Source organism: Castor canadensis, chromosome 11 (assembly GCF_047511655.1).
Source record: "Castor canadensis chromosome 11, mCasCan1.hap1v2, whole genome shotgun sequence".
Lineage (NCBI taxonomy): Eukaryota > Metazoa > Chordata > Mammalia > Rodentia > Castoridae > Castor > Castor canadensis.
The window spans coordinates 101340427-101409630 of NC_133396.1; the positions used below are offsets into that span (position 1 = coordinate 101340427).

The 69204-nt window shown below is 47.7% G+C and overlaps 4 protein-coding genes across 8 annotated transcripts in view; all 4 read left to right on the plus strand.

Moving 5' to 3' along the window:
- The first annotated feature begins 14337 nt into the window (after nucleotides 1–14337).
- Slamf9 (SLAM family member 9) lies at nucleotides 14338–20690 on the plus strand. The gene is made up of 4 exons (XM_020185515.2): nucleotides 14338–18204; nucleotides 18639–18980; nucleotides 19663–19947; nucleotides 20325–20690. The coding sequence occupies exons 1-4, from the start codon at nucleotides 18159–18161 to the stop codon at nucleotides 20525–20527; spliced, it is 876 nt and encodes a 291-aa protein (XP_020041104.1). The 5' UTR covers nucleotides 14338–18158; the 3' UTR covers nucleotides 20528–20690.
- Nucleotides 20691–23838: 3148 nt separating this feature from the next.
- Nucleotides 23839–41842, plus strand: Igsf9 (immunoglobulin superfamily member 9). 4 transcript variants are annotated; one of them, XM_074047730.1, is made up of 22 exons: nucleotides 24125–24290; nucleotides 25710–25925; nucleotides 26272–26525; nucleotides 26761–26949; nucleotides 31449–31601; nucleotides 32325–32479; nucleotides 32701–32818; nucleotides 34277–34418; nucleotides 34518–34663; nucleotides 34756–34898; nucleotides 36152–36292; nucleotides 36861–36977; nucleotides 37169–37319; nucleotides 37518–37641; nucleotides 37877–38052; nucleotides 38301–38551; nucleotides 38740–38824; nucleotides 38968–39144; nucleotides 39430–39472; nucleotides 39761–40621; nucleotides 40904–41031; nucleotides 41249–41840. In XM_074047730.1, exons 3-22 carry the CDS (start codon nucleotides 26468–26470, stop codon nucleotides 41428–41430), a joined length of 3540 nt encoding a protein of 1179 aa, XP_073903831.1. In that variant the 5' UTR covers nucleotides 24125–24290; nucleotides 25710–25925; nucleotides 26272–26467; the 3' UTR covers nucleotides 41431–41840. The 4 variants fall into 4 exon arrangements, with proteins under 4 accessions (XP_073903832.1, XP_073903833.1, XP_073903831.1 ...); XM_074047731.1 differs by lacking the exons at nucleotides 24125–24290; nucleotides 25710–25925 and adding an exon at nucleotides 23839–23900; XM_074047732.1 differs by lacking the exon at nucleotides 26761–26949 and having other exon boundaries at nucleotides 24124–24290; nucleotides 41249–41842.
- A 1443-nt stretch (nucleotides 41843–43285) lies between these two features.
- On the plus strand, nucleotides 43286–50794 carry Tagln2 (transgelin 2). Of its 2 annotated transcripts, none has more exons than XM_020185510.2 (5): nucleotides 43286–43411; nucleotides 48454–48661; nucleotides 49135–49309; nucleotides 49570–49672; nucleotides 49991–50794. In XM_020185510.2, the coding sequence occupies exons 2-5, from the start codon at nucleotides 48482–48484 to the stop codon at nucleotides 50130–50132; spliced, it is 600 nt and encodes a 199-aa protein (XP_020041099.1). In that variant the 5' UTR covers nucleotides 43286–43411; nucleotides 48454–48481; the 3' UTR covers nucleotides 50133–50794. The 2 variants fall into 2 exon arrangements, with proteins under 2 accessions (XP_020041099.1, XP_073903834.1); XM_074047733.1 differs by lacking the exon at nucleotides 43286–43411 and adding an exon at nucleotides 43753–43777.
- A 12954-nt stretch (nucleotides 50795–63748) lies between these two features.
- Cfap45 (cilia and flagella associated protein 45) overlaps nucleotides 63749–69204 on the plus strand; it is a 22919-nt gene continuing 17463 nt past the window's right edge. Inside the window, exons 1-2 of the mRNA XM_020185508.2 lie at nucleotides 63749–63812; nucleotides 68876–69001. Of these exons, the coding sequence (XP_020041097.2) occupies nucleotides 63810–63812; nucleotides 68876–69001 (129 nt within the window). The 5' untranslated portion in view covers nucleotides 63749–63809. The remainder of the gene's footprint in view (nucleotides 63813–68875; nucleotides 69002–69204) is intronic.

Below are 69204 nucleotides of genomic sequence, written 5' to 3' on the forward strand. Positions count from 1 at the left end.
GTCTCTCTGTTGTGAGTATGGAGGGCTTTGGGGTCTGACTGATCTTTGGGGCTGGTTTGAAGAATAAAATCCATTTTCTCTGACCCATGTTCCTCTCTTCTCTCCACTTCTCCCCATGCTAGCCAATCATGCAGTGACAGAAGGAACTGGTCTAAGGATGAAAGCTTGTAGTAGGGAAGGTGTCTGCACCCGTCAGACTCAGCCAGTCTCACCATGCTGCATCTCAAAGGCACGATTTGTGCAAATATTTTATTTCCTCTGATAGTTTCTGAGTTGACCTGTTTTTTTTTTAACACTTAGTTCCAGTGATTTGTTTGTTTGTTTGTTCATTTACTGTTTGATTTTATGGACCCAGAAAAGCAAAGCTGTTCCCAAATATTATCTCTTCCTAGACAAGAATTTATGAGAATTTAAATCTGAAAGGAAAATGCTTTTTCTGCTCCGTGTTCTTCTCTCTCCAACATCACTGTGCTACTCTGTGTTCTGTGAATAGCCATTTGGACAAGTGAAGAGATCTAATGCTCATGCTACCACAGGGACAGGATGGGACAGTGCCTGGAGTACACCCCAATGGAAGGTCCCCAAGGAAAAGTTGCACAGCCTTATAAAAGGAACAGCCGCTGCACCTGTCTAGATAAAGTCCAAGAGCAACCAAGTTTTGAACCTAGGATCTAGATAGGAAACAGCAAATTATTGGGGAGGGGGGTTTGTGACAACCTAGTGACCACCCACTGGCGGACAGTGTAGGGGTAAACCAGACACCATAGGACCATATTTGATGCTCAGGGACCCCAGAAAAACAGCCTAAGATACATATCCCAGGGCTGGGCATGTAGAAAAGTTACTGTAAATGTAGAGTTGCTATTTCCTCTTGGATGTAGACAGAAAGAAAAAAAGAAAAATACGAAGTGTCTACTTTGTAGTGTATACATCTCATCTAACCTTTGGAAGGTTATAGAGCAGTTATTTTTGTACCTATTAAATAGTAGAGGAAACTGGGGTTCAAAAAGTTTAAGAAAGCTTCCTGGAATTATCCTATTAACAAGAGCAAAGCAGAGATACAAATGCAAGTCCATCTGAGGTCAAACCCCCTGCTTTCTCCATTCCATCTATCTCTATTCAGATATAGCTGGATTCTAATCAGGCAAAACTAGAAAATAATAATTTTCCTTAAATTCCTTGTAGCATGTGGTCACAATAATGGATGGCTTATTATATTACTGGCTGTCAGGGATCCAGGAGGCTAGGGGCCCCTGATATTGGGCATGCTGGTATGTGGCTGAACACTAAATATATAATATTGAAGAGATGATCCTTAATTTCATCTAAGCCAAGAATTAGCCAGATTCCCTCTCCTACTCACACAGCATCCATAGCAGATGTCATGGGACCTCCACACATTATTCTGAGCAACATGGTAGCCACACTTGGCAAAGCACATTGTTTTACCATGATAAAGTTCAACTGTTAGATTGTTCTTCATGATGAGCTAAAATCTCCCTCCCTGATCTTTTACTGCCCATGAATTAGTCTCTTTTCTGTCCTATGAAATAACTCAGAATAAGTCTCTCTCTTCTTTTAAGCTTATCCCACTGACTGAAGACCAGTATTATTCTGGTACTCAATTATATTTTTCCAAGATAAATATCACCCAATTCCTCAGCAAATCTAACAGGAAATGGCTAAACTGTTCCTCATTCTGATCTGCCTTGTTTTGATGTGCTTCATCAGTGTGCCAAGAACTGGACTTTCTTCTTCTTCCCTTGGGCTGACTAGCAGGTAGCTCAGGGGCTGCCACCTCCACTGTTCGGGATTCTGTAATGCAACTTAGCTAGATAATAGCTCTTGGCCATCTTTTCACACTGTCATACATCATCTCTGGCCTATGGCTGAGATTCCTGATCCCTCTTTACAGGAACTACTATAAACAGGTGTCACCCACTCTGTATGTTCCCAGTTGACTTCCCTCTTTATCACAGGTAGCAATTCTAGAATCACAACTCCAAGGACCTGCAGTAACATGGGGCAGCAAGTAATCAGGACTTGGAGACATGAGGTTATTTGAAGTGGCTCTGCTCTCTAAGTGACTTCTCTCATGCTATAGGTTTCAGTGACCCTCAACCCTGTTTGTTTGGCACTTTATAGTCATTACAGACATTCATATGCAAATCATAACAACCCCCAAGACTACATTTCTCAGTGTCCTTCAAAGCACCTAGGGCATGTCATCAATAAAGGACACAGTAACCATGTGACAACTGGCTGAACTAATTACACTTAGCCCTACAATCATTCATTGTTTCATCTCTTGCCCCAAACTCTAGAATATTCACTGCTCCATGTCCAACTCTGTCCGTCAAATTAGAGTCCTCCATGCCTTTGGCTACTCATAGCCATATAACCATATCCATCTTCATTTCTGGTTTGACCTCTCTTCCTCAGCCCTATTCGCTCCAAACATTCCTTCATTTAAAAGTGTTAATGCAGTATGCATGAAGTGCAAGCATGGTGTGTAATGGATCTGGCTTGTTTGTAGTTCTCTCATTTATCTGAGCTGCCTGACCATGCAGTCTTTAATGATTATCCAGAGAATCCAGAGAATCTTGCCTCCTGCCTTATCATTCCCACACTCTATTTCCCAGAGTTATTGGACCACATGAATTGGGTCCCACCCTTGCTATATGGTAGGAGGTAGGTCCACATAACTGGACACAAAGGAAAGCATTCATGCATTTATTCAACAGATGCCTACTGTAGTTGCTACTCTTTCATCACTGTGACAGAATACTTGACATAAACAACTTAAGGGAGAAAGGATTTATTTTGAATCACAGTTTCAGAGGTGTCAGTCCATCATGGTGGGGAAGGCATGGCAGAGCAGAGCAATTAACATCATGGCAGCCAGGAAGTAGAGAAAATGGGTACAAGAAGTGGCCAGGACAAGATATACCCCAAGGACATGCCCTCAGTGATCTACTTCCTCCAAAGTTCCTACCCCCTACTATTCACCACCTCTCAGTAATGCCATCCTATTATGAATCCATCATGGGTTGATCCATTGATTAGGTCAGAGCCCTAATTATCTAATTGTCTCTGGAAACACTTCACAGGCATACCCAGATGAGTGCTTTTCTAATCTCCAAGGTATTTCTTAACCCAATCAAGTTGACAATCAAGGGTAACCATTGTACTTACTAAACTCAATGTTCCAGGCACAGGTCTGAAGTCTAAGGAACATGGCAGTGAGTAAAAACCTGCATTCTAGACAAAGGAAGATAAATGATAACATGTTGGCAATGTAATGTATAAGATATATTCAAGTGATATAAGTGATATAAGTGTATAAGATATATTTAAGTGATCTGATGATATTACAGTAGGACATTGTAAAAGTGAATTCTTTTGATTGTAATCCCAAGAGAGACCTATCTAAGGAAGCAACATTTGAACTGAGATAGGAGATAGTCATAAACAGTGGCCAGTATAGCTGTTCTCTGGGGAGGTGATGTATATCACAGACTCACACAAACATCAGTTACTACCATGGTTCAAGTTCAAGGTGAGTCACCAGCAAGGGGGCCTGGTGGGACAGTAGGGTGCTGCTCCATGGTCCAGTCTTCATAGATCAGAAGTTCTCTGGGAAGACTCCTTTCTCTTATGTTGGGCCAATGCATGGTAGCCTGAGGGTCCATGATACTGTTCAAATGTCCCCTTTTTTCCCATGGGGCAGTCTGGAGCCAGGGGAAAGAAGAGGAATTAGGAAAAGTCCTGGACCAGCTCAGTCACTCACCCTTCACCTTCAAGGATGAGATGACCACTGAGAGCTCTTCTGGCTCTGATATTTGGGATTCCAGAAGGACTTGTCTGGGTGGGAGTCATTTCAGATCTCATGGGTGAGGACAAGATAGCAGGTCTTGGAAATGAAACTCTCCCACCTTGGTCTTGGACTGTCTATCTGGGCTGGGCTGAAGCTCAGTCCTCAATCTCCCAGGCCTCACTGCCCAGGACTTCCCTCCTGAGCCCTGGGCCTGTGTCTCCACAGAACTGTTCCAGACTCCTGTCCTGAGTGCCCTCCCTCCTCTGGAGCCCCATGAGGGAAGCATGTTGAACGTAACATGTAAGAAAAAGCTGCACCCCCAGAGGTCATCCTTAAAGCTCTTCTTCTTTTTCCACAAGGATGGCCACACCTGTGGACAAGGGCTGCCACCCAGAACACTATATCTCAGGAATCAAGGAGGGAGACTCTGGCCTTCCTGGTGTGAGGTAGTCCCTGAGAGTGGCTGAGTCCAGAAACAGAGCCCCTGGCTGGATATTAAGGTGCAGGGTAAGTGGGTGAGAGAGGGAAGACACTCCCCAGGGGTCCGGGCATCAGGCAATTGGACCTCCTGGGAGAGGGGGAGAGTCCCCCAGGGAGGAACACCTGGAGCCTGGACAGTCAAGCTGGATTTCCCACCCCATGTGCCATCTTAGCTCCTGTGTCCTATACTCTGCTCATTCTGTGGTTATAAGAAGGGAGCATGTTTCATTGCTTAGGCCCTGTTGCCCTTAATATTTAAATGAGATTGTGATTTCTCTCTCTGTACCTGTCTACCTCCTCCACTTTCTCCAGAATCTGCCAGGCTGTTGAGGGTTTCAAAATGATGGGCTTTTATCCCAGCCCTGAGGGTTCAGATCCTGGATCGAGGACAAGATGTAACATCCAGGAAGAGCTGCTCTCTACAGACACTGTTCTTGGACCTACAGGAGTAGTTCCCAGTGTTCCATTCTGATTTCTCTGGGAAAAGTAGGGAGGTGGCTCTGCCAAGTTGAGCCAGGCAGCTCCCCAGGATCTCTCTTATCAAGATGAATGAGTACAGGATTGGATAAGATCCCTCTGGGCCATTTGGAGGAGCTCCACCATGTTTCCCAAAGCAGGACCAGTGGTCATATGTCACAGAGTAACTGCTAGGTCTTAGCAACTTCTCTTATGCAGCTAGGCTGGGTGGGGGACAGGGAAGGCAAAAGCAGAGAGACAGACAAAGGCACACAATAAGAGGAAAGCAGAGGTGCTGGAGTTCTGTGTGCAGGTGAGCTTGGAAGACCTGAAGGAGCCTGGCTTCTGGAGCTAAGACTTCATTACTCTCAGAAGTTACTAGACACCTTCTTAGAGTTGGCTACACTTCCGGCTCCTTTTGTTGGTTGGGTGGGCCACTGACATGGGTCTGTATGCCTTTCTGTAGAAGGGACTCCAAGGACTCAAACACAAGTGTGTATGTGTGTGTGTGTTTATGCATTGGGAACCAGTGAACTCTCAGAGTGCCAGAGGAGGGACAGCTGTTTTGTCAAGGTGATCCTGGAGATTAGTGAGAGTAGCTCTGAGGCTCTGGATCCCAAATGTCAACTATGACCTTCACACAGTGTCCTTCCCAAATGGTCCTGTAAACCTGCCAGGACTTCTACCACCCATCTGCTTATCCCAACCCAATAAGTGAAATGATAGAAGAAGCCCAAGTCAGCTTTGACCTGAGTCAGCATCTCTGTGCCTTCCTTGGTCCCAGAAGGCCCTGCGAGTTCTCTTATTACCTCACTCAGAGCTGAGCAGCATCCTGGTTCTAGGGTGCCATAAACTGTAAAACCAGCTCACAGAAGTGTTCAATGACTGTGCCAGAGTATCTGCTGAAGTCCCTCAACCTTGATTTCTTCCCCAGGGGCCTGATTCCACTGTGAATGAGGCATGGTAGTCAGGAGCCTGGTCATACCTGGACTGATTTGATTGAATTGGTTTGTCTTTTCCTTCCTTTTCTCTGTCATGTTCCAAAGATGAATTTTATATGTGTGTTGAAGAATTTACCTTCCCTAAAGACAGGTCTAGCCTTTGACCTCAGTTCCTGGGAGGTGATCTCTAGCACCTTGCCATGTCATGTCTAATAGGAGTGACTGTTTGCCTAGGGGCGTAGGCCCCAGACAACAATGTGATTTATGATTCACAATGAAGGCTTTGTGCCAAGTAGTATCATTTCTACCTCCAGAGGGACTGTAGACCTTGAGGTGTCAGCTCAACCTTTGGAAGGGCTGGGAAGTCAAGTTTAGCCACGTGGGAAGCGTGTGATCTAGCCCCAATAAAAATTCCAAGGCGCTAGTGAATTTCATGGTTAAGAACACTCGATGTATTATCACACATTGATGCTGGGAGAATAGCACTGTCCTAACTCCGTAGGAGACAATGTGCCACGTACTTCTTGGGACCCTTCACACTTCTTCCCTAGGCTGATTTTTCAGTCCGTTTTCTTTCTCCATCATAAACCATAACTCTGAATATAACAGCTTTCAGCATTTCTATGTGTCCTTCTAGCAAAGTATTGAAACTGAGGTTAGATTTTGGGGTCCCTCAAACTTGCGATTGATGTCTGAAATGAGGGCAGTCTTTTGTGGACTGTGTTCATAACTGAACACTTGGCTAAATTCTCACACATTGTGCAAAATGTACACAATGTGGCAAAATAAAAATCAGTTAGGAAAATGAGGTTAGAAGAAGAATAAGTAGAAAAATAGTAGTAAGGAAAAAGGTCACCATCCAAACTGAATGCATTAGTGTTCCTATCAAATGTGGCTGTGCTTCCTAGCAGCGACTGCAAAAGGGCCATGATGTGTACTGTAAAATTGCAGGGCTGCTCAAAGAAATGCTGTTCTTGTCAGTGGGAGACATTTTTTTTCAGATAGGAGGGTGATCTGGCGGTGTCATTGATCACCAGGGTTGATTTGGCAGATCTGGCATCTGGATGGATATCCCCTTCCTCCCTTTCCTCTCTATGTGTATCCTTCCCAAACTATGTGCTTGGTCAAAGAGGACAATCTTTTCCAGTACAGGTGAACCATTCTTTTGTCAAGGGTATATGAGTATATGTGTCCCCCCCACTGCTAGAACCTACAAACCAGTTCTCAAGAGGCATTTTTAAAAATTTGTGGGATGATAATGGACAGCGGAGTAGTAAGATTTGATTGCATCTTTCCCATAGCTCCATTGGACATTCTGTAACAACCTTCTACAAGAGGTGAGTATTGCAGCAAAGTGTTTTAGTAGGGCAAGCCTGCATGGTCCCCTTTGATGTGGTTTGAGTTTCACCTTTCTTATTCAGTGTATCCCAGGATATAGTGGAGGCCCTCTCTTCCTCCCCCAATTTTAAAGGACCTCTATCAGAGTAAGCCATGATAGAGTATAAGGAGCATATGGCATTCTTCTATGGGTTTAAGGCTATTGAAAGGGTGATAAACACAATTTTAAAGGGTTTTGACAGGAGTTGGGGGAGGTCTTTTTAAAGAGAAGCCCCCCTCATGTGCACACATAGGAAATATTTTTGTAAGTCCAATGGAGAAACCTGGAAGTCTGAGAATTCCATCTGCTAATGCTGCTCTATCTAGCACTGGATAGACTACTCTAAAAGGTTTCCTTGGGTTTAATCCAAGTGTTGAAATGGGCTACATCCTTCAGTATCTGCTGCAACAATCCAGTTCTTATTGTATTGGGTTCCTGATAATGTTGACATTGAAGGAAAGCTGCATGGGTCTTTTTTTTTAAAGTCCAGTAATTATGTTGTAGAGGAAGAACTGGACTACATAGTCTTTAGTAACTCCTCAACTGGTGAGCTGTTAAGAACTGGGCACCAGTGGCTCACTTCTGTAATCCTAGTTACTTGGGAGGATGAGATTGGGTGAATCAGGGTTCCAGGCTAGCCCAGGCGAAAAAAAGTTTGCAAGATCCCATCTCAATGTAAAAAACCTGAGCATGGTGGTACACACCTGTCATCCCAACAATGCCAGGAAGCTTAAAATAGGATTGCTAGTTCAAGCTGGCATGTGCAAAAATTAAGACCCTATCTCCAAAATAACCCCAGAAAAATGGCTGGAAGCCTGGCTGAAGCAGTACAGTGCTTGCCTTGCAAGAGCAAAGACCTGAGTTCAAACCCAGTTATTGGCAAAAAAAAAAAAAAAAAAGAAAAAGAAAAAAGAAAGAAAGAAAAAGAAGTTAGGGACTAGATGCCTCACCCTTGTCCCCATCCCCCAACCTCTTCTTCCTCTGTCCACAGAGTGGTTGAAGTGACTGCCTCTAAATCCTCCACTTCTCCTACTGTCCCTCCGTTTCTTCTTCTAATAGTTTTGGGGGAATCCCCAAGGCCTTCCCCCAAGTGGTTCTCCTGTCAGGGAAGTAAAACCTCTCAGATCCAGGAAATCCTATCTCACAATGGACTGGCCTAAACTCCAAGACACCTCAGTGCTTCAAGGACAGGTTCCCAGACAGTCCCTCTCTCCTCTGGGAAGAAGGATGTGACCCAGAGAGCAGAGTGGCATGGGGCATTAGGAAACCCTTATAAATGACAAGCTCTTTGGGAAACTTGACAGGGAAGGCAGAGCATTTTGTATGTGATAGTAGAAGAGCCTTTGTCAAGACAGTATTTAATGGTGGAGAAGGGACAGGTGAAGGTGGTCCCAGAAAAGAGAACATGAGATTGACTTCTGAGTCTCAAAGTATGACCTAGTGGATCAGAAATGAGCTATGAAAACTATTCCTAAAGAAAAAATTAGCAAATGAAGGTTTGCACCTTAGTAGAAAAATGGGACAGGGTGGTATGAACACATTATAAAAGAAGAACCAGAGAAGGATACATCCTGACTGTGCCCATCTGAGTTCCACCTAAGGCCTCTGTTAGCTAGACCATATATCCAGGGGCCTGAAGAAGGAGCCACATTCTAGAGGTGGACACAGTAGATTTTTGGTGAATTGTTGAGTCTTAGATCATCTCATTTTCTCCAGCATCAGGATCCCCAGGCAGCCTTCCATTGATAGCTCCCCATATTGACTGTGCTCAGGGAGGAAATGCCAGGGTGACTGTCATATTTGATCTGAATACCGTAAGCAAGGGCTATTTCCTTTCCCATCCCTCTATGCTCCTTTATCCTGCTTGGCTCTCCCTCATAGTGCTTTATTACTTGATCTGCTGCACATTGCTTTATCTTTCCCCAACCTCTACTCCAACAATAACATAAGGTCCATGTTTTCCTCTTCACTGCTGTATCCCACACCTGGAACAGTGCCTTGCATTTAATTGAAGCTTAATAAATATTTGTAGGATGAACAGCTAAATTCTCATCAGTTGATGACAGCTTTGATAAAATGAGGCACTGTCCCAGGTTCCAATCAACTCTGGTATACTGACAAGTTAGAGCTTACTGTGAAGAATTGGAGCCTGAGCAGTGTCAGATCAACTAAGAAAAATGCCAACACATGTGGGTGGCCAGCTGGCTTTCCCCAGGCTGCTCTACTGTTTCCTTCATGCTTGCTATGTGTGCTTGCAGTCTCAAATAGAAATCAATAATAACAAATGAATACAAATACTAATGAATAATGACACTAACAATAATAATGGTACTTATTAAGGGTCATTTTCTATGTGCCAGAACTATATCTCTAGATATAATTCTATTACACCCCAATTTGATTGACTGAATGAAACACCTGAGTTTTGGTCCCAGCTTTGTTGTTAAATTGTGTAGTGTTGAAGAAGTCCTTCCATCATCTGGGCTTCTGGGGCTTTGTTTTTAATTTGTGAAATAAGGAGTTGGACCTTCTCGGTAGATTCTAAACTCTTTATTTTAGCAACAGCACCTTATTTTTAAACAAGTCTCCTGCTTCGGAGACCCTGTTGTAAAAAGATAAATGCAGAAGGTCTCGGGTTGAAGCTCCCTGGCCTGGCACCTGCCTCCCCACAGCTCTTTGGAATGCTCAGGAAAACAGATTAAAAGCCTGTGGATTCCCTCCTATGTTCTCCAAAGCCCAGTGAAGAAGAAAACAGACACGGTCATTTCATGACTCTGCTCAGGGGGAAAGAAACCTTTTGTGATTGGAGACAAAAGCCATTGCTGACTGGGGAACTTCCTCTCTGCTCCAACAGAAGAGCAGGCAAAATATGCAGTTCTCCAACTTCAGGTTTCAGTGAAGTCATTTTGGGTCCTTGTTTGATAAGCAAGTGGATTCCTGGTTCCCATCCTCCACCCCTTCTTCCTGATTCAGTGGGTAGAGCGAGGCCAAAAGCACTGGCGTTTTAACCATCCATCTATGACTGTAGGGCAGGTGGTACAAAACCTCCATTTTGAGGTCAACAAGCATAAGGGAATCAAGAGGACATGCAACCCAGAGAAAACGCACCAGTTCAATTTAGGAAAGAAGGGAAGACAAATTATGGATCAGATAAATTGAGGGAAGAATGTGTGTATGGGTTTAAGTCACTCTGTGATGTCTGGGAAGTAAGAGTTGTTCAGGGGTGTGGTTGGGGGTGGTCAGTCTGGTGTGTTACACCTTTGCATAAATAAGGAGCTGGTCTGATGGACAACTGCTGGCATGGAAAAACACCAAGCTGGGCTGTGCATCCCAGCAGTAGTGCCCACAGTCTCCTCAGACCAGGCATGGGTGCTGCCAGCTAATGTTCTCAAACAAACCTATTCACATGTGTGTCTGATGTTAGAGACTTCCTACATATTCTCTTCAATAACCACAGACCTGTCCTATTACCAAGGGGCCCCAGGTCTTCATAATGCCAAAGTCCATGACATTTATGCTTAACCAACCTTCAGTAACAACCACAACTCATGTTCATTGAGCCCTTACCCTGTGCCAAGCTTTGTGTTAAGTGTTTTACAGGTGTTATCTCACTTGATTTTCACAACCACCCATACACTGAGTGTGATGACGATCCCATTCTGCAAATGAAGGAGGCAAGTAGTTTGGTTTCAGGTGTGTACTCTTATGTACTGCTCACCCCACTGTCTCATTCCAGGTCTCAGGAAAATTTGCTGCCCAAGAAAGCTAAGGTTGGCCTTTTATTCCATTTAGCCATCTCACTGGGATTCCTCTAATAAGACTCTGCACCTGTTCTAGAGTAACCAAATTTCTTTTCCAAACAAGGACACTTCATGAAAGTGAGAGGAGGCAGTATTAATAATTGGGCCAGGACAACATGTTTAAGCTGAGACTACTCTGCCAGGTGTGGTAGTGCATACCTGTAATTACAGCACTTGGAAGGCAGGGGCAGGAGGGAGCCTGGGTTCCATCCTCAGCACTGCAAAACAAAATAAAAACCAACCAATTAAACAAAGAAAAAGCCTGGGACTGTCCCAAGAAACCTTGATACATAGTCTTATCTGTTTCACATGGTGTCCATTTTTTGGAAATGTCTGCCTTTCATTGAACCCTCAGCTTCATCAGATAACTTGGCTGTACTTTACAGAGAAAATTGAAACCACCAGACAGGACTCCCCTTAACTTTTTAACCCATACAAACCTGCTGCATTTCTGCCTATTTCTTCTTTCTGATTATAATGGAGGATACTCTTCTAATCTGAGACAGTTTCTTTTTCCTGGGTTCTGAATCTCAGCTCACTTTCACCTTCTGGGGGTGAGGAATTGGTAAGAAGAGTTTCCATTCCATATTACCTCCTTTTGTCCACATCTTAAACTGTCCTCCTAGTAACTCCTCTCTGCAGCATTTACATATGTTTATGTCTCTTCCATTTTAAGGAAAGGTCATCAATCATAAGCTTTCCCTGTACCCTATGTATCCCCTTTTCTTATCCCATATTTCCCTTCCCCATTAAGGGTAAAATTCTTGAGAGTATGACTTATAACCTCTTGGCCAGGTCTAAAGGCCCTGGGTGCTGTCTCCAGTCCACCTTTCTAGCCTCATCCCTGCTCCTCTCCACCTTCTCTCCTGGTTCCCCATTCCAGACGCTTTCTGTGCCTGAGTGTGCTCTGTCTTCTCCCACTTCAATGATTGCACTGACCTGTTCTACTGCAAGGAACATTCTTCCTATTTCGTAATGACTCCTTTGGGAGCACTTCAACAATTTGCATGTTTCACTTCTCTCCAGCCACCTTCATGGTCCAACTAGATAATCACCCTTTTAACATGGACACTTAAAAAAGGAAAAAGAAAGAAAAATGGAAAGCATCTGGGCGGCCCCAGAACAGAGGTCACACTCAGGTCACAACATGCTTTTGCTTTGGGAGGGAGGTGATATTTTGGGACTTATTTGTTAATGACTCCTCTAGGACCATGTCTCTGCCGTGTGTGTCCCCATCTTTTCAGATCCAGAGAGAAGCTGAGGAAACAGTTCGAATAAAGGCTTGGCTATTTGTTATGTGTCCCACCCCCCTCACCCCGCCTCCGGCCCCCTGCTGGCCATCAGAACAAGGCCAGCTCTAGCAATGCTTTATATCATAATTCAGGTAGGGGACTTATTTCTTATTGGCTTATTTGCTCTTAAAGAAGGAGGCAGAAGAGAGAGGAGATCTAAACTTTACTGGTACAACTACTTTACCACATAGAATAGTATCTTCATGTGATTTTCTCCCAAACACACCCTTAGAAAAAAACCTGGGTGGAGGAAATCTTTGTGGGAGGTAATCCAAGAAGGAATGAGGAAAATTAGACAGGGAAAGGGGGAAAAACTTGATAAAGTGTGTGTTAATAGCTGATTACTGTTGTGGACAACTGAGGATCAATCTGTCTGAAGAACCATGAGAACATGACTCAGAATTGTCCCACAGAAGGGCAGGAGGACTGGCACATTTATTCACACTTTTTCCCACCAGCTCAGCACTCCCCTCGTACTTCCCAGCGGAACCTGTGCTTGGTCTGAGTGGCCTCCCACTGTTGCAGAGAAAGCCAGGGTCTAAGCTTTGAGGAGGCAAGGGGGTGGGGGGGGGGAGTGTAGGAGGTAGGACAGACCTCAGTCATAAAACTGTTCATCATAGAAACCAGGTGGTGAATGGACTATGCTACAAGGAGCCCTAAGTATGTGCTATAAGCAAGATGCTAGGATCGATCTCTTCCTGCACTGAACTGACAATGTGACAGGTGTCAAGAGGTTCTTGTCTCTCACCCTCTACCAATATCAGCTCAAAGTGGATCAAAGACCTTTATATAAGGCCTGAAACTTTGAAACAACTACAGGAAGTAGTAAAAAATACACTGGAATATATAGGAATAAGGAACAACTTCCTAAACAGAGCTCAGCGTCTAAGAAAAAGAATGAACAAATGGGACTGCATCAAACTAAAGAGCTCTGCACAACAAAAGAAGCAGTCACTAGACTCAAGAGACTGCCCACAGAATGGGAGAAAATCTTTGCCAGCTATTCATCTGATGAGGGACTAATATCCAGAATCTATAGGGAACTAAAAAGCTCAGCCTCCAAAGAGTCAACATCCAAATGAAGAAATGGGCACATGAATTAAATAGGGAATTATCAAAGAAAGAGGTACAAATAGTCAATAAATACATAAAGTATTCAACTTCACTGGTTATACAAGTGATGCAAATCAATACTATATTAAGATTTCATCTTACTCCAGTTAGAATGCCCATATTTAAGGGCAAAAACAACAACAAATGCTGGCTAGGATGAGGCAAAACAGAAACCCTTATACACTGTTGGTGGGAATGCAAATTAGTATAACCACTATGGAAAGTAGTATGGAGATTCCTCAAAAAGCTGAAGATAGAACTGCCATATGATTCAGTGATACCACTTCTGGGCATCTACCCAAAGGAACATAAGTCAGGATACAATAGAGACACCTGTACACCAATGTTCATTGCAGCACTATTCACAATAGCCAAGTTATGGAAACAACCCAGATGCCCTACAACTGATGAATGAATCAGGAAAATGTGATATAGATACACAATGGAGTTTTAATCAGTCAAAAGGAATAATGACAACACGTGGTTTGAAGGTAAATGGATGCAATTGGAAGACATCATGTTAAGTGAAGTAAGCCAGCTCAGAAACACAAAGACCACATGTTTTCTCTCATACATAGAAGACAGACCCAAAAGATAAACATACACAAAAACAAACATGATCATAGAGAAACTCATATGTAGAACATGTTTGTAACAGTGGAACTACTCTATTTAATTTGGGAAAGGAGGGAAAGGAAAAGAGAATGATAGAACATCAATATTGTAAAACATAACACCTGTGAAGGTAGAGGATATAAGAACGTGTATTGAAGGCTGTTGAAAAATGGGTGATGAGAGGTAAAGGGGTAAGGGAGAATAATGGAAGGGATTGAATGGACAAAAGTAAAGTATACCCATAGCAGGGATACATTGAGAAATTCCTTTGAACATCGACTTAGATATTAATGAAAGACAGAACTATAAATAGGTAAAATGTGGGGGGGTTCTTGTGGGAGGGAGGAGAGTGAATGAAGGAGATTAAGATGAAGGAATATTGTTGATGGACTTCATATACTTATATGAAAAAGAACAAAGAAATCTCTGCAATAATTTTAAGTGGGGAGGGAGTTAAGGGGGAGAGTTGGTGAGGGTGATCTAACCCATGTACAATAAAAGCCTATTTGGAATTGTCACAATGAGTCCCCCCTGTACAACCAATATATCCTGATAAAAAAATTAACGGGAAAAAAGAGAGAGATCAAAGGTAATATGAGGGAGATCTCCCCTCTTGCAGAATTTACAATGGGAATTAAGAAGATCCGATGTCACTGCTTTTGGAGCCCCTTATCCATTAAGGGATGACAGGTGATCAGAAAAGAAACTTCTTTGGAAAAACTGTTATTTTACTATGAGTCCCCATTCTTCTCCAAGGATAGGTGATGTTTCCTCTGACAATAGTCTAGATGAGGAGGACTTTAAGGGGAAGACTTGTGAAGCTTTGAAATGTATGCCTGTAGATGAGACTTTGAGAGGACAGGAGCCTAAGATAGGCCTAGAAGAGTTAAAACTGATTGTGGACTAAGATCTGACCCCTACTATGGAGCCAGGAACATGTGCTATGATGTAGATTCTGGAATCTATCAGGGAAGAAAGGTTTGCAGTGGGCAACTTAGGGCCATGGTGAGACACAGCCTGCTTGGTTGCCTAGGGTACCCCACAATAGGGACACCTGAAGGGTAGGGGGAGTCTGGAAGTGGGCTGAGGAAGGAGTTACAAAAGACCATCTGTAATAAAGTACATTCACTGAGGGCCATGGAGAGAACCAAAGGAAATGCTTAATCAGCAAAATTGCCCCTCAACAGAAAATACTTCCTCTTAACCAGCTGCTAGGCCCACAGAGTACATAGCCACTCAACCAAATAAGAGCAATTTATCACCCCCCACCTTTCCACCCTCACCACACTCCACACTCCATACTTCTGGAGCAAGAATCATGAGTTGGGGGAGATGGTTGTAGGGGAGCAGTGGGGAAATGAGCTGAAGGTAAGGAGGGCAGAAAGGCCTCCCCTCCCCCATTGCAGGGTCCCAGCCCCAAACAGACTCAGGCCAGGAGAAGGGGAGATTGTTTCATTGTAAGTTAAGTTTGGAGTTTTGTATGTTACATGTAACTGGAAATTCTTATTTCTGAACTGAGAGCAGAGACCAAGGGCAGAGTTCTCATTCAGGGCAGGGATAGACTCCCAGTGAGTAAGATTAAAGATGCAGTGAGAGAGAAATGAAGTTGCATTTGGGTTCACAATCCACAAGCTGTAATGAAAATTGCTTGAAAATCATGCTCTGAGAAACAACTTTCTCCACATTGGACTGGAAAGGCCTAGAGAGTACTAGAGGTGGTAATCATTTTCCTCTTACAGATAGGCATGCTGAACTGCTTATGCTTACATGTGGAGACTGGTTCAGTAAATCTGAGCACAGTTCCTTTGGCACTGTAGCAGCCATGAGGATGTCCCTTGGCTCTCTCTTCAAGAGAAAACTTAACTGTCAGCTGCAAGGAGTGTAGTGAACTGACAGACTCCAGCTGTAGCACCTTTAGGTCCATGCTCTTCCTAGGCAGCCCCCGCCAATAATCACACATGGACTGGGCACTAGGGCCTGGACATTCTTGTACCATGAATGCTAGTACCTAGGCATTCCTGCCTAACACAATCCTCCTCTACTGGGCAACCATGTGCCACAGCTCCATATTGAGATAGCAGAGACTGTGAGAAGTTCTCCCTGCTCAGTTCTGTTCCCCTTCCCCTTTTATCTTTTATGGGAATTACCCACCTGCATTAAGCCACTTTTACTCCTAATTCCAGCATCTGCTTCTCAGAGAAGCTAACTGATACACTCACCCTTTAATCTCTGGATGTTGTGCATATGACCTTGTTTTCTTTTTTTCCTCTTGCTTTAATTTTTTATTTTTAAATGTTTTTAGTTGGCAACAATTTCTATATACTTATCGTGTACAACATGTTGTTTTGAAATGTGTATGCATTGTGGAAAGGCTAGATCAAGTTAATTAACACATGCATTACCTCATGTACTTATTTCTTGTGGTACGAATATTTAAAATTCACTCTCAGCCATTTCTGAGTATTCTGTACTTCTTGAAGTTTTAGCCTAGCATTTCTCCTTGATAACTTTTCCTTAATCCTCCTGACTCCAACTTTGCTAAATCTCTTTGTTGTAGGCTCCTCCAATTTTTCCTTTGAGAAGACCCATCAAATTTGTAGCTACTTGTCCAAGGTTAGTTGTTAATCTGTAAGACCCAAGAAGTCACAGTCTAAAACTACTGGTCACTGATAATTGTCCAGCACTTAGGTCAGTGTGTGGGCCAAAGAATCTGCTCAAGGAAACGTTTGCACAAGTGCTGAATTTTCTGACTTAAAGATATGAAATGTTGGTACAGAACCAGAACGGAACTATCTGCCTCCATTGTCTTCTGGATCTTGAGACACCACTCTTGCTTCCTCATCACAGCACAAGCTCACAGAATTGAGTGTTAGAAGAAACTTATTAACGATTATCTAGTCTTGGATCCATCTGATCCCAGAGATGTTGCAGAACATGCAGTCTGAAGCTAGGCACAGGAACTACCTTCCCCCAAGACAATCCATTACATCCTGGACAACTCTGCTGCTTGGCAGGGAACTTTTCTTTCTTACAAAAACCTATTTTTATTGGCATATGTTAATTGCACAAAATAATGAATTTCATTATAACATTTTCATACATGCATATAACATACTTAGAGTCTGTATTTGAGAGAAAACATGCAATAATTGTCTTTCTGAGTCTGGACTGCTTTGCTTAACATGAATAACTCTAGTTCCATCCATTTTCCTGCAAGTGATATGATCTCATTCTTCTTTATGATTGAATAATACTCCATTGTGCATATTACCACCTTTTCGCTAGCCATTCATCCATTGATGGGCACCTAGGTTAATTATATAACTTGGCTATTGTGAATAGTGCCACAATAAACATGAGCATGCAGATATTTCTATAGTAAACTGACTTTGATTCTTCTGGGTGTATACCCAGGAGTGAGATAGCTGAATCATATAGTAGTTTATTTTCAGTTTCTTGAGGAACTTCTATATTAATTTACATAATGGATGCACTAATTTATACTCCCACAAACAGTGTATAAGTGTTCCTTTTTGGGAAGAAATCTTTTCTGTCTTTATCCTCTGCAATCTTTTCCTGCATCTGGTTTCCTATATAGCTTTGAACAACATGGATAATTTGAATGATTTAAAGTCTCTCTATAATACTAACAACAGAGATAAACTCTGGTCCAAACTTTTTAAGAAGAAGATAAAAGTTCTCCACTTTCTGAATAGTATCTAAATTGGCAACATAACTGGTTTTAACTAGGAAGATTTACTTCATTCATCCATCTTCAATTGAGTGCCAATGTGTGTCTAGCAAGGCCAGCAATACAGAGGAAGCAAAAGATGTAGTCTTTCTGGAGAGGTAAAGATGTTATAAGCTTAAACGGTCACAGCAATATAGAAACTCCAAGAGAGTTGAGACAAAGTATACTGATGGACCAAACATCAGGCTACAGCATGTGGTACATGTGGAGGGCTGGACATAGAGAGGGCAGGAAGTTTAGAAAGACTTCATTATGCAGTGGGATTTGAGATGAGTTTGGTGGATGAGCAGCAAGAGTCAGTGGATAAACCATATAGTTAATAAGGCTCAGAGAGAGAACTATCTCCATGGAGGATAGGGAGGGGCTTAGTGAGGACAGAGGAAGTATGGGTAGGATGATTTCCCTCTCTGATTTCTGCCAACCAGTCACTCTGTCTCTAGGAGCTTCTTAACAGCTTATTTTCTTCACAGAGTGGGGGGCTGACCAAGTCACCTCCCCTGGGTCGGTCTGCTGACATGAGGTCTCTTCTGTGGTTGCTCCTCCTCCTGCTGCTAGGGGAAGGTGAGTGACTATCTGCTCCTGCCTAGGACTATCTCCTTTCCCCTCAGTTTTCCTGTTCTGCTGAGCCCTGGGCTAGCATGATCTTGTCTTTGGTGATGAATGTGTCAATTTTCCTGGATATAAGGAACAGGGTATGGATTCAGGGCAGGATCAAGAAAGGACATATGTGGATAAGGAAGGGGAAGCAGACTTGGGGTGACAAAGGAGAAAAAAAAATTCAAGGATGAAGAAACAAATTGGCGCCATCCCTGATAGGTGCTTAACTCAGGTGCAGTGGAAATCTAGAGCCAGAAGAGGCAGCTGGAGGACAGGATTGAGTGTGGAGGCCATAGAAGCTACTCAACTGAGATGAATCCACAGCTTTTTCTTCCAGACTTAGCTGCCTAGGGACACCAGCTGGGTTGTTTCCATCTCTTTTCTTCCTACATCTGCAGTTACAGCATACTCTGGAGATAGTGAGGACGCTGAAGAAATAGTTGCAATCCTTCAGGAGTCCATCAGTCTTCCTTTGGAAATACCATCTGATGAAGAAGTTGAGAATATCATCTGGTATTCTCAGGAAACACTTGCGACAGTGGTACCAGAGAAAGAAGGACGGCCTGCTACACTGGAGGTGACTGACCCTCGGTACCAGGGCCGAGTGAGCTTTCTAGAACCTAGCTACTCACTGCACATCAGCAATCTGAGCTGGAAGGACTCAGGAATTTACCAAGTTCAAGTCAACCTGAGGACATCCCAGCTCTTTACCAAGCAGCACTACAATCTACATGTCTACCGTGAGTTTAGACTCCTTTTTATCCCCCTGGTTCTCCTGAACTTTCTCATGCCATGAAAAAGGAGTCTTGGGATTCAGGATTAGGTTTTGAGGGTCTAGGACTATGTGTCCAGCTCCAGAATCTGTACTGTAGCAACAGGTGGATGAGCTGAAGCAAGGAAGCACTTCATGGAGATGTCAAGTCCTTCCATGAGGTCTTCTAAGGGAACTTTTTCTGTTAGTGAGATTGTGCATCCTGGTGGTGAACACTTATGGAGTCTTTTATTCTCCTACATAATTTGAGGGCTACTGCTTTAAATTTCTTCCTTGTGCTTGTCACATTGAATCTACCTTGAATCCTAGAGAGACCCTATTAACATATAAATGCCCTTGGGAGTGGGTGATAATATTTTGTGGCATCAGTGAGACAGAATGGAGGAAGGTAGGCTATAAAAGGAAGAGCAAGAAGGCATAAGGGGAGGCAGAAAATGCCACTGGCAGCTCTGTCTACCTTAGCAGTTGCTCTGGGGACACAGGAACCACAAGTTTTATTGTAGCCAGTTTTGTTTAGTTTTTCTTACTTGTTGTTTGGATGAAGGGGCTCTCAAGGCAGCACCAGTACCCCCACAGTTGAGCTGCTTTGGAAAACAGATGCAAACCCCTGATAGTTTAGTGAGCTAACTTTGTGTTTTCCTCTCATTCAGGATGGCTGTCAGAGCCCCGAATCACTGTGAACTTTGAGATCTCCAGTGAAGGTGCCTGTAATATGTCCCTAACATGCTCTGTAGAGAGAGAAGGCATAGATGTGACCTACAGATGGCTCTCATCAGGGGATGGCAACCCCATCAACCCTAATGCAGAACATGAAGGCCCCATTCTCAGCACATCCTGGAGGCCTGGTGACAATGCCCTTTCCTACACCTGCAGGGCCAGCAACCCCATCAGCAACATCAGTTCCCATCCCATCCCTGCTGGGCCCTTCTGTGCAGGTACCAGCACCCAAAGACAAACCTGAGCTCACACAAGATACCTGCCACAGGGCACAATATGATCCCCTCCACTCCCAGGTCTTCTTAATAAGGTACGTGGATTCCAGAACCTAACTGCCTCTTACAGAGATGTGATACATGGATGGGGAGGAGCCCCTCCCTATCTGGTTCTCTCAACTCTTGAGGTCTTTTCTCTCACTTGGTTTGAGATTGCTCCCCAGATCTCTGTTCCTGAGCTTCTATGTCTAGAATATATATTTCTAGAGATTCTTGCAAAGAGATATCAATGATTGCGAACCTGAGATCCTGTCTGCCCGTAATCTTAATTTACCACTCCTCCTGATGAGACCTTTTCCTTCTTCCTTCTTCTATCCCAGATCCTGCCTATCCTGAGAGGTCCTCAATGTCCTTCTGCCTCGTGGCCAAGGGATTGCTCCTCCTCTTGCTTTTGGTCATTCTAGCCATGGGGCTTTGGGTGATCCAAGCCAAGAAAAATTGTGAAATGCCAAGGATGAGGAAACTCAAGAGAGACAGAATGAAACTGAGGAAGAAGGGGAAGTCAGCTCTTAGCCCAGTCTGATTGCCCCTTGGGGCACTCTGATCTGAACTTTGTTTCTTCTCAGCCCCCAGGGAAACCTCGACTGGAGGCAGCAGGAGGGGAACCTTCTGGGGTGGGTGCCCAAAAGGCCATACTCCCTGAGGGAAGCTATCTGGCAATAAATTCAAGTGTCCACTCCTCTGAAGAGCTGTTCTTGATTCTTCTGTCCTTGTGGCTATGAAAAACTTGCTCCCTACATTTATCTTACATTCCAGGTGTGCTCCCCAAGTCCATGTGCTTTTTCAGGGCTGTTTGTGGACCTTCAGAGTGAGGTGTTTGTTGTTACTATGGCCATCCCCGTCCCCACCCACATGTGTCATATGTGCTTTATGTGAGATAAGTGAGAGCCCTCCTAACATAACTGACTCCTAAACAGTAGGATTTCGGGCCTTAGAATCCTAAGGCCTAAAAATGTTAGCCTAAAAATGTGCTAACATTTTTCTGCTTGCTTGCTCCCATTCTCCCAGATAAATTTACCAAACTACTCCATCTAGCATACCCTGTCTGGAAGCTGACCCACAGAGAGGTGGGAAGGACCCTAGTTTAGTCCTACTGTGGGTCGGAGCCAGGTGATCACTCTCATTTGCCTGACATCAGCTGCCCCATACAGGTGACACCTTGCTGGATCAGTAGCTGAGTTCTTGAAGCTTTGACTTCTGTTTATGGTTGGTACTGTGTGTTGGTAACACTAACCCTAACCCTAACCCTGATGATTCCATGTCTTTGACTTTCTTGCTGGAATTTTGTCTTGGGTTAATGCCTACTCTCCACCATTTGAAATAGGTGAAAGCAAACTTGGAGAAGAGAGTAATACTTAAGTACCTACTAAGTGTCAGGAATTGGACTAGGACTGGAGAGACAGAACACTGTATGCCTTCAAAGAGCTCTTGCAGAATATATGAAGACATAATTACAAGGGCTAGGAATTCAGCATGTCAGGAGAGGCCAGGGAAGATGTCCTAGAGGAAACAGGGCAAAAGAATTTTCATCTGTGATCATCAGTGAGTTCAGGGGAAGACAATAAGGGCATTCTAGCCAGACAGAGGGTAAGTGCTAAGACACTGATTTGTGAAAGAGCACAGTAACTCTAGAGACCATAGGGTTACACCCTGTGATGAAAGGCTGGGTGAGAAAACAGGCTGGAGAATCTGGGATGCAGGATAATTCAGGACAAGATCCACAGCCTTATGGAGGCATAGTGTCTCATTGAGACAAAAAACACGCAGAGTTAATAGCAAAAATGAGAAACCAATCTCTTTTCTCATATGGCGAGAGAATCATGCTCAAGGATATGTTGTTAGCAGATTCCCCGGAATCCCCGTTTTCTGATACTCTTGTCAGCAAATTGAGAGTATATACCATGGCTGATACTTAGATGGAAATCTTAATTGAATAAGCTTTCCCAGAGAATAATGACTGTGGAACAAGGACAAGCTAGCGAAGCTCGTTTACTACAAACTAAAGTTCAAAATATTTAGTTTTGAATTTGGGGGATTATTATTATTTTTTTAATCAACTTTCACTTCTGGGATAGTAAGGGAATGTTATAGAGCTAAGTTCCTTTTCTTATCAAAAACCTACAAGGTATATTTTAATCATATGAAATGACAATAATAATAAAATTCATAAAATAAGCTTCCAAAAAAAGAACATATCATAAGCCTTTAAAAATTGAAAGCCATTTTAAATCTCACTCTACAAAAAGCCATTTTAATGTCCAAATGAGGTAAGTTTATCCTCCAGAAACCATCACAGATAGCAGAAATGAACCATTTGGACCAGAGGTGGGGCTGGTTCTCTTCCTGGTTGGTGAGGAGCAAAGAAATCAATATTTTCTATGTTCACTAACATGATGTCATTATAGCCTTGTCAACTATTAGGGCACTGTAAAGCAATGTTGCAAAGCTACCACTGTGGGGGACCTTTACTAGAGGAGTGGTAGAAGACCATGCAAAGAGGGGTACTTCTTAAGTCACTTGCAGAAGGTGAACATTTACACCTGGAAGGAGTGTTGTGGGAAGCAGCAATGGAAACAAAGTCACCAAGACCATTTTCATAGGAAGCAGGGAGTTTATTATGCTAGTGGACTCGGGGGAGATAATTTCTCAAAGCCCTGAGCCTCAATCTGTGTCAGGACCTGGGTTAAATACTTACAGAGTTTGTCCGCCAACCTCCTACAGAATGTGCTCACAGTTACAGGAAACTGTGCAGAGCTAGGTAGAGGCTTGCAACTCTGCAGAGCTGGCAGAAAGCTGCTTGTAGACTCAGAGTGGGGAAATCATGGTGAATACCAGACACAGTAAATCCCAGGAAAATAGCCAAGCTGGCCCCAACAGAATGGTCCCGCAGTCAGGGCTTTCTAAAGATGGAATTCCTACCACAGGAATATAGAGCTTCCTGGCCAGAACATGAGTAGAGGGTGGGTGACCATTTGGAGGTGATGATGTGGCAGGAATTCTGGTGTAGAGTAGTGTTGATGTCCATCCTACAAGGTCTCTCCTGACCTTGAAGCCATTTGATCCCATGAATTAAATGCCAGGTTTGAGCAGTAGTTGTTTGGATTGAGGTGAGAACTGTGTGTTGTTTTCAGGGAGGCTTCCAGAGGAGCACACTGAATGGGAAATACCTGGACAGGCAACAGCCTGGTGGGGAAAGCAAATAATAAACCTACATCTTTATAGCAGCTCCAAGTACAAATCTGTGAGGAGCAGGCATGTAAGATATCCTTTTGCCTGGGGGTGAATTCTCCAAGGGAGTGGGTTTGAAATCCAGTTTGGGTCTGAATGTGTAGTTCCGCATGTGCCTAGGTGGGAAGTCTTGGGCAAGTTACTTCATCTGTTTGGGCCTCGGTTTTCTCATTAATTAAATGGACCCACTTCACAGGGTTTTTGTGCAGATTATGTAAGAGTGTATTATAAAGCATCTAGCCCAGGGTCTGGCACTCTGCTGGAGTTGAGTAAAGGATCAATTATTTCATCTTCCCCTGCCCCTTCCATCTCTGTTATCAGGATGCATGTCATTCCTCCCCTCTGGGTCTGTTTCTCTGAGTCGCTGGTGTTGGGAGATACCTGGGGAACCAACTTGGCACCCCCAAACTCAGTACGCAGCTTTCCCCAGCTACACAAGGGAGGCGCCTGGACGAGATCTGGGAGCGCGCCAGTGCAGACAGGTATTTCCAGTCGGACAAGAGAGGAAATGGGTGGAGGTAGGGATGGGGACTGGGGAGGAGAGCAGATGAGCCCGGGACCTGGGTGGATCCCTGGGAGAGGGGCGGAGAGTCCTGCCCCTTGGCTCAGATTTCAACCCTAGAAGTTGCCGTTGTGGCTCGCTGGTTCGCGAGGGCAGAGGGTCGCAGGTAGGTTACAAAGAAAGGAGGGCTTGCAAAGCTGCGAGCTTCTGCGGCCCCAGGGTCACAGGCATGATCAGGTATCGCCTCTGTGGGTCTTAGCGGGAAGTGGCGACCCGCCTCCCCACTCTTGGTTATGCAGAGCTCCACGAGGGGGCGACCTGAGCCCACGTGCGACCGAGTCCTTCTCTCCTGAAACTACAACTCCCAGGCGGCTCGGGGGTCCCGCCCGCCTTGCCAGGCCTCTATCCGTTCCAATTGGTCGCTGCAGGAAGGGGTGCAGGGGGGCGGATTGGCGGTCTCCAGGGCGACGGGAGGCGCTCGGGGCATCCGAGGCGGGGAGGCGGGTCCGCCCCCTATTGTGTGGCTGCTAGAGCGGAGTCCAGCGGTGCTGAGCAGGTGAGGGTGGGGGCGTCCTGGGCGATAGAAGTGGGGTGCTGGCGGGGAGCAGTGCGGAGTTATGGGGGGCAAGGGGAAGCGTGGGGGCTCTGAAAAGAAGTGGAATTTGGGGAGTTCCAAGGAGTGAAGTGGATTTCTTGGTGGGTGGATGGGGAAGAGTTCTGGAGGTAATATGGGGGGAGTTCATGGTAGCTTCCAAAAGAAAGGAGTTCCAGGGGCTGGAGAATGCGAGGGAGAAGGAAATTGGTGGGGTAGAGTATCAGAAGTGCATTGTGGGCTGAGACAGGAGAATTCCAGGCAGGGGAATTCTCTGGAGGAGAGGATGAGGAGAAGTGAGGTGGTTGAGTGGGGATTCTGGAGGAGATCAGTAACAGAGTTATTTGAAGCGCAGAGGATCTGCTGCAATTGGAGATCAGGTGTGAGAAACTGGCATTTTGGGGGTACTGTGAAGAAGGGAGGACTAGGATGGGAGTAATGGGAGGATGAGGGCGTGCTGGGTAGGGAGGATAAAAAGGAGGGGAAACGGTGGGGGCCATGGAGTTGGAAGATCCTAGGAAAAGCAGGAGAATTCTGGGGATTCCTGGGTCACAAGATACTTGGCAAACAGCCAGGAGAGAATCCGGGGTTCCTATAGTATACATTTGGGGGAAAAGGCTTCTCAGGGAAGTTTGGGGGAGTTGGCAGTGGCAGTGAGAATGTTTCTGGTGAATTACCAGGAGGAGCCAGGCATACAGAAGCATTAAGTAGAAACAGGAATAAGACTGCAGTGTGGAAGATATCTTATAGCCAGTGCTGAACTATGAGGCTAAGAATGGGGTGGAGGCCCCAGAACAGAGTCCACTTGGATTTTCCAGGTCCAGGCAGGGCCGTCTGAGTCACTGAGACTGCCCAAGGACTGGTGGGGCCCAGGCTATCAAGAGTTCCTACCTCCATGCCCCATGGTTAGTTTTGTATACCCTAGGGACTCAGGCATTTTTTTACTTCTCTCTGAACATGCCCCTAGGGTTGGAGAAGGGAGGGCCTGGCATCTCTGAGATACTGGAGAGGAGTGAGTGGGAGGAATTGGGGTGAGGCACTTGAGTCCTGGTGCCTAGCAGAAGGAAAGCTGTTTGGCAGCATCATGAAGAGGAAGTGGTGCCAACTGCCAGCCCAAGACCTGCCCAGACCTGGAGGATGCTGCCTTGGGCCCCCCACCCTATACCAGCTTGAGGGGGAGGCGACTCCTCCTCTCCCAAGTCCCTGACTCCCTCACTGCCAAATCAGTGTTGGGAGGATGAGTGGAGGAAGAGGGCTCTTCACAGAGGCTGGGAAATGGGGCAAGGGATTGTGTGGGGTGTTCTGGGGGCTACTTTCTGGGGATTAAGGGACTAGAGTCTAATCCAGGATTTGCCTCAAACTAGTTGTCTGCTCCTGAACTAGGTGCCTCCGGGGTCCTTCTTGGTCACAGTTGGAGTGGCAGATGATAATACTGGTTCTATCTTGCTATCTGCTGCCTTGAGGAAGGAAAGAGAAGGGAGAGGAGGCTGGACCATGAAGGTCTTGATCGCTCAAACTTCCCTGAAAAAGCTCTTCTCCGGTGTATAAGAATCCCTCAGTTCCCTCCTGGTTGAATTTTGCCAAGATTATTATAACCAGGTACCCCACAATTCGTCTACATTTCCTAGGATCCTTCCAACTGCCCCTGCCATTTTCTCACCTGTATAGTCTCCCACCTACCATTCCTTCCTTCTAATCCTATTCATACTTAATCCCAGGGCTTCAAGATCTCTGACCTTGGGGCTGGTGTTAGAACTCAGTGGTAGTACTTGCCTGACCATTCTAGGCCCAGGGTTCAATCTCCAGCACTGCAACAAAAAATATCTCTGGTCTCTTCACACAATTTAGCTGCTCTCCTTCCTCCTTTTCTTCCTAGTGCTTTTCTCTGACTGGAGTTTCTCCTGGGGTCCATTATTGACCAAACTGCCTTCCATTTTGCATTTAGATCTGGTGGATTCTCCAGAGACCAGCTTCCTCAGGTGTTAAATGAGTTAGGCCCCAACTGTCCAGAAGAGTAGAACTGAAACCAAAAGAGAGCTGAACAGGACTGACTGCAGGATTGCTGGGTGGTGGAAACTCCTCGGCCCCTCCATCTGGGCTCCTGAGGATAGGAGGGGCCGGGCAAGCAAGCCAGCTGGGCTATGGTTTGGTGCCTCAGTCTGGCCATCCTCAGCCTGATCATCAGCCAGGGGGCTGACGGTGAGTTGGACCCCTGGGGCTCAACAACTCCCTGATAACCTTGGGGTGTGGGGTGTTCCCCAGGTGGTTCTCTGTGAGTGTGTTAGGGTAGGAGAAGGCTAGGGCTGGTTCTGGAGAATCTGGGGGTTCTTCCAATCACCCAAAGTCCTAAGGAGCCTACAGTGGTACTGATGGAGCCCTGCTGCCAGCTCTCATTTTGGTCCCCTGCTGTGCCCTCATGCTACCCACCATGCAGGTCGAAGGAAGCCTGAGGTGGTCTCTGTGGTGGGCCGGGCTGGGGAGAGTGCGGTGCTGGGCTGTGACCTGTTGCCCCCATCTGGCCGGCCCCCTCTGCATGTCATCGAGTGGCTGCGCTTTGGATTCCTGCTTCCCATCTTCATCCAGTTTGGCCTCTACTCTCCCCGAATTGACCCTGATTACATGGGTAAGAGTTATCCTCAGGTGGGAGGGAGGGAGGCATCACCAGCAAAGGTGGGCTGGGTAGACTATGCACAAGGCCTCTCCGGAACTGCTTTGTCCTTGCCCCAATCTCATCTCCAGCTCCACTGCCTTCACTGCCTAACAAGCATGGCTCTGCTCCCAGCATGTTAATTCATTGCAGGATTAATTTGTGTACACACACCCCCTTCCCTGCATGCACACTATAACTCTGCTACTTAGAACTCCATGTGGTCTGTTCCACTGAAGATCCAGCAGTGGATGTGTCCATCCACATTCTCTAATTGCTCTTTCTAGATCTCATTGTGCAACCTCCCATCCTGATCTTTTGTAGTCTTCCCATTTATCCCTTCCCTGGTCCCTGGCTATACTATCTGCTTGCTCCCCTGTCTTCTTCCTCCATGTCTAGTTTGGGGGTTTCCAGGCTTCTAGGGAGTAAGCAGGATGGGTGGGACTGCAGCCTCTCTGCTTCTCTTGGGGGTGGCATGGCCTGATTCTGAGCAGAGAAGAGCATGTGCACAGAGAGGTCAGTCTAGGGAGGGCTCTGGTTCCCCAAAGGTCAGTGCATGGAATGGTGCTGGCTGGGTTGCTGCTTCTGTTGCACTGCAGCTAGCTCCCTGCAATGGCCCACCTGACTCCTAATCTGGGATGGAGCCTTAATCTGACCAGTTTAGTGCCAGGTCTCGAAAGACCTGTGGGAGGTGTTCAAGATGGGTCTTGGCTGTTGGACAAGAATGAGCCTTGTTGCCTCCTCCTCAGAGGTGAAACTCAAGAAAGGCCACCTGGGAGGATGTTGACAGGAGCCCCCATCTTTTCCCTCTTTGGTTTGAATTCTGAGTGAAGCCTTGGGATTGGCTGTGCACTTGCAACGGTGGGCTGAACAGTGAGGGGAGGAAGCACAGGCAGGTGCTGCAGAGGGAAGAGTTTATTTTCAAACTAGGGGCAGTTATTGGCAAACAGCCTGATGTGTGTGTGTGTGTGTGTGACTGTACATAAGCCCTGTGGGACTTGATGGAAGCGGGCCCCAATTAGCACAAGTGGAGAAAAAAAACACTCATGCCCACCAGCCCTCCCTCCCTTGTCTCTGCCTGCCTGGGCATGGGGTTTAGGCTATATGGCTGAGGTTGAACAGACTCCGAATGTTGCCTGAGGGAGGGTAAGGCAGGGGGAGGTGGAGGAGAGGTGGAAGAAAGGCTTTCCCTGGGAGTCCACCAGGGAGAGGTGGAGTTTCTTCTTTCCTATCTCACAGTTCCTAGGCAAACAAGCCACCGAATTGCTAGCAACTCTGTCTGCCTATGGTTTCCCTATGCTTTTGTGCTGCTCCTTGCACTGCAAGGGTTGTGAGCTGTAACCTTTAGGGCTTTCCTCCTACTCCTGCCCTTTGCTCCCACCCCTGCCCCAGCACAGTATGAAGCTCCTGGTCAGCTGGAGTTGGTCCAGGGAGTCAGGACCCCAGGGGGAGGCCCCTGAAGCCCATTAACCCTTCTGCTGCCTCAGTGTGGAAGGGGCCTCTCAGCCTTTGTGCAGGGGACTCAACTGCAGTTGCTAAGTAACGGAGGTGGAGGTTGCTAAGGACAATGCCGTTCTGTCATAAACTCTCTGGGCAAGTGGAGGGAGATGGGCTGGGGTCTGTGAGGCTGGTGGCCTAGAATGTGTGAGGAACGCTGAGCTGGAGCTTTAGGGACCACAGTGAAGGGAAAGCTTCCATCGAAAAACCATCTACCCGAGGAGATTGGGTTGACAAAATAATGCAAAAGTAGAAAAAAAAAAAAAGATAAAAAATGAACCAGGACTTGAAGTCAGATTAAGTTAGCTACTGTGTGTAACGTACCCAGCACAGTGCCTACAAAAAGCTTTTGTAATGGGGAGCTGACCAGAAATCAGAAGAAAAGCAGGCTGGGCCTAGTCTACTCCAGCTGTCGCAGGATGGGTGTTAGACCAATTCTTTGAATCCCTGGGACTTTTGTGCTATATTTCTTGGCAGTTTCAAGATGCCCTGCACTGCAAAAGGGGCATGCATTTTCTCACTGTGCTGAACTGTTTGATAAAAATCAATTGTCTTGTTCTCCATTATTGCCTGTTCTCCCCTTACTACCTGTTATCCTTTAAAAATGTCTGCCTAATTACATCTGCTTGTATGTCTTCCTTCCTCCTCTTGCTTCAAGTGCAATGTCTGGGCATGATCAGTGCCACATTTTGAACTTCAGTATGTTCATGGTTCAAGGCCTTGTGGGTTCCCGCCCTCAGAGAGCCTGACAGAGCAGAGACTGTCCTTTCTCCTTTGCACACCCCTGCGTGTGGGCAGATCTGCACGTTTGGCCCTGCAGGTGGAGTGCAGGCCTCCAGGAGGTGGGCGTAGGACTGAAGAGGTCTCAGGACTACTGTCCTGGCCATCTTCCTGGTCTTGTGTAACACTGCAGTCCAGCAGTCTAGGTCTCCCAGGGAAATTAGGACATGCAGAATGCTGTAGTGGACACTCTGATTGATAGACATTTGGGAATTTAGCCATCATCTCTCAAAAATATGCTCAGTGCCCTGAGCATCACTTGATTCTAATATCAGTGTTCAGTAGCAAGTACACTACCTCTGGGTTAGCTTTGGCTTTGTCATTTACTAGTCATGGGGTTATAGAAAGAAACCTAACATCAGTTCTTTCATCTATAATGGAATTCTTGGGAGGATTAAATATGGTGACACTACCTAATACTCTATGACCCATATTCAATGCTCAATCCCCTTCCCTCTTCTTCCTTCCTTCTAGAGTTCAAAGACCACCATATTGGAAAGTTAGTATCACATGGGGTATAGAGGTAGTTGCAGTCTGGGGTCTTCAGGGCTCAGTGGCCAGGCAAATTAGGGTTACTGAAGAATCCTGCTGGTGAGTAGATATGATTATGTTTAAATATTTACTTACCAGGCCTAGTCTTATCTTCTGGGTGGGGATTAGACACTTAGCCCTTTAAGCAGGTCCACCCATCCTAAAGAATCCACACCCTAGGACTGTTCTCTGAAGAAAAAACACCCTTGCCTAAGATTGCAGCCAGCCTTAGCCTAATTTCTCTTCTTCCCTGTGGCATCAGAAGCATACAGGCTTAGCTTCTATTTCCAAAAGGTCAGTCTAGAAGCAGAGTGGGAGCAAATTGGAGAGGGTGGGTGCACAGCTTCAGGATTCTACTACGAGGAAGGGCTGGGATAGGCAAAATACTGAGGGTCTTGTCTGGGAGCTGTATTTGCATACCCCATAAAATTTAGACTATACCATTTGTCCACATCAGAGGTCAAGGTGGAGCTGGGCAACTAGTGAGTGTGGAGGGAAATAGCTGGACAACCCAGGTGAGACATTGCAGGAGTCAGTGGTAGAGAAGAAAATAGAAACATTTGGGAGGTAGGATTTGAAAGATTCAGTGAGCAAGTGCATGCTGTGGGAGAGGAAGAAGATGGGGCCAAGATTGACTGCAGGCTTCAAAACTGGAGCTTATTCATTTGTTCAGCAGCCTGTATTTGAGCACTCACTGGTGCCAGGCACTGGGCTCTATGTCTTCCTTACATTATCTCTCCCTTCCATCCTATCCCAGTCCTTCCTTCCTTCCTTCCTTTTCTTTCTCTCCTTCTTTCTTCAAATGAGAAAAATGAAATTAACAGGTTAGGTAACTTGTCCAAAGGAGTTCACAGCAGAGTTGAACTTGTGCCTAGGTCTCTGGCTGCCAAGCATGTGCCTTTCTCACTAGGGCTGCATTGCCAGAGACTCCTGAAGCTGTGTGGGATGTGGGATTCCATCAGGGATAGGTGGGTACCTTAGTCTGAGCCCAGTGGTGTGCTGTAGATGCTGACTCAGGCTGGAATGAACTGTCTGCTTGTGCTGTGGTATGTGGCTTTGTGGAACTACATGTGGTCAGTCAACTGGGGTGGGAGTGCCCTGGGGCGTGGAAGGGATGGGATGAGGTGACTGCTGACTCTGCTGCCTGGTTGGGCTGGACTCTACCCACACTAAGGCGCTTAAGCAGCTGATAATAGATTTGAGGGATTAGGGGTTTTGACAGGATAGGTCTGGGTCCCTGCTAGGGCCCCAAACACTGCTAGGGTTTCCAAGGACAGAGTGCTCTGGTACCCAGAGAAGTCCATACATTACCCCTACAAAAAGAGTCCAGGGATGGGCAGAAGAGGTGGGTAGAGGAGATCAACTGCTGGTTCTTCAACCTTTTCCTCTTAACAATCCCAGAAGCCAGGTGTAGTTCAGTAGAATATTCTGCTCACTTGCCACTCCTCCAGTTTCTCTTTGTCTCAGCTATTGAAAGGCAGGAGCCAGCATAAGGGATGAACATAGCAACCTGCCCTCAGTTACCCCAACTCCATCTGTGCAGGCCTCACTGTCTCAGAGTAACAGAGTCTGAGACTGTTCTCAACTCCGAGAATGGCCAGTGTGGTCAGGGGTTCAGGGCTCCTGCCACATCCCTTCAGCATCTCTGATTCAGGGCTTCCCCCCAGGACGAGTCCGGCTGCAAACAGGAGCATCTCTCCAGATCGAGGGGCTCCGGGTAGAAGACCAGGGCTGGTACGAGTGCCGTGTGCTCTTCTTGGACCAGCACAGCCCCGAAGAGGATTTTGCCAATGGCTCCTGGGTGCACCTGACAGTCAATTGTATGAAGCTGGGGAGCTGGTGGTAAAGGGAGGGAGGAGAATGATGGGGGACCCTGGCAGGGTAGAAAGGGAAGAGAGTTTTGTTTCCATCCTACATGCAGTGCCAGTGTCCCACCTTTACTGACACCTCCTGTTTGCTCAGTTAGTGGTTGCATCTAACCCCTCCCCTCCCTCCTGCTCTTTCAGTTCTTCAAATCTAAATCTTATCAGCTTCCTAACTCTATGTCAGGAATGTCCTCTTCTTTCTTCCCTTCTGGCTCCCTGGCCAGGGTCATGGGTAGAGGAGAGGGGGCTTTGGGGCCCTGAGTGAAACAGCTCACCTATGTATAAAACACCTTTTCACCTAGGACCTCATTAACTCTCCCTCACTCCTAAAAAGGAAGTCATAATCATTCACATTTCAGGTGAGACTGGGGCAGGCAAGAGGGTAGAGAAGTGAGTCATGCTGCTGATACGTGACGGAGCAGAATGTAGGACCCAGGTCTTTAATTCCCAGACCAGTGCTTTTCTTGGGGCACTTAGCTCTTCCCCCTAGCTCTGGACAGCCAGTCTGTGCTCACTCCAGTGTGTGTGCAGCAGACAGATGACTCTGGGCTGGCATTTCTATAAAACTGGGTAAACTGAGGGCTGCAGCCCTGAGTTCTCTTGTCTCTCTGGCCATTGGACACTGCTCTTTGGGCTGATAGCTTTTCTGGCAGCCTCTAATGCCTGTCTCTCCAACAGCGCCCCCTCAGTTCCTGGAGACCCCTCCCTCAGTACTGGAAGTGCTGGAACTAGAGTCAGTCACCCTGCGCTGCGTGGCCCATGGTAGCCCCCAACCTCATGTGACTTGGAAGCTCCAAGGAAAGGATCTTGGCCAAAGCCAGGATCAGGTGCAAGTGAGTGGGCCAGCTGGAGTGAGAGGAGAAGGTGGGACCAGAGCTGGAGAACAGAGTGGGGTCAAACCCAGGCTGGGAGTTGGATATTGGTTGTATTGATGGGTATTGATTTGTATTGGTTTCCCTGAGCCTGGGATGCTGCTTCCCTCTGCTGGCCAGATTTGAAAGTGCAGAGTCTGAGGCTGAGCAAGATGGGACCTTCCTTAAGGATTCCTTTATAGGTGCAGAACGGGACGCTGTGGATCCGCCGGGTGGAGCGGAGAAGCTCTGGAGTCTACACCTGCCAAGCCTCCAGCATTGAAGGCAGCGCTACACACACCACCCAGCTGCTGGTTCTAGGTGCTTTCTGGTGGGAGGATTGGGGACCAGGGACACCTATGTGAGAAGATGACCTGTAGTTGGGGAGGAACATAGTAAGACATATTCTGGAGGGAGGGATCTGTGCAAGGTGAGAGGGCTTCCAGTGCAGACAGTTACTCTAAAACCATTTCAATTATAAAAGGACCAGTAAATGGGCACACAGATATATCGTTCCCAGCAGTGTATTGCAGTGGAAAGGACACAGGTGTTGGTGTTAGGCAATGAGCTATGTAATCCATCTGGGCCTTGGTTTTCTCATGTTGACAAAGAAAGTCTTATCTACCTCTCAGACTGTGACAAGAATTTGCTTAGGTTCAGCCAAGCACAGTGAGTGGCACAAATTTCTGGCCAAGACCTTCCCTTTAGAAGGAAAGCTGAAGCACGTGAGGCTTAGCGTCTCCCTTCATAGTTATCAGTGAGGGGAAGTAGACTGCAGTCCGTTGCCCACGGCAGTGTTGCTCTCCATGGTTCTGTGAGAAGGGTGGTGCTGGGTAATGGGCATAGTCTCTGGTGTCAGGAAAACCTGCATAGGAATCATTCTTCCTCTGCTGACCTGGGGCAAGTTATCTCACAGTCTTTTTGTCTCTGAGCCTCCATTTCGTTGTCTATCAAAAGGGTAAACAATAATTCCTACCATATTGTTTCTCGTGAGGTTTCAATGAGGTGAGCAGGGAAAAGTGCTAGGCACTCGGTGCTATTTCCTCTTTTGCTGACTGGCCATGCTTTCTGGTGGGAGGGCTGTGGAGCTATAGTCGTCAGAGGCAGTGTTGCAGGAGGTGTGTGGCTGGCCCAGACTCTTGGGAAGGACATTCCACACCTGGGGTTCAGAGAGCGGAGACATGGTGATGGGAGCCAGCCTGATGTGGGGACACCCAGATGCCCAGACTGACTTGAAAGAGTTCATGAGGGCTGACAAGGAAAGATGGATGGCCTGGTCTAAAGGGACTAGACCAAGAAGTGTGAGCTTAATGTGTAGGAGCCATGAGCAAGGTCCTGGAACAGAAGTTCTCTGTGGCAAGTGGTGCCTTTCTGCATGAATGCCCATTACCATGGTAGCTACAGGGGAGTCTGCAGCATTTTGGGTGAGGTATGGATACCTGGATTAGGAGACATGGAGGTGACTTAAGATGTGATGGACTAGGACAGAAAGGATAAATGAGCAGAGTTAAAACTACTCTACTCCCCAGTTTCTTAGGCAGGGGAAACTGGGTGAATAGGCTCAGTCCTCTGGAATAGGGGGGATTTGGGAAAAGGAGTGGGGCTCAGGAAGAGGATAAGCTTTTGTTAACACAAGGGGAAGTTCCTGCTTCAGAACTCAAGACCCTGTGACATCCAGCCCTGTGTTTTAGAAGTCAGAGGAATAGTTGTAGAAGTGCCCTGATGCTTCTGGGAAGACTGTGAGCTGAGCCCACCTCTCTCTCCTTGTGTTTCCCACAGGACCCCCTGTCATCGTGGCGCCTCCTAAAAACAGCACAGTCAATACCTCTCAGGATGTATCCTTGGCCTGTCAGGCTGAGGCACACCCCGCTAACCTCACCTATAGCTGGTTCCAGAATGGCATCAATGTCTTCCACATTAGGTGGGGTCACCACATTTGGAGTGGTGGAGATGGGGAATTGATAGTGGTCTATGAGGAGCCCCTTGACCTGGACCCCTCCTCACATGTGCCATATTGCAGCCACCTGCAGTCCCGAGTTCAGATTCTGGTGGATGGGAGCCTTCGCCTGCAGGCTGCCCAGCCTGATGATGCTGGCCTTTACACCTGTGTGCCCAGCAATGGCCTCCTGCATCCGCCTTCAGCCTCTGCCTATCTCACTGTGCTTTGTAAGCATGACCCCAGCTCCTTCCACAGCCTGCTTCTCACCCCTGGGCCAGGTCAAGGCCCTCTCTCCCAGTTTGACACGGCTTTCTCCTAGACCCAGCACAGGTGACAGTGATGCCTCCTGAAACACCCCTACCTATTGGCATGCGGGGGGTGATCCGGTGCCCAGTTCGTGCCAACCCCCCACTGCTATTTGTCAGCTGGACCAAGGATGGGCAGGCCCTGCAGCTGGACAAGGTACAAATTTGGGGCAGGGGAGTGCATGTCTTAGTTTGGTGTTATTCTGCTCAGTAGTTCAGCTCAACTATCAGGGAACTTATACTTCTTACCAAGGGCTGTGTAGGTGTTGAGTGGTGGCAAAGAAGCACCCGTCCTTAAGAAGGGCACTTCCTTGGTGGTAGGACAGCAACAGAGCCCCTGCTAGAAGACCAGGGATGGAGTAAGTGCCTTCCTCTTAGGTGTGGTTGAGGATAGATCAGCAACAGATTCTGGGACTTTGATGACAGATCTTGAAGGGTGGATAATTCCTTGCAGAAACCAGAGCCCAAAGGCAGGACAGAATGTAGTGTGCTTTTGGAATGATGAATCGGGCAGTTTGGTGGGAGCTATAGTGAGTGCCTGTGGGGACATGAGTGGTGCAGAGAAAGCTGGAAAGACAGGTTGCGACCTAAAGGAAAAACTGCATGCCAAGTTAATATTACCTCATTCCAAGGTAATTGGGATCTTTTGTTTGTCTGCAGAGACTATAAATTCCATGAGGCTTAGCGTTGCATCTTTTAATCACTGTGTCTCCGGGGCTTTTACAATAGTAGTATTCAATAAATTTTGTTGAATGTGTTTAAAAATCTAAAGGCATTTGGAGCCAGTGAAGTTTTTTTCAGCAGTAGTGTGATGGTATCAGAGCTGTGATCAGGAGTCAAGTTTTGTCAGCTAGAGTGGACCAGGAGAGGTACTGCAAGGCTATTGAAATGGTCCAAGGTGAGGAGTTAGGAAGTCTGAGCTGGAGAGGACATGAAGGTAGATGGGTCTTTGTGTTCAGACAAAAGGATGACAGACAAGTAGTTAGATAGCGTGAGTGAGTGGTCACACATTACCAGGGAGGATGGTGGTGGGGTCTTTGTACAGAAGTAGATGCTGATTTGGGTGGAAAATGCAGAATTTAGTGGTAGAGTGCTGGGAGGACAGCTAGGTGAGATCACAGTAGGCAGGGAGCCCACATCAATCAACTCCAGGGGCACCATTCTCACTGTTTTCTGTGAATGGCACCCCTGGAACTGTGCATTCACAGCCTTACACCCATTGGTGGTGGCCCCTTGGTAGAAAAGAGAGAAATGGAGGAATGGAGTCCAGGGAGAGTCAGACGTAGATGTAGAGTTGTGGAATTCCTGCACGGCATGAGTTTCTTGTACTATCTTCTCTCTTGTTTTGCCTCCCCATCCTGGTCTTGCCTCTGCTGAGTTTCTCTAGTTGTTATCTCCTCTGCTGTCTAGTTCCCTGGCTGGTCCCAGGGCCCAGAAGGCTCACTGATCATTGCTCTGGGGAATGAGGATGCCCTGGGAGAATACTCCTGCACCCCCTACAACAGTCTTGGTACTGCTGGGCCCTCTGCTGTGACCCGTGTGCTGCTCAAGGTGAGGCCCAGGATGGTCCAGGGACCTGCTGTGGCATTGGATCAAGTGGCTGAAGATGCATACTAAGGCCAGAGTGATGGGATGGGTCAGGTAAAACCCATGTGAAGAGGGGCTTCTAAGTCTATGTTTCCTGTGGTGGCCATGGAGCTGTCAGATGCCATCCTAAGGTTTATAAAGAGATGGTACTGGGGACATGGGACATTAGTCACACAATACATTCACGAGATGAGGTATTTGTCTTCCAGCCCTGGCTAATTTCAGCCAGGCTACCTTCCTTGCTGGAGCTATGAGACAGGAAGTAAAGGAGAGGAAGAAGGAGAGAGGGTGATCTATAGAAGCTTGTATATCTCCAGAGAGGTCTCCCAGGCCCACCAGTCCTTGCTTATCCCACCATTTCCCTTCAGCCTACTTGTTGGGAACAGAGACAGATCTAGAGAGGAATAAAGATGGAAAAAGAATGAGATAGAAACTGAGACCTACAGTATGACGGGGAGCTTAGAGAGGGGGAATACCGAACCTTAGGCAGAGGGAGAAGAGAGGCCCCTCCTAATGCAGATCTGGCCTGCAGGCGCCCCCAGCTTTTATAGAACGGCCCAAGGAAGAATATTTCCAAGAAGTAGGGCGGGAGCTGCTCATCCCCTGCTCCGCCCAAGGAGACCCTCCTCCTACTATCTCTTGGGCCAAGGTAAGACTCCTTACTCAGCTCTGCTGGGTCCATGCCCACTGCATCCCTGCCTCTCAGACCCTGGCCATTTTGTGGGGGGAGGGGGCTGTCAGAGGCAGGGTGGGGAGGAAACAAGCTGCTTGGAGAGATGAGTGGCCCCCTTGGTGAGGGGTGGCTGCGTGTGTCCTCAGGGCTGACCAGTGGTTCTGTAGGTGGGCCAGGGGCTGCGAGCACAGGCCCAGGTGGACAGCAACAGCAGCCTCATCCTGCGGCCATTGACCAAGGAGGCCCATGGGCGCTGGGAATGCAGTGCCAGCAATGCTGTGGCACAAGTGGCCACCTCCACCAATGTCTACGTGCTGGGTTAGTGACTGGGAAGAGGGCTGGTACTGGGGGCATCCATGTGGGACAGGAGACAGGGGTATCATTTTTGGAGGCCCAGATGGGAGCTTGTGGGTGTGGGACTCCTGGGACGATGAGTGGAGGCCAAAGCCCACCACTTTCTCTTCACCTTTCCCTAGGGCCCTAATTATTATCCCTCCTTCTATTCTTCCTTCCCAGGTACCAGCCCCCATGTTGTCACCAATGTGTCTGTAGTAGCTTTACCCAATGGTGCCAATGTCTCTTGGGAGCCTGGCTTTGATGGTGGCTATCTGCAGAGATTCAGTGTTTGGTACACCCCATTGTGAGTGACCTGCTCCTACATCCATCCTGATTTATCTGGCCCTCTGTTCTTTCTCCTATCCTTCTATCCCTAGTTGTGGCTTAGCTCTGCTTCTTTGTTTCCAGAGACTCTTAGGTGTTCAGGGCCCAGGTCTGAGACCTTGGGTGGTAGGGCAGAGTGGGGAGGTCAGATCAATGGACCCCAAATATTCCTGGTCTTCCTAGCTTATGAGGTGCCTCCCTCCCATGTTCTCCAGGGCCAAGCGTCCTGACAGAGCCCACCATGACTGGGTGTCACTGGCAGTGCCCATGGGGGCTGCACACCTCCTAGTGCCAGGGCTTCAGCCCCACACTCAGTACCAGTTCAGCGTCCTAGCTCAGAACAAGCTGGGCAGTGGGCCCTTCAGCGAGATCATCTTATCTGCACCAGAAGGTGAGAGACCTTCTGCCCCAGAGAAGCAGAGAAAAGGAAAGGGAAGGGCTGGTGGGAAAGGTATGACATGGGAGAACCTGGGGACAGAAGGGGCCAGAGGTGCTGGGCAACTTGAGTCCAGAGGTGGGGTGTTAGAAGGGTTCTAGCAGAATGGTCGGGCCCTAGGGCTGTGGAAAACGGGTGGTGTGAGGGGGAGGATGAGGGATACTGAGAACCTTATCTCTGACCTGCCTATCTGTCCCATTCAGGGCTTCCTACCACACCAGCTGCTCCCAGGCTTCCTCCAACAGAGATGCCACCTCCTTTATCCCCTCCCCGAGGTCTTGTGGCAGCCAGGACACCCCGGGGGGTACTCCTGCACTGGCATCCTCCAGAACTGGTCCCTAAGAGACTGGATGGCTACGTCCTGGAAGGACGGCAAGGCTCCCAGGGCTGGGAGGTGCTGGATCCAGCTGTAGCAGGCTCCGAAATGCAGCTACTGGTACCAGGCCTCATCAAGGTACCTGTTGCAGGCAGCACACAGGGAGGGTCCTTCCAGACACTCTCCAGAGCCCTGCTCCATTCCCCAAATCCCATCTTCCCAACCTGATTTGATCATCTTCACATCCCCATCTCACCCTTACCTCCTAACTGCAAAGTGGTATTGCGCTCTGATCCTCTTCCTCGCACTCCACCCCTAACCCCTAGGACGTTTTCTATGAATTCCGCCTTGTGGCCTTTGCGGGTAGCTATGTCAGCGATCCCAGCAACACCGCCAATGTCTCTACTTCCGGTGAGAACCTGGTAGGAGGGGAGGGTGCTGGGGATTACAGGTGTGTGTGTGTGTGTGTGTGTGTGTGTGTGTATGTGCGCGTGTGGTGTGTGTGTGGTGGGGGGGATGCCTCCGCCCACTGACCCTCCTGGCCTCTTGCCCAGGCCTGGAAGTCTACCCTTCGCGAACGCAGCTGCCTGGCCTCCTGCCCCAGCCTGTTTTGGCAGGCGTGGTAGGCGGGGTCTGCTTCCTGGGCGTGGCCATCCTCGTGAGCATCCTGGCTGCCTGCCTCATGAACCGGCGCAGGGCTGTCCGTCGTCGACGCAAACGCCTCCGCCAGGGTAGACTTCACCACCCTATCCTTTCGTCAGGCCCGGCCTTTCTCCAGCCTCATCCCCGGGGTCCTAAGCACTTGGCTACTTGAATGGTCTGGCCATTCCTAAGCCCTTCCTACCTGGGGAATTATCCCTTCTTCCACTTGTCTCGAATCAGGCCTTGCCTACTCTTTTCCTAATCCAAATGGGTATGGGTTGGGCTCCCCCATTCTTGGATGAGAAGGTCAGTGCCTGGAGTTCCGGAGGGGCCTGAGTTTTCTCTGTGTCATCTCCTGTTGTCTGTTCTTACAGATCCACCTCTGATCTTCTCCCCGCCCAGGAAGTCAGCTCCACAGTAAGTCCTCTCACCTTTTCGGCTTCTTTCTGCCTTCCATTATGTAGCCAGTATCCACTGCTTCCTATTCTGCACCTTCAGGAGGGAGGGGAGAGCCAGGAATAGAAGTTAGAGGGAGGTGAGAACCGGAGAGAGCAGAAGCTCCACCCTGGGGACCGTCCCATGTTGCCTGTGCCTTCCCTCCATCTCTCCGCCATGTTGGTCCTTTCCTTGCTTGCTCTCCCTAGCTCCACTCTGTTGTCCAACAAACCTCTCAAGGCCAGACCCTGATCTCCTGTCCTTCCCCAGCTCTGCTCTGGGCTCAGGCAGCCCTGACAGCGTGGCCAAGCTGAAGCTCCAGGGCTCTCCAGTTCCCAGCCTGCGCCAGAGCCTGCTCTGGGGGGAGCCTGCCCTGCCCCTCAGCCCCAATCCAGATCCTCTCCCTGGCCGGGGACCCTTACCCCTGGAGCCCATTTGCAGGGGCCCAGATGGGCGCTTTGTGATGGCACCCACTGTGGGGGTCCCCCAAGAAAGGTCAAGCCTGGATGGGGCAGAACCTAGGAACTCAACTCAACGTCTGGCCCAGTCCTTTGACTGTAGCAGCAGCAGCCCCAATGGGGCACCCCAGCCCCTCTGCATTGCAGACATCAGCCCTGTGGGGCCCTCTCCAGCAGCTCTGCCCAGCTCCCTGCCAGGTCCTGGACCCCTGCTCCAGTACCTAAGTCTGCCCTTCTTCCGAGAGATGAATGTGGATGGTGATTGGCCCCCTCTTGAGGAACCCAACCCTGCTTCACCTCAAGGTTACATGGATACTCGGCCCTGCCCCACCTCATCTTTCCTTAGATCTCCACATTCCCCACCTACAACCCCTAGGGCTGCACTTCCTGGGGCTGTGGTACAGGGTGGGACCACCTCAGAGCCCCCCTACACAGCTTTGACTGACTGGACACTGAAGGAGCGGCTGCTGCCAGGCCTTCTCTCTGCTGCCCCTCGGGGCAGCCTCACAAGCCAGAGCAGTGGGAGGGGCAGTGCTTCCTTCCTGCGGCCTCCTTCCACAGCCCCTTCTGCAGGGGGCAGCTACCTCAGCCCAGCTCCAGGAGACACCAGCAGCTGGGCTAGTGGCCCTGAAAGGTGGCCCCGAAGAGAGCACGTGGTGACAGTCAGCAAGAGGTGAGGACAATCCTTACCCTGGTCCCAGTTTTGTCCAGTTGTTCCAGATCTCCACTCTCCCCACTTTGCCTCCCCCACCACTGGCCCCCATATCCTGTACATTCCTGCTGTCCTCCTGCCCTGGGACCAGAAGATTCTTGTCTCCTTTTAGAAGGTTCTGTTAAGGTACGGGGCTTCTCAGATGAAACCTAGGGCCAAACCTGAGTTGGGGACCCCTCGTTCAGACTTTTCTGGGTACCCTCTCCTCCTCTACCCACATCATGCATTTGTCCCTTTTAACAGGAGGAACACATCTGTGGATGAGAACTATGAATGGGACTCAGAATTCCCTGGGGACATGGAATTGCTGGAGACTTGGCCTTTGGGCTTGGCTGGCTGTCATCCCCGACCTGATGTTGAGCCAGAGCTAGGTGTGTGAACCTCCAGAAAGACAAGACACTCCTAGCTGCCCTGTCCTGTATCCACCACCCCCCTCCTGCTGCTTTGGGACTGGACCCATCAGTTTGGCCCTAAGCCCCAAGCTCCCTGTGTCTTGCTCCTGTGGCTCACTGCACCTGAAGGCCCTTTGGAGTTTCAGGCTTGAGCCTTCACCCAGGCCTCTCTCCTTGTCCTGTCCTTCCCTTATAGGTATGAAGACTCCAGAGGAGAGCTGTCACCTGAACACTGCCCCTGCTTCTAGCCCTGAGGCCCGATGTGCTGCCCTTCGGGAGGAATTCCTGGCCTTCCGTCGACGCCGAGATGCCACTAGGGCCCGACTACCAGCCTATCGACAGCCAATCCCCCACCCTGAACAGGCCACTCTGCTGTGAACACCCCTAATGTGTGACTGGGAAAAGGCATATGGACCTGCAAAGGAGCCCCTAACAAGACCTAGCTCCAGCCTCGTGCACTACCCCTGTACCTTTGTGCCCAGGCACAGACCCTGAGGGTGGGCTTGGGTGAACTTGGTATGGAATGTATGTGTTGACCCCCTAGATGAGACTGGGGATTGGAACAGGGATGTTAGTCTGCCCCTCTGTGTGGTGTGTGGGGTGTGTGTGTGTGTGTGTGTGTGTGTGTGTGTGTGTGGTTTGTGGTGTGGGTGAAGTTTTTTTACAGGTGAATAAAGTCTGAAAATGTTTCTCTGTGTTATGTAGCTTTGAGTCTAAAAGAGGTGGGAAAATCCCTGGACCCTGAAAGAGGAGAGACAGCTAGGTGTATCCTATAATCCCAGTACTCGGGAGGCTGAGGCAGGAGAATTGTATGTAGCCATATCATATGTGGGAGGAGGTATGTATGTATGTAGTATGTATATAGATACGTATGTAGGAGGAGAGTTCATATGTAGAAGATATGTAGCCAGCCTGGGCTATATATATAGCAAGAGCATGTCTTAAAAAAAAAGAAAAAAAGCAGAGACCAATTATTAAGCTAGAAGCCTTGAGAATATACAAAATTCATTAAAATATGCCTTTGCCCTTGGGAAGTTCTTTCCAGCTAGTGAGGCAGACAATAGTTACAGTATAATGTGATAAGTTCTTGTGATAACACTGTGTGTTGGTTATTATGGTAGCACAAAGGGAGAAAGTGCAGTTGAGTCAACATTTAGTAAAGCTTACAGAGTGTTCTGGGACAAGGCTACGTGTGGGAGATCCTTGGTATCTTCACAGAAGGTGGTAATAATGACAATAGCTTTCACTGTAGTAAGCTCTTTAGTGTCCTGTTTAATTCTCTACAGCTCTGAGTTTGTTTTGTACTGTTAGCTTGTTTTGTAGACTAGGGAACTGAAGCATAGAGTGCTTTAGTAATTTGCCCCAAAGCCACACAGTGAGTAAGGGGCAGACCAGGTGAGATGCCAGTCAAGGGAAGAAAAGCATCTCAGACAGAGGAATAGCCTTTGTAAAAGTACAGAGGAGTGAAATGATGCTTCATTGGTCTGGGCAGGAGAGGGAGGGGACAGAGAATGGAAAGGGGAACCAGAGGGGACTTCTTGTTGTCTTTGAATAGAAGGCTCAACTGGGCACTCTGCCATGTAAAGAACTCCACCTATGGTTGTAAGCAGGGACTCCCCTGGGGGTCTGTGCTCAATAGAAGCTTGAACAGGTGGGGTGGTGCTCCTTCCTCCTCTAAACTATGCTGCTCTCCACCCTAAGAGACTGAGGAACTCCTGCCAATGTCCTCCACTGAGTCCTTCGCTTTGATTTCTCCAGGATTTAAGAAGAGATGCAGGTCATAGAAAAGATGAAAGGGAAGAGTCAGGTCTGAACCCTAGATCCCAACGCTGGTCACACCTCTTGCGCCCCAGGGAAGTAATGACCTCACTGTTAATTTCTGCCCAGGCTTGAAGTAGATGGCAAGCAAGACCACGTGGGGGTGCTGTCCTGGCCTGCAAGCCCCAATCTTGTCACACCCTAGTGAGTTGTGCAGGGAGGCTCTTCCTGTGCCTCCATTTACCTTGCCAGCCTTTTTAAACAGGAGACTCTGTCCACAAAACACACCGTCTTCAGCTAATCTAGGCAGGTTTCCTATTGGGAAACCAATCTATGGGTTCCTGGATAGAGGTTGAGGCTTTTATGGGTACAAACCACTGCGGCGGCACCACGGACTCCCCAAGTCCTTTAACCCTGGTTAAAGGCAAGCTCTTCAACCTTCTCCACTGCGGCGCCTTTAAACTCTCTTGGCCCTTGCCCCGCCCCTGGTCCGCCCCGTCTGAGGCGGGACCCTCCTGAAAACCCCTGGACAGGCCGGCTGGTGCACCACTCTCCGCTGCAACCCTGCAGAGTGTGCACAGCTATCCAGCCGGCTAAGACGGTGAGCCGGACAGAGGGACCAATGGGAGGGGGCATGTGTTTGATTTGTAGAGAGAGACCAAGGGGAGAGGGCATATGCGTGATCTGTAGAAAGCAAGTTTTAGACTTGCTCCAGGGAGCTTGGGGATCAAGAACTGGCTCCAGGTAAGGGTTCTGATGACTGCTCTGCCACGCCAAATGCTGTCAGGTCCTGTCCCCAAGCCATGACCTGGCATTGTTGGGCGGTGAGGTCAGGGGACCTCAGACGCCCTTGGACGGGGCGCCCGTCCCCTGCAGGGACTTGGGGATCGAGCTCCAGCGCTGCGTTCCTTGTAGGTGCGAGGAAAGGAAGGCGTCCTACGTTAGCTGGCTGGCCCGGGGAACGCGGGTAAGGGGTTATGGAGCGCTCCCTGGTTGGACTCCGCGCTCCCGGGGTTTCCCGCGCGACTCTTCACTTCCTGGTTCCAGGAACACGTGTGGGCACTGCCTGCACTCTGCGTCCTCCAGCCCCCCTTTCTGCACCTCCTTCTGCTGGTTTGCTTTTCTGAGGACTCGGTGTCACAAGCTGGGGTCAGGAGTCTCCGTGCGTGGGTCCCACAGTGGCTTCACCTTCTGTGAAACTTCAGTTCTCTCCAGGAAAGTCCCTTAACCTTGGGGGCTGCATCCCTGATTGCATTCCCATGTGCCCTTGTCTGTGTGTGTGTGGGGGGGTGTTAGCTGCTTACCACTCCCTCCTACTCTTGCCTGAGCCCCTTTGCCCCCTCCCGAGCACCCTGCTGCTGGGAAAGCCTTTGGTGACCGCGGGCGGGCGGGCGGGCTGCCCAGACCACTGCGTCACCCCAGTGGCAGGCGGGCGGTAGGTGACTCATCCGAAGAAACGGCCTAGGGCGTGGCCGTGGGGGCGGGGGTGGCAGCTGTAGGGGCTGGACATGCAAACCGGAAGTGGGCTGCCGCCCTCCCTAATTCAACAAGCCTCCTAGAGCTGGTACCAGGGAGGTTCTGGAGGCATTTAGTGTCTGTGGGACCGAAAGAAGCGGTGGTAAAATGTGGAGGTGCGGTGGAGGGGGCGACCTGTGGCATGGACAGGCTCCCCTGGTTCTCTTTCTAACTCAGAGCGTTAGTCTAGGATAGCTTCCTATCTCCAAACCCCACCCAGTTTCTCCTTCCTACTGCACCCGGCAGACCTCAGACTGCTGGGGAGACCCAGGTAGGGCGGGGCCCGCAGGGAGCTACCATTGCAGAACCAACAAATACTCTTTGTCCATTGTAACCCCCCTTCCTTACTCAGACTTCATTCCATGCTTCCCCCTCCTCCCCCCACCCTGGGATTGGCCTCTAATCCTTTCTTCACTCCATTCCTTTGCCCTCCAGGATTTTCAGGTGTGGACCCTTTGGTGCAGAACACCTTCCATTTCCAAGGGTGTTTCTTCTGAATTATTTCTACCATCAAACTGGTGACTTCCCATTGCCTCCAAGCGCTTTCCAGGCCCTTCATAGCTGCTTTCTGAGGGAATCGCTTAGGTCTGGCTATCCCCAATCTGTCAGAATCCCACTGGTGCCCCTGTGTTCAGAGCCTCCACGTTGAAGTCTGTGTGGACTGGGTGTTTTTGCCTGGTGCCCCCACCCTGCTTCCATTCCTGTGTTTGGTACACAGAAGCCATGGCAACGGACTCCACTCCCTCCCCTCTTCTTGAGCAAGCCTGTGGCTTCCTGTTTGTGTAGTTTCAGCTTTCTCTTCTGCTATGGACACTGGTGGTGAAGGAGCTTTCCCTTGGGGGAGGGTGTCTTCCTTAAGGCAGCCCCTTAACTTCAGTTCTCCCACTGTCCTTGCTTCTGCTTACATTTCTCTTTCAGAATAGTCCCAACCCACTTCTGAGTTGGGAAGTTCCCCGTGTCCCATCTCTGGCACAGTGAATGGAGAGTCCCCTTAACTTCCCAATTAAATGCCTAGCCAAGAACCCTGAAATCCCCCCACTGCTACTGCATGTTCCCTCTTTTTCCAGAATTGGCCTTGAGTGGGGTAAGGTAGGCTTTCAGCCCAGGTTCTGGGTGGGGCACAATGCCTTTTATGGCTTCTCCTCCTTTGTTGACTATTGTAACCTCTTGGGTGAGAGTGAGGGTTGTTCCCACAGCTGCCACCAGCTCTGGAGTTTAGGTTCTCACCGTGGCCAGCCCACCTCCCAAGTTGTTCAGCTCTTGTCTTCCCTTGGGATCCTCAGCTCTAGGCATCTCGCACCTGTCCTCCAGCTGGCCATATCTCTTCTCCCCACACCAGTAGGAGACTTGCTGCCTTCCCTTCTTTTGAAGCATGGCAGGGTAGGTCCCCTGGGTGTCACTAGGGTGGGCCCTTCCAGCTGCAGCAGGCACAGCCCGGGCCCATCAGCTGCTGCCTGCCTGAGGGGGAGGGAGAGAAACAGCTGCTGGCCAGACTGGGCGGCTGGCTTTTTTCCCCTTCTTAGAACTCCTGTGGTTCTGGCACCTCAGGGCTCTAGGGCAATGGCTCTAGAGTGGAGCAGAGACACTACAGCTGGAGGCCATGACCCTTCCAGCTGTGTCCAGTCCTTAGAATCAGGGAAGGGCCTTCAGCATCTACCTTCCATCCCATGTGGGCCCCAGACACTGGAAGCCTCTGGCTTTGGGTCCTTTTCTCCCCCTCTTAAACCTAGTGTCAGGGTTAATCATTCTCCTGCCTCTTTTTTTTTTTTTTTTTAACCTGTGCCTCCCTGGGTTACAGGCCAGTTGGCTCCCTGGAAACAGGCCTGAGACCCAGGTTACCATAGCAAAGCTACTCCTAGAAAAGAGGTCTAGAATCGGACCTGGAAAAGGCTTGCTGGTGAGAGCAGCCCTAAACCCCTTTCTCTTCCTACTCATCTTCCAGCCATTCTTCTGTGGCTAGAGTTTACAAGCTTATACAGACTGAGTGGGTGCTGAGCAGCTGGGGCTGGGCTGGGGAAGGTGGGGAAGCTGGTCTCCCTTTCTGTTCTGACCTCAGCCACTCCACCCGCCTGCCTTCTCCCAGCTAATTGTGTGTGTGGCTGATGGTGTGGATCAGGACCCAGACATTTATCTGGCCTGGCTTTCAGTCTGGGGTAAGTGGGGGGGTGAGTTGCTCCTAATGAAGTTTAAAAATAACTGATTTATGGGGTGGATCGTGCCGGAAATATGCAGCTCGATAACCCAGAGTAGAAAGAAACAGCCCTGTTGGATTGTGGGGGAGGGGACTGACCTGAGACACACAACCTCTGGAGCTGAGAAGTATGAGGATGTTGAAGGCGGCCTGGCTCCTTGTATTTCTGCAGTGCCTGGAGGCCTATTGAGGGGGTGGTGAGATTGTTTAACCTAGGGTACATGGGAGAGGGAGCCAGAATGACTTCATCCCTTAAGTCTGACCTGGCCTGAAGCCAGATGTGGGGAGAAGGGGTGACTCCCTTTCCTCTTGTTGAATGAAGGTGCCTATCCTGGAGATCTCCTTTTGTGAACCAGAGACAGGCAGCAGAGAGAAGAGCCCATTTAAGGAGGTCCTGGGGGGGCAGCAAGTGGGGGACTGTTTCCTTCCTCTGTTCCTGGCTCCCCTTGGCATTGCAGCATTCCTAGGACTTGCTTGGCAAGCCCCTGAGTGTGGGACTTTGGTGGTGAGGTGGTGGGTGGGGCCCATGGTGAGGTGCTGCCAACTCAGGCCAGTGGTCAGAAACCACCCACTTTTTGCTAACCAAGGCCCTCCAAACTAAGTTAAAGAAACCCTCTGTAAACTTCTCCATCCTTCCTTCTCTTCCCAGGTTTTCCTTAAAATGCCACCCAAGGCTCCTGTATTAGTTTCCTGTTTCTGCTATAACAAACTAGTACGAATTTCGTGACACATGCAAATCTTCCAGTTCTGGAGATTCCAAATTAGGGGTCTTACTGGCTAAGGTTCAGGTGTTGGCAGGGGTGCATTTTGGGGGCGGGGAGTGGCTAGGAGATAATCCATTTCCTGCCTTTTTCGACTTGTTTCATGACCCTGCATGACTTCCACCTCTTGCTTCCTTCGTCACTTCTTCTCCCACTCTGACTCACCTATCTTCTTCTTTTACTTAGAAAGGACCTTTATGATGACTTTAGGCCCACCTGGATGATCCAGAGTAATCTATCTCAAGATCCTTAATTTTAATCACATCTCCAAAATTCCTTTTTGCCATGTAAGGTAATGTAGCCACAGGTTCTGGGAATTAGGACAAGGACACCTGGTAGGAGGGGGCACATTATTCTGTGTGCCATAGCTCCTAGAAGGAAATGAGAATTTTTTTCGATTGCCTGCTAAAATGTGGTAAGGGCCTACCGAGGCCTACCTCTTCCAGCAACCCCCACCCCCAACTGCTTCTGCCTTTCCTTGTCTATTAATTCCCATAACGTGATCTGAACTGTGCTGTTTGACATCCATTGTATGCAATCCTTACCCTGTCGTACATACTACATTTTTTCCCTTGATGGCACTATGGGCAATTTAGGATCTAAGGCTTCTACCCCTTCCTCAATTCCTAGCATAAATAGTAGGTGCTCAGTTAAAACCCAGAGGTTTTAGATCTATTCAGTCCTCCAGCTCATGGCATAGGGTTCTGAAGCTGTTCCATATTGTTCTCCCTGAATCCTTATCTTTCCTAGGAATGTAAAGAGCAGCAATGGAGTTAGAATGATCGGTTTGCCTTTATAAAAGCTGCTGACCCTAAGTGAGCTGAACCCCAGCCATTTACTTCACATTCTATTCCAGTGTGTCTAGGCTTCATTCTGGTAATAGAACCATTCATTCAAATGAAATTTAGTGGGGAGCCTCAATATAATAGGTGGACTGCTTGTCACAGGGGTGAAGGAGTCCAGAGATTGAGAGGCCCCACACCTCTCAAGAGTTCTGAGCAGTGCTATGCTAGCCCATGTCCAGGGGCTGAGATGAGAGTTCCCTCATTTGACAACAGCTCTGGTCATCACCCATGAAGCCAGTCCTGTGGGATACAGTATGTGTTTCCTCAGGCAGAGTCCTCTACCCCATGGGTCAGAGTGTTGACCATAGGTCTGCTTATTTCCTCTCCCCAGCTTTCTATAGGCACCACAGCTGTTCAGTATGGCTAACAGGGGACCTGCATATGGCCTGAGCCGGGAGGTGCAACAGAAGATTGAGAAACAGTATGATGCAGACCTAGAGCAGATCTTGATCCAGTGGATCACCACTCAGTGCCGCAAGGATGTGGGCAGGCCCCAGCCTGGGCGTGAGAACTTCCAGAACTGGCTCAAGGATGGCACTGTGAGTGCTGGGTCCCCACTGGACTGGAGGTACAGAGCTGGCTCTGGAGAACTGGAGGTTATTTAACCTAAAGTAGGAAAGAATGAGGGCATGCAGTCCCAACCTCTTCCTCAACCTGAAAGTATTATTGAGGATGTGAGAGGACCCTTGTGTTCCTCCCTCTCCATCCAGGGAAGGGAAGGGTCAATATATTCCTTGCAGTGAAGGCCATAGGTGACACCAAGGAAGACTAGATCTAAGGAAAGAGGGTGGGTGGGCTCTTGACAGTGATCCTGGAATAGCAAGAAAGACTAAACACTGGCTCTTCACTCTGGGCTCAGAGGCAGGGTACTGGACAGGAGAGAACCTGATGCTCAAAGGGTTCCCACCAGGCGAGAGAACCTCTCTGGTCACTATCTCTGGTGCTGAAGGTTATACACACTGATCTGCACTAGGCATGTCCTCACCTTTGCATGCTTGCTATCCTCATGCAGGTGCTGTGTGAGCTCATTAATGCACTGTACCCTGAAGGGCAGGCCCCGGTAAAGAAGATCCAGGCCTCCACCATGGCCTTCAAGCAGATGGAGCAGATCTCTCAGTTCCTGCAGGCAGCTGAGCGCTATGGCATCAATACCACTGACATCTTCCAAACTGTGGATCTCTGGGAAGGTGGGCCAGGGCTGGGACCTAGAGTTGTCATCCAGGAGACCATGGATTGGGCTGGGCCATCTTGACCAGGGAGAAGGGACAGATTTGGGACTCTGTGTGTGTGTGTGTCATGGAGAAGTTGGCAATGTTGTGGGTTGGATGGAAACAAGTAGTAAAAAGAGTTTGGAAGTCAAGTCTGCTGATTTGCTGATAGAGATGGAACTCTGGCCTCTAGAACTCTAGCCCTGCTAAGGCCAAGCCATTCGTCTTCTCCTTCCTAGGAAAGAACATGGCCTGTGTGCAGCGGACACTGATGAACCTGGGTGGTCTGGCAGTAGCCAGGGATGATGGGCTCTTCTCTGGAGATCCCAACTGGTTTCCTAAGTAAGTATTGCTGGGACAAGCACAGAGACCTGCTGACACAGTGTTTTTGCGCATTCCTGTCCCTAGGAAGTAAATGATGTCTCTGTAGAAGCCAGTTCTTTATAAAGCACTTTCATATAACTCATTTTACTTCTCACAACTTCCACAGGTGGTTGTCCCTTTGGAGAGATGATGAAGTAACTTTAGATAGCTTAAGGCTCTTGAGGAGAGATCTTTTACCAGCTCTTGAGCCCACAGCAAAGCCTATACTCTGTCCAGGGAAGAATTTACTGGGGCAGCCTTCACCCTTCTTCTAACATTTGCTCCCTTTCCACCCAGGAAATCCAAGGAGAACCCTCGGAACTTCTCAGACAACCAGCTGCAAGAGGGCAAGAATGTGATTGGGTTACAGATGGGCACCAACCGTGGGGCCTCTCAGGCAGGCATGACTGGCTACGGGATGCCACGCCAGATCCTCTGATCCTGCCCCACCCTTGCCCCTGCTCTTCCATGAATGGTTAATATATATGTATATATATATATATATATGTTTTAGTAGTGACATTCCATGAGAGCCCCAGAGATCTTAAGCTCCACTCTGCCAGGCGGGGGGGTCCAAGCTATTCTGTCATCTATGGGGATGTCTGATGGCAGCCTCTCCGCCTGTGCTTACTAATACATTCCTTCCCCACACTCATCAAAACTGGACCAACTTTTCCCCTGGGACCAAAGTCTGGGGCCCTTAGCTCTCCTCTCCCCACAATGCCTCTCTTTCCCTCTGGCCTCCTCCAACCCTGAGCTCTATGCTTTCAGTCCATTCCTTGGCTGGGAGTCAGCGATGCTGCCTGTGGCCTGATGTGCACTGGCTTTTCTTCCACAATTATGCCTCTCCCACAGCTGTGGCTGTAGGGACTTAATTTATAGGGAGGGGATTATGGCGGCTGCCACCCCAGCTACAGCTGGGCTGTGCTTATCACATCTGGGGCAGCCTTTCTTGGCAGAGACGTCTTGGCTTCTTATTTTCCATTCCCTTGCTGTGGCTAAGGGGAGGGGTTGGGGGGACAGAAGTGGGAGAGCTGCCCACCATGGGCTTAAAGAATATGAACTTGCTGATTTAAATAAAGAATCCCAATCTTTTTTGAATGGACTCTGGCTGTGTCTAGGGCTACTGTGCCCACTGTGAGGAAAGGAGGAAATGTACCAAAATGCAGAGAGCAGTATAGGCAAGAGGGCAGAGATGAAAGATTGCAATACTAAGCCCTCAGTTTCCTTCATCATCCTCTTTGTCACTTGGTTTAGGGCAGGCAGGTTGGAATTGAGAAGGGACAGGACTTTACAATTGTTCTTGGGACGGAGCTATAATGCAAAATGTATGGGCAGCGTTTGCAGCAAGGTGAGACCCTTGCTACCTAGTGAATGGGGCAGACCTGCCTTGTGATTCTGGCTGGCCTGTCTCTCCAGCCAGAACAGCTCAGCCACTGGAGGAGGGTGGAGGATGTTGGTAAAGCTCTGAGTCCTGGTAAGTACAGATGTTTCTAGGTAAGAGGCCCCTCAGGCAGTCTTGGGACAAGGTGGTCTGTGTTGGAGTCAGCCACACCAGCTTGGGTGCCGAGGGTGGGGTTGTAACAGTGAAGAGGAACCAAAATCTGGCAAGTGAGCAAGGATGATTTGATGGCTGACAGGAAGAAGCCTTGTTTGATTCCAGACACTTTGAAGCTGCATGCTGGGGAGAGCCTTACAGCAAAGCTTCTCTTTTAGATAGTGGCCTTTGACCAAGATACTCAACTTTGGGTCACATCTCCAGTTGCCCCAGAGCCAAACCCAGAAATGAACCCACAGTTTGCAACCTCCAGGTGTCACATTTACCCCAAGACTTCCTGAGCAGTCTGGGTATCTTCCTAGAGAACTTGCTTGAGGGTCCTTGGGCCATCCTCCCCCATTAGGTCCCATCCCCATTAGCCAGCTTAGGGATATGGTCTATGTCCCTCTTCCCCTTCTGCTGCAGTATATCTCCTGTCTCCTTGAGGGAAGAAAGCCGTAACACTGGCTGACTGTGACAGATTATGCAGTGTTTTACAATCAAAGTGCTTTCATTCTCTTCCCACACACACTCCCTAACCTCACTGTGGATGTCTCTTCCTAGAAACACCTACTGTGTGCCAGCCCCCATGCCAGTGTTTTATAGCCATCAGTGACTCTCGACCTCATTCCAACATCTTGCCATGGGAGAGGTGGTATTTGCTTGCTTGCTGCACTCCCATGGGCTGTGGCACAAATAAGATAGGCTGAAGCCTATGTGCAAATTCCTAGAGGGTTAGCTGTCACTCCACCCCTTTATCTCCTATTCAGGAAGGCTTTGTGGAATGCCAGTAGGAGTGACGTCATTGCAGAGAAAACACCGAATTCACTGGTATTTATACTAAAAAAAACCCCAAGAAACAAAACCCCACTTTCCTGATTTAACTATTTAAAGCTACAAGTTATTGGCCATATGTTTCAACATTTCTGAGACATGATATGCCACAGTACCAATATAGGTTCTTCCCAGTGGATTATCACAGAACTCCAGGAAGTAGACACTTCTGTATTATTATCCCCATTTTATACCCTGGGTTTCACAAAGGGCAAGAAACTTGCCCTAGGGCACATAGCAATTGAGTGGAAGAGCAGGGATTTGAGCCCAAGTCAACCTGGCTGAGGGTCCAGATCACCTTGTGCTGTTCTGGAATGGAACAGTCACAAGTGGGGTCTTGAAGGGACTGGGGAATAAGAAGGTGGTAGAGTGGTGTTCCTCAACTGAAAACTAAAGAGTATAATTTCTCCGAAAGGTGCTGTGACGATTACACGAGACCCTCCTGGAAAGCACTTTGCATAGCGAATGCTAGCATATAGTAAGCGCTCCAGCAGTGGAAATGTGGGGGCTAGGAGATAGTTAACACTCAACAGCACCACACCCTCTCACCACTAGTCAAGGCAGCTTCAGCTGGCTGCCTCCCACTCCCTGGAGTAATATTTTCAAAGCTAATCCCAACTGGGTTTGACAGGCATTTACCTCTCTTCTACCGACCACACCTGGCATGCTTTCTTGGAGCGAAATCTCAAGGCCTCCTCTTAATCTCACTGCAGGTTCAGTTCCTTCCTTTTGAATGCCTCCAACAGGCATCTCAAAATTTCATGTTTCCTGTTTGCTTTTTAGCATTTTGTCCCATCAGAGGTCACAGTTTCATCCCTGATTTGACCTCTTACCATTTCAGGCTCTGAGCCCTGGAATGGGTTCCAGCCCTGACATGAGGAAGAACAACTCTGTATAACGTCCCCTTTCCTTGTCATCTTTTGGCACCCTGTTCTCCCTGGCTGTCTACAGTGGTGTTTTGTAGTGCTGCACTTGTGGGTCTATTCCACCACCTTAGAAGAATCTCCTTCCAGGTCCCATGATGGCTTGCTCTTTTATTTCCTTCAGGCCCTCATTCAGATGTCACCCTTCCTGACCACCCTACTTAAAATTACACACTCCATCCCATCCTCCCCGATTTCATTTATTGTCACCCGATACCAGTATGTTTTACTTATTTATTTCCTGTCTCCACTCATAGAATGTACACTGTACAGAGGCAGGTTTTTATTGGGTTTTTTTGTATGGCATAGTGTTGGCATGTGGTAGGTTCTGAATAAACATTTGTTGAATGAATGAATGAGTTTCACACCACCCTCCTGCTCTTGAATCCCCTGGCTTAGTAACACAGTGCCCTGCCAGTCCAGGGTCAAGCCAACCCAACCTGTCACAGGATCTGAAATGGAGCCCAGCTCATTTGTTAACTTCCTTGCTTCCCCATTGCTCATTTACAAAAGAAACCTCACTCCCTACAGACAGAGGAGGCTGGGAAGGGGATGGAGGGTGGCATGTGTGATCTGGGCAAATAGGAGGTACATTGAGGGTTTGAGAAACAAAGAATGGGAGGAGGGCAGGAGGAAGACGTAGGAGCCAACTTTGGTTCATTTACTCTTTGCCTTTAGCCTTGAAGTGGAAAATCACTGGAGGTGGAGGGAAAGTAGGTTTGGCCCATAGTGGCCAATAGAAAGGAGAAAGGAATAGAATTTCAGATGCTCCACCCAGTTTGGCTCACCTGTGAGTAAAAAGCATAGATCCCTGCAGCCTATTCATATTCGTGTCAGTGTGCATCTAGGAGTGTAAGGATTCACTACATTAGGGAGCGGGGGCTGCAAGTGGGAGGAGATGAATCTGTGACTGAGTGAGGAGGCTGCCTATGAGTGTGTGTTTACCCAGAATTGGGAATAATGGGAATGCACAGGTGTTGGTCCTGTGTGCATAGGTATCTGTGTGTTTGTACATGGTTCTGTGGAGAACAATATGTCCTTTTCCTGCCTCGACAGCTAAAGGAGGCCTTTCAGAACTTGGCAAAAGTCCCAAGAAGCAGTGGAACAGGGAAAGGGCTGGACAACAAGACTCCAGGGATGGAACAATAAAGAGCCTGGGATTAAGTTTGTTGAAGAAAAGGCTAAAAGAGTAAATTAGTAACTGTCTCCTTGCAAAGAAATGGGTTTCAGTCCCAGTGGCCAGGGAGGTAGATTAGAAGAAAATGCCCTGAAGTTGCATCTAGAGAAATTTAGGTTAGACAAGGAAAAATGATCCTCTTGACTCTGAAGGTTATTAGCCTCTGGAATCTCTGAAGGGTCAGGAAGAATGTCTTCAATAAATAGGACAAATCTCATCTCCTAATGGAGGAAAATGAGCAGCTCTGCCTGGGAATGCTCAGTTACACACTCATTTTTTCATTCATATATTCATTCAATGATTCTACTCTATGTCAGGCCTTTTGGGGGTGGAGGTTATTGATACATGATCTCTTTGCTCAAAGATCCTGAAGGACTGCATGATCCATATAAAACATGGATAGGAACCATGATGATTCAAGAAGTCAGTTACATGTGCCTTTGCTGAAATGCACATGGGGTTCTATGGGAAGCTCTCTTGCCAACCTCTAACGCCATGCCATGGGATGCTGAGGCTATCTGTCGCAGAGATCATCTCCCCTGATCTGGCCAGGGAAATCAGGGAGTATATGAGGGAGCTTCTGGTGAAAAAGGAGAAGTCACTGACTTTGTGATCACAGGTCAAGTTCCAGGGAGAGAGGGGCTATTTCTTTCCTGCCTGGAAGAGGCCTGAGTCAGGGTAAGAAGCAGATATCAGTAGGGATGGACAGATCAACCAACATCAATGGACTTGGGGTGGGTGGGGAGCGGTCATACAGACATTGGGACTGTCACACCACTTCACCTCACTGTTGGCGGGACGTGAATTTTGAATTATTTTCCTATTAGGGAGAAATATGGCCCCATGTGGGACTAAAGCATCTTGATGATGATGGCGATATTTACTAACACTTTTTTGCTATTCACTGTGCTAGGAAACTTACTTGTATTTTGGATTTATGCTTTTATTATTTAAAAAAAATTTTCTTTTTGGTGGTGGTGCTGGGGTTTGAACTCAGGGCCTGTGTCTAAAGCCATGCCCCCAATCCTTTTTTGTTTTAGCTACTTTTCAGGTAGGGGCTCCCATTTTTGCCTGGGGCCAGCCTTAGACCATAATCCTCCTACTTATATCTCTTGCAAAACTGGGTTTACAAGCATGTGTCACCATGCCAAGTTTATTTGATTAGGTGGGGTCTCTTAACTTTTTGCTAAACCCATGGTCTTCCTGATCACCTCCTGAGTAGCTGGGATTACAGACTCAAGAAGTATTTCTTGGTGCTTTTTTCAAGGTAAGTACCCTTGGACTGGAGGTATGGCTTGGATGGTAGAGCATCTGCCTTAAGGTAAGCACCCGCTGGGTTTTGGGGGATCTGGTGACTAAGAAGACAGTCTCTGCTCTCCTGGGAGGAGTGAGAACAGTGAGGAGCCAATTTTAATACATGTAAGCATGATACGGTGTCTAGGTGCTAAGAAGTGCTAGGTGCTAGGAGGAGCGCCATGATGTGTCTGAAAGATGGTGAAATTTGAACCAGAAACTTAAGGATGATTAGAAACATGAAAGGAAGGCCAGTGGTGGTGAGGAGATGCCTAGGCAGGGGTGTGGCATGTGCAGGGTAGAAAGTGAGGATATGCAGAACTGGACTGCAGACCTATGAGCTTGAAGACATGAGGGCGCTGGAAATGTGGTGGAGGAGGGAAGTGAGGGCCAGATCACGAAAGGAGCTTCACAGTCAATAGTTTGGGACATTTCATAGGGGCAGGGGAAAGAAGCATTGTAAGCTCTGCTTTACACAGAAAGTTCTGTGAGGCTGCACAGTAGAGAATGGTCTAAGATTGGGGAAGTCTACAACAGGCAGATTTGGGGGCTTTGTCGTAGTCCAGGCTGACACGACAGTGGTCTGGGTCAGGCAGTACAGTGAGGATGGAAAGAAGAGAATGAAGTTCAAATTTGTTTGCTACTCTCCAAATGACGGTGGAGAGTGAAGGAGAGGGCAGGAGAGGATATCAAGAAAGATGTCCTTCATCTTCAGCAACTGAGCAGGTGGTGCTATCTATCACTGGGATGGGAAATCCAGAAGGGTCAGGCACCACCACAAAATACAAATCTTTCCCATTTTACAGATAAAGACATAGTGTAGCTTGCCGAGTCCAGCTAATGGATATATGGAAATTTAAACTTTCAGTGACAGAAATTCAAGCTATTTTTCACCCTGTCTTGGGGCTTCCCTGTAAGACGACTGATCCTGGGGAAGGGTTCAGCTTGCAGCTGGGTTGAGCTGTGGTTTTCCTGTGAGGGGAGGCCAGGGCCACAGTGGAGGAAGGGAGAGGTCAGGCTTGGCAAGAGGTACAGGAAGTTTAGCTCTGCAGCAGCCACCTCTCCAGTGAAACAGAGATCTGGCAGCCTTAGATGGGAACTGACAGAGTGCCTGAGGCTCAGTGCCTGGATCCTGCTTCTTGGGGCTTCTGTTCTCAAGGCTTCCTGACCTTCTTAGCCTCCCTCAGACAACCCCACTTTTACCTCCAGTGATTAAAGAAAAAACTACTAGAACCATCAGGACATTACCCAAGAGGTATACTATCAAAGTACTTGCATACCTATTAATCCCAAGGAGGCTTGCCACCTCCTGCTAATGCTTTCCCCTTTGGAGAGAACAAAAACACCAAAGCCTAGGAACTGTGAGTGATTTGCCTGGGGTCCCAGGGTTCTGAGAGTAGCAAATATGCCTTTGCATATCTTCCTGTGCCTCCTGGTTCTCAGAACAATAGTTCTGATTTAGTTCATGGTTTAGACTGATTCTGCATGTACTAGAACCTAGGTATCTGGTCACTCATTTGATGTTGAAAATAAACCCAAAGTCAAGCACCCCTGGAAATGGCATTGTCTGTAGACTATAGAAGACACAGGATGAAGAGATGCCCCAGCCCTATCCTGTGTCTTCTCTTAACCTGCCAGAAACTTGTCTGTTCTCTAAGTGAAGTCCTCAGACTGCCAGCATCGGAACCACTGGGATGCAAGTTGGAAATGCAGCTTCCTGCAGTCTCACTAGATGTACAGACAGAGAACCTGGGCAGAGGATGGAAAAGCAGAGTGTCTCAGATTTGTGTTTTAAATGGACTCTCCCTTAGGAGATTGGAAAGAATTTCTCCAACAAGAAAACTGAGGTCTGGGAGGGCCCTGGCTCTAGCTGGGAACAGGAATTGTCCCTACCCCCAACCCTGCAATGTTTGGTGACTGTGGTGGGGTTGCCAGGGGAACTAGGCTGTACAACTTCCTGGCTTTGGTGGTTTTCCCCTCCTTGGCCTTATCTCAGCATCCGCCACCCAGTCCAGGGCCTGTGCTGGTCACGTAGGAAGGGAAGCTGGTGCTAGGCATGTGGAGGCGTGCCTAGGCCACCAGGGCAACACTAGCCCAAGGACCTGGGTGGGCAGGAGGGTGGAATGTGGTGTTCAAGAAAGCAGGGAGGTTGGGCACCAGTGGTTTATGCCTGTAATCCTAGCTACTCAGGAGGTAGTGATCAGGAGGATTGCAGCTTGAAGCAAGACCAGGCAAACAGTTTGTGAGACTCTATCTTGAAAATACCCTTCACAAAAAAGGCTGGTGGTGTGGCTCAAAGTGAAGGCCCTGAGTTCAAGCCCCAGTACCGCAAAAAAAATGTGAGGAAGGGTGGTGGTGACCAACGAGAGACTATCATTACTCTGGTGTTTCAACCATTCATAGCTTGATCCCTTCTGGGGAGGGGGAGGCACCAATACTATTATGGCATGTGCCTCTCCTCTTTTCCTTTCTGTCTCCCCTCTCTAGACTCAGGGCCTCTAGTCACAAGCCCCCCCACCAGTGGTTCTGAATTCCAGTCCCACCCTGACACCCCTGCCCCCCAGCTTCATTCACTCCTACTCTTTCTGCTTGGTTGCAAATTTCTTCCTGTTATTCAGACTCTTTTCTCCCCCAGCTGGGACTCTTAGGCAGTCTTTAAGAACAGGAAAGAAAAAAGGAGTTTTGAAGACAGAAGGAAAGCAGTAAATAGTTTGAGTAGAATAATTTGTGCATTTAAGTATTTATTTATGTTTGAGCCCTACTTTGATTTAGAAAGAATTTAGGGCAGTGTGAAGAGTTCAAGTATTCTGGGAAGAAGGGATCCAGGGAAACAGCCTCTCAAGCATCCTCACAGCTTAGAGTACAAGAGCTGATTCCTGATACACTAAGGACAAAGGACACCTCTTCCCCATTCTCATGCCTGGAGGTAGGAAAGGGAAGAAAACAGCCTGGCAGAATGGAAACTGATTTTCATTCCTGGCCTTACCTTCAGAACACCATTCTCTCTTTGGACCTATTACCCCATTTCATGGATGAGGAAACTAGACCTAGGCCAGGGTTCAATTCTTGCTACCCCAGCTCCAAACTCACCCATCATTCTCCCTCTCTTCTCTGTTCCCACAGCATGGGAGAGCTTCCTCCAGGCTGTCTTATATGGGGTTATGGTTAGGAACCAGGCCACTGAAGGTCAAATGGGCATACTTAAAATGGAAGCAGAGGCTATGTAAGGGAGTGGGAGTAGGTCCAGGGAAGGAAGGGGGCCCCGGAGAACTCCTAGGACTGAGTAAAGGAGTTTGGAGAAAACAGGATATCACTAGCAAAGAGCCACATGCATGGCACACAAACTTCTCCACAGGGACATGGAAACCCCATCTCATTCTAAATCCATTGCTGGCTGCCTGGACCCACTTCTATCCTCTTTCCTTTATCCAGCTTTCAGCATCTGTGATCCCAGTGCTGGGAAGCCAGACTCCTAAATGTATTTTAGAGGGGCAGGGGAAGGGGAGAGCTGGAGAGAGTGAGAAGCAGGGAACCAGTCTCATTGTTCTTGGACAGAAGACATGCTTAAGTGAGAAGCCAGACATTTTATTTTGACCAAATGGCTCTATGGGACCATGTCTCCTAGGTTCCTCTCATTAAATGTGCTTATTCATCATAGAGTCAAACTTCCCATGTCTCCTGCCTCAGCCAGTGTGGGGAGTATCTCAGTGTGGGGCCAGTAGACTGTCTGACTAGGCACCTTTGAGGCTTCAAGGCCCAGTGGGGGGTAAGGAGGTTACCAGGACTAACTCCAGACCAGAACTGCTGGGCTCTGCTCTGGCTCCTGGGTGCCTCACTCCTCTCCTGGATCTAATCCTGATCCCTTGCTGGCAATCCAGACTTTATTCTGAGAATTCTTTTGGAGCCCTGTCATGACAGCAAGGGCCAGGCAGCTGGAGGTGGGCTCAGGATTGGGCAGAGGATCTGGAGCCGTCCTCTTCTGGCATCATTAGTCTCTTAATCTTCCCTGTTGTCCTCACCCCTTGCTTGCCAGGCAATGAGAGTGGGTTGAAAATGGGACGGAGCAGAGAAGAGTGAAAGCAGAGCTTGGGAATCAAGGTAAAAGGACTCCAAAGAAGCACAAGTAGAAATAAGAGAAGGAAAAGGAAAGAAAAAAGGAAAAAGGACAGTGAGGGGAGGAGTGTGCAGAGTTGGCTGAGGGTGGGAAGTGAGAATAAGGGCTCTTATCCCAGCCTCACCGGATATGGCTATGCTTTTGAGCCAAGTTTTGCTGAGCAGGGAAAGGTTGCCTCCTTACTTATCAGGGCTAGAAACTGGTTTTGTGAGGCCTGAAGTTTATATACTTTCGGAAGTTTCATTTGAGAAAAGCAATACAAAATTAATTGCAGAAATAAACATTTGGAATAGTAAAAGAAATCATAAGAAAGCATAAACTGTAAAAAGCCTGGCAAGTGAAAACATAGCATCTAGAAGAGTAGCATGAGCAACCTAAAACAACAACTAATGAGGTTTTTTCACCCAACATTTTTGGTTGTATCTTCCTTAATTGTCTTTTCACATAACAGTAATTTTATAATATTTTTGAAGAGAATAGAAAGATAATTCAGTTTTTCTTCTGACATAGATTGATCAACACTTTTATTATTATGGATAGATTAGAATATTTCATTCCACAGTGTGTTATAGGTAAAATCATGTCAATCTTTATGATTGTTGTCAAATTTGGGAAAAATCTGTATTCAATTTCCCTCATATGAGTTGTAGGATTTCAGAGCGTTGTTCAGTAATTACTCTTAAATATTCTTGGAATTGATGGCACTCATTAATCAGTTTGTCACAAATCCTCCATTTAGTACAGTAATGTGAGTTTCATGTACTCTATAGCAATGTCAGTATTTTATGTTAAGTCAATATGAAACTTAATGTTCTCCCAATGTGTTCGTGTGATTTTCTTCTCCTTGTTAAGTGGATTACCAAACATTCTAAATGCCTACTTATTCTATTCAATATTTGTCTACACTTCCTATTGAATTTCCTTTTCTGTATAATCTGAAAATTGTGTTAAAATTTGCTTCTCAATTTCAAAATAATTTCTATGGATTCCACTACTTGTCTTTACCACTTTTGATTCATGAACCATTAATTGTAAGTCAATTTTATGTCCTTGAATACATAAATTTAAGGGTGACAAAAGAAGAAAATATGCTGACATATGTCGAAGTCAGAAATCTGTTAAATTTAACTTTTAGTATTGTAATCTTCAAATAGACTTCTCAAAAATGCAGTTTTAGCATGATAAGTTGTATTAACTCTTCAAATAAATCGTTTGCATTTTATTTTGTCATCCAAGCCTTTGAAAATATAGAGTCCTTAAAAAAATTAAAGAAACAAAAAGAAGAAAAAAAGAAAATATAAAGAGTCATTAAATTGAAGCACCTCTTTGTGACCCCAAGTTCAATTGTTCACCTTTTTTTTTTTTTTCATTACTAGAGTTTGAATCCAGGGCTTTACACAGGCTTGGCAAGAGCTCCACCACTTGAGCTACATCCTCAACCCTTTCATTTATATTTTGTATTTTTTTTTCTGGGACTGGAGTTTGAACTCGGGGCTTCTGCTTGCAAAGCAGGCACTCTACCACTATATTTTGCTTTTAAGATAGGGTCTCTACATCTTTGCCCCAGCAGGCCTCAAACTTGCAATTCTCCTGCCTCTGTCTCTTAAGTAGCTGGTATTATAGGTGTATACCACCACACACATCCCCAGAATTGTGAATATTGCCTTTCATGGTAAGAGAGACTCTAGATTAAGGGGCTTGAGATGGGGAGATAATCTTGGATTATCCCTGTAGGCTGAACCCAATCACTCAAGTCCTTTCCCAGCAGAAGGAGATGTGACTACTCCAGAAGGGTTAGACACACATGGATACTGGTTTTACAATGGTGGGAGATGGCCACAAGCCAAGGAATATGGGCAATTTTAGAAGCACTAGAATTTCTAGAAGAGCAGCCCTATCGACACCTTGAGATCCATGTCAGTGGTCCACATCAAACTCTAGAACTCTAAATTTGTGTTTTTTTAAGCTACTAAATTCATAGCAATTTGTTACAGCAGCAGTAGAAAACTAACACTTGAATAGTTTTTAAGTGGAAAGCCATTTCATCACACTTAGGAAAATTCAAATATTTAAAATACTCTGTCTATAGGAAAGGAATGCAAAAAGAAAACATATCAGCGTTGGAAAAACGGAAGTAATCAACCAGTTTGAGTGCTTTGGAGGCAGCTTTTCTCTGATGAGATATACAGTATGTGTATAAGTACAAAAACACTATGTTTCTTTTTGGCCAGAGAGAGACTTTAGTTTTGAGTAGGCATTGATAAGATTAATCCCCACTTACAATTTCATACCACTGATGTTTAGAATTTTTTCACAGACTGGCTTCTGTTCATACCCATCTCAAACCTTGTTTTACCTCCACTTGCAGATCCTTTCTGTGTTGGGAATCACAGCACATAGTCATATGGAGAATGTGGCTGATACTTTGCTGCCTGGACATCTGATGAATCGACACAGTAGCTGGGTAGAAGGAGTGTTCCAGGAAGCCTTTCCTACACCAGGGCAGCTGGCAGTAACTTAACTCTACATGTAAGGAGTGGAAACCACACAAACATGTTTCACAGATCTAAAACAAATGGCTCCCTAAGTCAACTTACTTTTGCAAAGTCACACAAATACATGACTAAGCAGGAGTGTTGCCCAGGGCATTGCTGTGAGCCTTGGAGGGGCCATGCAAACAGGAGGCCTGTAGTTTGGCCCTAAGTGTTGAGGTAAATTCTTTGGGAGGCAATTCCCTTCCATTGCACTCTGTCATACTTTCCTCCCTGTTTCAACGTCACACTTTTTCTTCAGAGAGGCAGCCTGAGTTGAGCAAAGAGCACAGCCCTGGAGGTTGCAGGGTCTCTCTCCTGGCCTTATTTTATGGGGGTGACTACCTCAGAGAAACTGGCTGAAGACTGGGTAAAAATCCTTTGAGAAGCATTTGATCCACTCTAGTTGGTTACTTGTCTTCCCTTCTCTCTGGACTGCAGAGAGAACGCCAAAGACAGATGAGGAAGGTGTCAGGAACAGAAAACCCCTCACTCCTAAGTCCCCAAGAACCGTGTTCCTCTCTTTAGGACTTCCCTCTCCTCCCTTTCACCCTGCCTTCAACCCTGAAAGAAGCACAGTCTTGTCTTCTAGAGGATCCCAAAGGAGACCAGGAATCTAGGGAAGGAAGGTTCTTTAGAAACAGCAGCAGGTAGCCATGTCTCCCTCCCTCCATTCCCTAGGGTGCTTATCAATAGCTCTCAAAGCTTAAGTTGGAGTTTGGACAGAGGCTGGGGGAGAATTTTGCAATTTGGAGAGAAATTTGGGAATGGAACTTTGGTTCATATAATCACAGTCACTACGGGCTCAGAAAATCAGTAACTGGGGAAGAAAAATGCCCTGGTGGGGTGGGAAGGCTTTGTGATACTTGCAGTGCAGGATTTCTATGTCAGTTCATTTCTGCCCTGAAGGTTAGTATGGTAAAGGGGCCAAACCAAACTGGGAAAATAAAAAAAACTCCTGAAACATACAAATGAGTAAGTGTTAAAAAACAGATTCCCCAAGTCCAGTTCCATAGGTTTTGATTTAGGTAGCCTACATTATTTCGGGAGGGAGGTACTGGGGTTTGAACTCTGGGCTTCTTGATTTCCAGACTGGTGCTCTACCGCTTGAGCCACGCTCTACATATTTTTATTTTTGATAAGCTCTCCCAGTGCCATGCCCATCTTTAAAGGGACAGCTTTTGAGACTGTAAACACATCCTCAGGTCCGGAAGTTCTTTCTTTGGTCTAACTAACCTCTCCTGTTGTGAAATTTATTTGGTTTAATCCTGCTTGTTTCTCTGAAGATTGAACTATCATCAGGTTTGGCTTGGAGCCTCCTGGGCACCGCGGCAACGGTAACCATGATAACCTAGGGTGGGGTCTCTGGGGCGGGGGGAACTGACCCTGAGCCTGGCTCTTGGGGTCCCTGGCAGTTGGGCCCTCCTGGGCCCACCATAGGTCCTTTAAGGGTCCTGACTCAAGTTCAACCAAGGTTAAGGTGAAGAGCAGGGTGTGGTCTGAGCGGGTCAGTCTCTTAACCACGTTCCCGCCCTAGCGCTGGGCGGGAAAGGCTGGAGGGAGGAGTTCCGGTTCCCAAAGTACCAGCCGGCCCGGGGAACTAGGAGGGGCGGGGCCAGAGTAGAGAATGCGCGCTCCCGGTTGCTGTGGTAACGCGTCAGCTCCAAGTGCGCTGGTGGCGGTGCCGGCAGCAGAGGCGCGGCTGAGATGGTGGGGCTCCGGATAGCAGGATGGCAGTGGTTCACGTGTCCTGAACTGGGTTGGGGTTCTGAGGGTGGGGCGAGGGAGAACGGGTTGGGAAGGGCAGATACTGGGTGTCCTTCTGGGGTCCAGAAGGCCCGGGAGTGGGGAGGATTGCCCTAGAAGGTGCAAAGGAAGGCCTCATTCCTCAAAAGAGGAATTAGGGGTGGTGTTCACAGGGACTGGGGTGCGGAGTGCGGCTGAGTGGGGGAGTTGGGGAGAAAGGGATGTTCCGCTCTTCTCCCATCCCATCAGTCCAGGGCCTCTGTGAACTGGGGGTTGTGGGGTGTCCTGTGGACTCTTCTCCCATCCCATCAGTCCAGGGCCTCTGTGAACTGGGGGTTGTGGGGTGTCCTGTGGAGAAAAACGCTGGGGAGGAAGCCACATGATAGCTGGAGTTACTATTCTGCCATCAACTGGCCATCAACTAGCAGGGTGACTCTTCGGTTAGTAGGGCTTTATTTGTGAATGAATGAAATAGGAGAGTCCTAGGGTTACAAGGCCCAGCAGAGAGTCTGGGACAAGTCGGGCAGGCCTGGGGTTGCCTGGGCCAGGGAGGAGGCCTACAGGGCTTGTGAAAGCCTACTGGGCTTCAGGTGTGTAGGTCCCAGAAGGTGGAGTGTAAGGTTACTGGACTAACTGTAGAATGTCTGGCACAGCAGGTGGCAAAAGGTGTATTTGAGGGCACACTTTAGGCTCAGAGGCTGCATAGGTTTTCCAGGTATAATGGATTTTAGAAGAACTTTGTTAATTATGAAATAAAGAAGTCTTCAACAAAGAGCAGTTCCCAACTTTTGAGGACTACCTGAAGTGTAGCATAACCCTTTTGGTTATGTATTTTATTTGATTCCACGTCTCCCCTCCCCTCAGTGAGAGTCTGGCTTCATTCCTGGCATCTAAGGGCATATATTAGTTCCTGTTTTAACTTTCCTATTCCCAAGCACTCATGAATCAGTAAGTTGCAACTGGACTAGACTTGTGGGCTGCAGAGCACCCAGACCAGGGATTGGGTTTGGCTAGCTGACTGAGCTCTTGTGAAATTCCTTAGACAGGACTGGGCAGATAGACACCCCAGAGCAGCAAGAGGTCTGAGTGATCTCTGGCAGGCCAGGTGCATGCATATGTGTGTATATATGGGCATATGGTGCTACTCACTAGTTTTAGAGCAAGCATGGAAGAGTAAGAAGAGACAGTGGTGATGGGGATACTTACAGTTACTTCCAGGACTCTTACAAAAACAATGATTAACAGCTCCTTCCAGAAGGAGGGTGTCTTGTTCAGATGACATCTCACAGATAGTGAAGAAAGGATAACTAAGTGAATCACTCAGAGTAAAAGGCCAGAGGCCTGGTGTGTGGGGATCCCTATCGTCTTCATAACCAAAGTCTACAGAAAGGGAAGTAGAGGCAGGCCAAGAATTTGCCAGCCTGTGGTGACTCTGTTTGCAAAAGAACTAGATCCCAGGGTGTGGAGGACATCTAGGAAAGGACATGCCTTTGTCTTTGTTCAGTTGATAGGTGTTGTATTTATGTCAAAGAAACTCCACACTGACCTATTCTAGCCATACGCCAGCTTTGTCTTGCTGGATTTGAGCTAAACACCCTGGATTCTGGTACACACAGTGCTGTGGTTTTTAGTGGCTTCACTCTTGAGCCTTCAGAGATGGGGCACCAGGCCCACTGTTAACACTTTGTTTTCAACTAAAAGTAGTTTTGTTATTTTTCCTGGTCATAAAAATAGTTACCTACTCGTGGCAGAAAATTATTCAATATGAGAAACATCTTAAGATGGTGAAACTCACCTGAAATTACTGTCAGACATTTTTGTGAAGATTCTTTTCATGATCAATTCTGGGTGCATACCCTTCAACCAAACAGTTTTACAGGAATCCTTACATATTTCTTGGGAAACGTTTTCTTTAAAATTTATTATGTTATAGGGATTGCCCTATATCAGTGACTATAAGCCAATATTATCATCCATTTGATCAGCTAACCTTTCTATATTGGAGTCCCTCTTAGAGCTCCTATTTCTGGCTGTATTGTTGTGCTCCTGGGATGAAATGGTTTATGAAGAGAGTGGTAGTCAGCGGGGTCACCAAGATGAGCATATCAAAGCAGGGCTGGCATCATTATCTGTCCCCAATCCTCATCTTTTTCAACTTCCCTTACCTCCTTAGCTGCCTTCCCTTTCAGAGTTGCCTCCCTTCCCTACAAGCAGGACTTCTCTCTAGCTACTGCTTAGCTGCTTAGGAATACTTATTTGGTCATGCAAGAAATAAAAGTAGCCCTTCAATTCCTAAAGAACCTCTTGGCTACTGCTTCTGACCCAGAGGAATCCAACTTTCCATTTCTGCGTGGTTCTTCATTTTTTTCTAGTATGTTTACATAGTGATCTCCCTAGTTCTTCTTGTTACTCTTGGCAAAACTGGTTATTCTAACCTTGGGGTAAGGCTTGTGGCTTCAGAGTCAGCAATTCTCAAATGAGGTTTTCTCAGACACCCAACCCTAGAGTTCAGAGCTTCTCTCTGGCCTGATCAGTAGCCACTTTTCTGTGGTCATCTGTTTTCCTTCCTCTGTTCTGACTTTTAGGCTCAAGCAGTCAATTATTTCCTGTGGTAACTTCCTCCTGACCTGGGCATCAAGGGCACGGAAACAAGGAGACACTGTCTCAGCCCTAAGGAACCTGCAGTCTGGTGGACAGCATGCATAGGGAAAATCCGTAGGAGCCCTTGAAAAGAAACAGGCAAACAAATGCAAAACACTAATAATACTTTCCATCTGTATTCCAAAACCCTTTCACATACGTTATTATCCACAGCGTGGACTACATATGTGATCTGGAAAATGTGGAATGGTGGAGTCACTTAGAGTTGAGCAGATGCATTCCCGGAAGGCATCAATCTCAGTCTGGTCTGCATTCCTTGAGAGGTTGTTTTGCTTAGTTACATTCCTTGTTCTTCATTAAATGCGTATAGGGTTCCTAATATGTACCAGGCATGGCCACTGTTTTCTTAATTACATACAGGACTCACACCATGCTTCATGATCCAAAGCTTCCACATTTTCCAGTGATTCCCAATGCTTAGCCTCCATCCCACCTACTGCAGTTTCTGTTCATTTCCTCTTATTCTATTTTCAGTGGGAAGGAGAGCAATTGCTCACCACCCACCATATAATAACCCTTCAGAGGCTGTTATTAGGCATTCTTGGGGCTTCTATATTTACCTCTTAATAAATCCAAGCGTTTTTGCTCTGCTGTAGTGGGCTGACTGAGGATGTAAAGGGAGGCTCTCTCTGTAAGCCTTTTGCTGGCTGTGCCAGGCTTGAGGGGAAGGCACACACAGTAGTGTTCATTGTTTGGCACAGAGCCAGCTGGAGAATAATTGCCCAGTTTAATGTGAAAACTTGATACAGGTAGAACAGGTGCTGGGGGAGTCTGGTTGGTAGTGGCAGATCAGAGAGAGCTTTCAAAACAATGTCCAGTGTTTAGTGACCTGGAATGCATGGTTCATTTCTCTGTTTACCCTGTTCCCTTGATGGTTGCTGATTCCCAGGCTTGGAGGGACCCAGTGTGTCTAGCCCATTCCCCCAAGGTAGCCAGCTTAGAAAGGGGTGTGTGTGGAGAGTGGGGGAAAGGACTGGGCTCTTCCAAAGTGAGGTTTGAATCAATTTCAGATTAGCTTGGAGTCATCCGAAAGTCCTTACAGAAGCAGGTTCCTGGAAGATAGACTTCTACCCTTGGGGCCCAACAGAACCAGAACTCTAATTTAAGAAGGCGGGAATGTTGAAGATCGAAAACACTTTATACCAAGGTCGTAAACTTGGCTTAGAAAATAGGAATAGGGCCAAAATTAAAACTGAGAACTGATCTGGCAAGGCCCCTCTTGCTCACCAACACTGCTGGTTTTGAATGTGGACTGCTGCTGCTGGTATCCTTATCAGTGTTGCCCCAGGCACTGGATGTGGCTGCCTCATCCGCCTCATCAGAAAGGCTTTTCTTGTTCTGTATCTTGCATCACTAGTAACCTAGTCATTGTCAGGCAGGGGTGATCTGATTGGCTTAGCCTAGGTCCCTTGCCTTGGCTGGGAAGACAAATTCCTAGTGTTTTCAGCTTTTCTCCTTTACAGATGTGGGAACAACATTCGATGGGGGAATTTGCCAAACATAGGAAGATTCTTGCGGGGGCTGGGGGTAATGACTAATATACACTAACGAAGTTGAGGGAGAGAAAGAGGAACATAGTTGATATTTTGAACTGGTTAACTGGTTTGCCTGATTGTGGGTGTTGCTGTCATGGTTCATCCACGGCCTAAAGTTTACTAGGCATCAACCACATGCCCAAGCCGTGAGCAAAGTGCTTTATATTCTTTTTATCAGCTGGGCACCAGTGGCTCAGGCGTGTGATCCTAGCTACTTAGGAGGCAGAGATCAGGAGGATCTCGGTTCAAAGCCAGCCCAGGCAAATAGTTCGCTATACTCTATCTTGAAAATACCTAACACAAAAAGGTCTGGTGGAGTGGCTCAAGGTGAAGGCCCTGAGTTCAAGCCAGTACTGCAATAAATAAATAAATATATTCTTTTTATCCAGACCTTGTGAGATTGCAAGACATGGTAGTATGTCATTTGTGAAGGGGGCCTGGAGCTCAGGGTGAGCGAGGCGAAGAGGACACTATACATTCCTGGGGTGATAGCTTAAATTGCCTAGTAAGAGGTTGTCCTGGGGGAAACTGGAGTTGCATAGGCAATGAGGTGAAGATTGCTCCTCTTCTTCTGCCATCATTGTTTCCTTCACCCTTCCTTGGCAAAGACTTGACCTTTTTCTGTTCCCGGAACTACAGAAGTTCTCCTCTTTGTGGAGCTAGTGTGCCTTTCCTCTACCAAGGATCCCCTGCCTCTATATTTTGGGGCTTACATAGATGCTTTCCCAACATGCCTACCCCTCTCCAGCATGGGCTGGAGAAATGTTTGCTGCCTAAGGTCTGCATGCTACTGGGTACTAATGACCCACACTTTTCTGCCTCTTCCTGCAGCCTCTAAGCACATCTGGCATCCTGAGCTCCTGTTCCACTGCTTCCAACAGGTCACGAAATAGGACTCGCTATCGAACCAAAGCCGTGAGCTCTGAGGTGGATGAAAGCCTCTTTGGGGTTGTCAAGGTAACCTTCAGCAACTCCCTCTGGGTTACTGCCATCTGGAGGCAGTAGCCTAAACTAGTGTTGCTCAGGACAAAGCTTGCATCAGTCAAGTCACTAAGCTCTTGTAGGTAACTCAGATGGAAAACAAAAGGAAGTTCTTGGTGGAGCTGCAGAGTTCTGACCTCTAATGTGGCCTGGGTAAACAATGGCATCAGGTTTCCTGT

Coding starts and splice junctions, on each gene's coding strand:
- Slamf9 (XM_020185515.2), top strand. CDS start 18,159: ATGAGGTCTCTTCTGTGGTTGCTCCTCCTCCTGCTGCTAGGGGAAG. Junction 18,981..19,662: donor CTACAATCTACATGTCTACC/GTGAGTTTAGAC, acceptor CCTCTCATTCAG/GATGGCTGTCAGAGCCCCGA. Junction 19,948..20,324: donor TGCTGGGCCCTTCTGTGCAG/GTACCAGCACCC, acceptor CTTCTATCCCAG/ATCCTGCCTATCCTGAGAGG.
- Igsf9 (XM_074047731.1), top strand. CDS start 26,468: ATGGTTTGGTGCCTCAGTCTGGCCATCCTCAGCCTGATCATCAGCCAG. Junction 37,320..37,517: donor CACCAATGTCTACGTGCTGG/GTTAGTGACTGG, acceptor CTTCCTTCCCAG/GTACCAGCCCCCATGTTGTC. Junction 38,825..38,967: donor CGCCAATGTCTCTACTTCCG/GTGAGAACCTGG, acceptor CCTCTTGCCCAG/GCCTGGAAGTCTACCCTTCG.
- Tagln2 (XM_020185510.2), top strand. CDS start 48,482: ATGGCTAACAGGGGACCTGCATATGGCCTGAGCCGGGAGGTGCAACAG. Junction 48,662..49,134: donor ACTGGCTCAAGGATGGCACT/GTGAGTGCTGGG, acceptor ATCCTCATGCAG/GTGCTGTGTGAGCTCATTAA. Junction 49,310..49,569: donor AACTGTGGATCTCTGGGAAG/GTGGGCCAGGGC, acceptor TCTCCTTCCTAG/GAAAGAACATGGCCTGTGTG.